Here is a 72089-nt window from a genome sequence, read left to right on the forward strand (position 1 = left end):
GATTCTCTGAAAGAAAAGCATGGTATCTGAGGAGGCTACCAGTCATCTAAAGTTGATTTCTAAGAGTGGCTTTATTTGGTGAGAGTTGATTAATATGATTAAGGCCCTTTCCAAACTTAAGTTAAAGGCCTCCTCTGCTAGCAAAGTTGTGGCAGCTACCTCTTCGACTCAGTCATCTTGTTGCTACTGGTTCTAACTTTTTTCTCAAGTAACCCACTGGTCACTTGTCTGTGCCTAGTGGTTACTGTACTTCTTAAATATATACATTTTAATAAACTTTATGAGTTTGGTTATTGTGTGGATATGGTCAATGGTGCTCAATCCTTTGCGGAACCCGGCTTGCTCGCATGGTTGTCCTTCATCTAGTGTTCTGCCAATCCTATTTAGGATGACTCGAGTGAACAACTTGTAGATGACAGACAATAGGCAGATAGGGCGATAGTTGCCAATGTCATGGATGTCTCCCTTCTTGAACAGTAGTATGGTCCTGCTGGTTTTCCACTGGGACGGAACCTTGCATTCAGACAGGTAGCGAGTGAACAGCCGAGCCAGTGTATTGATGAGTACTGATGGCAGGTTTTTCAGGTGTTCAGGTCTGACCTTGTCTGGGCCGGGTGCTGTTTGTTTCTTTGCCGACGAAATGGCATGTCGGATTTCGGAAGGGAGAACATTGGGAACGACATATCCATCCTGTGGAATTTGGTATGTCGGCAAGTGGACATGGCTATCGAAGAGATTTGAGTAGAAGTCATGGATAATCTTCTCCATTGCCGTTCTGGAGGATGTGATGGATCCATCAGGACATCGGAGGGCAGTCATCTTGGTCTTGTAGTTGGCGAAGGACAGGCGGGCGTAACGAATACTTTTCCCAGCTTCTGTCACATTTACCAGTACTTCCGCTCTTCTCTCTTTGAGGTCTTCCTTGATCGCATCTCTGCACTGCTTTGTGAGCTTGGACGTTAGCTTGCGGTTGCCTGAGGCATGCGCCAAACCACGCTGGCAAATTAGCTCAAGAGTTTTCGAAGACAGGCGTTTTTTTGTGGCTATCTCTCTCTTGGCGTTCCTCGCACATTCATGGAGGTGCTGAACCAGTCGATCGTATTCCTCGTCAATGTTGTCAACAATGGCATCTTCCCATGTTGCCGCAATAGTGCCAAAGAGTTCCCAGTTGGTAGTCGTTCTGGGAGTTCTCTTTTTGAACTTTGCAGCCCTTTCTCCCCGCTCTGTGAAGTAGAATTTTGCACGAAGGAGACGGTGGTCCGATCCCGTTAGAAATTTTGGGACAACAGCGACATCGGTCAGGCAAAACCGTCGATTGAATATGATGTGGTCTATTTCGTTGTGGAATCGTCCACCGGGAGACTCCCATGTCCAACGTTTAGATTCTGCCTTCTGGAACTGTGAGTTACCATGGATGGTCTTGGTCGACATGATGAACTCAGACAGTCTCTTACCCTGTTCGTTCCATTCTAGGCCATGGGTCCCGATGTGAAGTTCTTCAGCTGATCTTCTCGGTCCTATCTTGGCATTAAAATCACCCACAATGATCTTGTAGAAGGTGTGGTCTTCTTTATAGAACTTCTCTAGCTCCATGTAGAACTTCTCGATTTCTCTTTCATCATAATGAGATGTTGGTGCGTAGACAACAAAGATAGAAACTGCAGGCAGTGAGCCACATATATTCAAATGTAATCGTCCGATTCAGGTTGTTAGGCATTCGAATGAATCAATGCTCTTGGCCAAGTTTGTGTTGACAAGGACACCGATGCCTCCGATACCTCTTTTATCGCATGTTCCAAGGAACAATTCTTCTCCAGTGTCAAAAACGGCATGGTGAGATTCGTGCCTTCTTGTCTCGGTCAGACCAATGATGTCGTACTTGATCATTCGCGCTTGTACCATCAGGTCCTCGATGGATGCATCTGATGCTAGCGTACGTGCATTGAAAGTACAGATGATCATTTTTGTCTTCCTTTTTTGTGGCAGCCTAGGTCGGCCTTGAGATTTTGTCGGCCTCTCCTTTCTCCTCCTTCTCAGTGCTGCCATGTCGGTGAAGCCTTCAGGGTCAGGTGAATGAGACCAGTTGTAGTTACTGGTTTTGGCATATCAAATACACAACGGATAGCTTGCCAGGCTCTTCCGTGCGGGCGGAATACTCTCGGTAGCTTGCCAGTCTTTCCGAGAGGGATAGAGGCTTTTGGGGCGACCTCTAATCACCCTTGTAGGTGTTACCATATTTGAACCCTATCAAATATGGTACGACAATTCCGGAAGATGGAATTCTTATGATGTGCTTCTTCCGGAAGTCTTATGATGTGCGCGTGGGTCTGGAAAACATCCTGGAGTGTGGAGGCGGCTGGGTAGTGGAGGTAGTGTCAATCAAGATGAGTTCAAGATGCCGCTCTGTTTAACGTTCATTGATTTAAAGAAGGCCTTTGATTCTGTTGAGACGGAAGCGGTCATTGAAGCCCTAGCCAATCAGGGCATTCAAGCCCAATACATCGAGATCCTCCATGAGCTGTATTGTGGATTCACTACCAGGATCTCACCATTCTACAAAGAAGTGATCGTTGATGTCAAGAGAGGGGTGCGGCAGGGTGATACCATTTCACCAAAACTCTTCAGTGCCACCCTCGAGAACATCATGCGATGACTGGAATGGGAAGGAATGGGAGTGAAGATAGATGGTCGGCAATTACACCACCTCTGCTTTGCTGATGACATTGTTTTAATAACACCAAACATCAGCCAAGCGGCACAAATGCTGGCCGACTTTGACCGTGAGTGTGGAAAGGTAGGACTACAGCTGAATCTTACGAAGACAATGTTTATGAGAAACAGCCTCATTCCTGATGCCCCATTCGCTCTCAATGGAACGACCATCTCTGAATGCAACAGCTATGTGTACCTAGGTCGAGAAGTCAACATGACAAATGACCTGGCACCTGAGCTGCGCAGGAGGAAGAGGGCGGCTTGGAACGCCTTCAAGAACGTCGAAGAAATAGCTAAGAGGACGAAGAACCTCCGGCTCCGGGCACATCTCTTTGATTCCACTGTTCTTCCTGAATTAACATATGCCTCAGAGACCTGGGCCCTACGCAAACAGGATTAGAATGCTATTCAGGTCTCCCAAAGAAGAATAGAAAGAGCTATGCTTGGAATATCACATTTCACTCAAATGAGAGAAAGAATCCGGAGTTCCGACATCCGTCGACGATCAAGAATCAGGGACGCTGTCTCATTTGCCAAGGTGTCAAAAATCAGATGGGCTGGTCACGTAATGAGATTTAAAGACGACCACTGGACTAGAGCTGTTACTGACTGGATTCCATGGGATGTCAAAAGACCGCATGGCCACCCACCTACCAGATGGTCAGACTTCTTCGTGAAGATCATGAACGATCGGTTTGAGGCTCTTCATGTTCCCAAAGCGAACAGATGCCATTGGGCTACACTAGCACACGACAGGGACAAATGGAGACGTTACTGGCACCCGCTCGAGCAAATCGACGACTATCGGGAAGTTAAGTGATTAAGTGATTAATAAACTTTATATTTAAAGATATATTAAATTCATAGAACAGTTAAGCAGAAAGCAGAGTTCCCCTATATTCCCTGGCCTCAAACATCATAGATTTCCTGGTCATAAACATCGTACATCAATTTTGTACAATGAATGTTAATATTTTTTAGTTCTAAAACTTACATTGAACTCTTTTTTGGACTTCTATTTTGTTGTTGAGATAACTTTCAACTTCTTGAGTGAACAATTTTATAAGAGCTACAGCACAGCGGAGGGCGTTTGCCTTGCACGCAGCCAACATGGCCGACCCAGGGTCGATTCCTCCGCCCCTCTCAGAGAGCCCGGCAAGCTCCCGAGAGTATCTCGCCCACACGGCAGAGCCTGGCAAGCTCCCCGTGACGTATTCGATATGCCAAACACAGTAACAACAAAGTCTCCAATGGAGACGTTACTGGGCCTGCTCGAGCAAATCGACGAACAACGGGAGGGCCTTTAGGTTCCTATTGGATAATTACAACTCCTGAATCATCTTGTTGATTATTTTTCCCCATGAAAATGGAAACCTTCATGGGGGGATGAGAGGGTAGGAGATTCTTCATATACCCAGTACGTTTGAACAGTATCTTGACCATTCTGAATATTTTAAGAGTCTGTGTCTTTTCAAATTTTTGGGGGGAATATGCTTGATATTTCAAAACAGGCAATCTAATGTATGTACAAGTTCATAATGGTTTTCCATAGTTTGCATTTTCAAAGCCTTTGTAGTGTTATTTGAATTAAACTACATTGTAACCACCTATGGGATATTCTGGTCCCTTGAGTGGTAGTCTGTTTTAGTTGATGGAGCGATAGCACAGCAGGTAGGGCATTTGCCTTACAAGCGGCCAACATGGCCGACCCGAGTTCGATTCCTCCGCCCCTCTCGGAGAGCCCGGCAAGCTACCGAGAGTATTCGATATGCCAGACACAGTAACAACAAAGTCTCCAATGGAGACGTTACTGGGCCCGCTCGAGCAAATCGACGATCAACGGGAGGGCCTTTACCTTTACCTTAATGATACTATAACAAGTGCCATAGACTGAGTGACTTGAACAATAGGTATTGATTTCTTACTCTTTTGGAGAGGGCTGGAGCGATAGCACAGCGGGTAGGGCGTTCGCCTTACAAGCGGCCAACATGGCCGACCCGAGTTCGATTCCTCCGCCCCTCTCGGAGAGCCCGGCAAGCTACCGAGAGTATTCGATATGCCAGACACAGTAACAACAAAGTCTCCAATGGAGACGTTACTGGGCCCGCTCGAGCAAATCGACGATCAACGGGAGGGCCTTTACCTTTACCTTACTCTTTTGGAGGACAAGAATTTAAAGATCAATGTGACAGAAGATTCAGTATCTGGTTTTGGTCATTTTGTAGTTTTCAGATGGTCACTTTCTTGCACTATGCTTTCATCAGAGTCATGTATCTTTTTATAAAGCACCAGATCAGTCCATGAGGAAACTATCCTCAGGACCTAATTATCTCCCAGAGGTCCACCTCCAAATAGTATCACAATTAGGATAAGAGCGACAATGTATGAACAGGGGTGGTGGGGAGACAGAAACATTAGTCTATAGCATGCTTCATCCTCAGTTTAGTTCTCCAAGTCTGACATGTCACTTAGGGTCAGATCCTTGCAGCAGTAAGTCCAGAAATTCATTAACAATTTTACAGAGTCATTTTCATGCATCTTTTGTCATCTAGCCAATAACTTATGGTTTCCTGGAGCTCCCATTTTACATGTCTTTGGCTAAAGCATGAAGCCTTATATATCCAGCTTTGTAGCAAACTTCCTGTGACTGCACCTTCCATGTGATAGGAAGACAAAAATAGAGAAAAGTAACAGTGTTTATCCCATACTCTTGGGACCAACAGACTTTCAGTCTCCTGTGGTCCCTTGTAGACTACATTGCTGCTGTCATAGCTACAGGACTTGGAAAGTTGGAATGAGGAGCTGAAACTGAGATTACAAAGAAAAGGAAAGCAAAGTAGAGTACTTTTCTCTGTTTCTGTCCCTGTCTCTCTCTTGCTCTCGAAGTTGGGAGAACTGTTCCTTGCTGTTCAAATCAAAAACAAGAGGGTTTCTCAGTGGTATCCTCTTTGAAAGCATCTTTTTTTCATGATCATCTCCTGTGTTTTGTGAGTCCAGGCCAGAGGACAAAAGAGGAAAAAGCACAAGATGAAATTTATGACCCATCTGATGGCACCTTAAATTCTCATACTTTTTCCCAGTCTCTCTATTACTATTTACTTTTAAAAGTGCTTGCATCCTAACTTTAGAGGTTACATTCTATACCAAATGCCTGGTGAAAGATGTTTACTCCAATTTATTTTGAACTGAACTCTTGAGTTTTCAAATTTTTATTTATGTATAAAGCAAAAGAAACAGCAAAAGACTTTGAGAAATACATGTGTTGTTTCCATAGATACTCTTTTTTTTTTTTTTGGTGGAAGAAACGAGTTAGACTTTTTGAGCCACAGTTATGGCCAGAGCTACCACCAGCTCAGGGTTATTCCCAGTAATGCTCAAGAGAAAACATAATTCCAGGAATTGAACCAGGACACCCTACATACATAGCTCAATCCTTTGAGATATCCATCTGACCCTCCATAAGCATTCTTGATATTTTCTTTTTTCTTCCTTGGGACCAGTGGAACCAGTGTTGGCCATATCTAAGACAAGTGCCCTACCTGCAGTACTCTCTTTGGCCCCACGCATTAACTTAACAGGGTCAGAGCGATACTACAGTGGGCAAGATGCTTGCCTTGTTTGTAGACTGGTAGAGCCAGGAGTAAGTCATTGGGCCTGGCTCCAAAACAAAAACAACGAGAGAACAACACTCAAATATTGATTATTTGAGTGATCTCTGAGGTGTTGGGTCTCCCTTAGAGTACTCCTAAGTTTTGCACAGAAAGTTAAGTATTAAACTTGTGGCACCATTTTCTGACCTATACTGAACAAATAGCATGAACCCAGTACTCCTTCAACTCCAATTTCTTTTTTTTCTTTTTTATTATTTTATATTTTTAAATTATTTTTTTATCATTTTTTTAAATTAGTGAAACACCATGAGGTACAGTTATAGACTTCTAAATTTTTGTGCTTGGGTTTCAGTTATACAATGATCAAGTACCCATCCCTCCACCAGTGCCCATGCTCCCCCACCACGGGTCCCAGCATCCCTCCCACCCCCCATCCCCCCGTCCCACCCTGCCTCTGTGGCAGGGCATTCCCCCTTGTTCTCTCTCTCTTCTTCCAATTTCTTAAATAAAAAGATTCAAGAGTTTGAGTGAGCCCAATCAATCAGGTAATAATTCCACAGTAATGCACTACAGTTTCCAGGCAGCACATGCGAGAGATAACTTGTTGCTTAAACTAATGAGATTTAGCTTAATAACTCTGAAATAATACATTTAATATGAATTAGGAAAAAAATTGAAAATAAAGAAAAGTGATAAACTACCTCAGCAATACTACAGTGAAAGAAAATAAAAAGTGTGGTACTCACACATAATTAGAGTTAGAATAGAAATTATCACTATCACTATCACTATCATCCTGTTGTTCTTTGATTTGCTCGAGCAGGCACCAGTAACTTCTCCATTCATCCCTGTCATGTGCTAGTGTAGCCCAAAGGCATACTGGGGTTTTTTTCAGGGTCGGGAAATGAGGACCATCATTGTTACTGTTTTTGGCATATTGAATACGCCATGGGTAGCTTGCCAGGCTCTGCCGTGCAGGCGGGATACTCTCAGTAGCTTGCCAAGCTCTCTGAGAGAGATGGAGGCTTTTGGGGGCAGCCTCTAATCGCCTTTACAGGTGTTCCCAGTCAGGCATATATATGCGGGCAGGATACTCTCAGTAGCCTGCTGGGTTCTCTGAGAGTGAGAACTAGAGAGTAAGAGGTCCCATGGTTGACAATGCGGCTGCGTGCTTCCGGGAGCTTGGTTTTATAGTCTCTGGATCCTGGCTGTTGATGGGGTTACACAGCAGTTGGTGGGTATAACTGTCTAGCTAGTGGAAGATGGAGGATCCAGGTGGAGGAGGCCCCGTCCTGAACCAAGCAGGCATGGAGATTTCAGTCCCGGGTCCCGCACACCTGGGTTCCTCTGCCGGTTTCTTCATGTGTGAAGCTCATCCAAGTCTGTGGAGAGTGGTCTCAGCATGGCTGTGGCTGGGTCCCGGAGGTCTTCAGCTGTCAGGGCTCTGCTCGGGGCAGAGAACGAAACTCAGCCCTCCCTCTTCCAAGGGGCCCAGTGAGGACAGCCAGGCGCGGGGGCAGGAGACTCTGTGTTGTTCTTTTCTGGGAGCTTGGTTTTATAGTCTCTGGATCCTGAATAGAAACTGTAGTCCAAAAATAAATCCAAATATATACAAGAATTTTGTATATTATATAATGATTACTTTAGGACAGTGAGGGAAATGATGGATTGATTACTCTTTAAATCTGTTAGGACAAGTGTCCATCTAGAAAATAATGAAACCTCCATCAAAGTTCTTACATTATACAAAATCCTGACAAATATGGAAATTAAAACACCCATGAAAATTCAAGAAAATATATGAGACGTGAAGAAAAATCACAGAGAAGTGAAGAATTTTTTAAAAGCATGGTGGAAGGGTCAAATATGGTAAAAGACTGACAAAATAAATATCAGAATGTATGGCAATAATTTATTAAAGTTAGAAAAGGCAACAGAAAAACTGCATTTATATGCACACGTCAAAAATGGTTAATTTTTAATATACAATTACATAGTACATTCTTATGTACTATGTACATAACAAATAGTACATTTCTTATGTACTATTTTTAAATATAAATGGCTAAAAAGAAAAAATGGGAAAAAGTTATAAAAATCAGCTTTCTATAAGAGTAATTTAAATGTTCCCACACAAATGAGAAAAAGCAACTACAACCATGTAACCTTATTTAAAATCAGAAAACTTCTAATCAAAATTCAGTGTAGTGAATTTTGTTCTTAGCTTACATTATTTATGTTTTGTCTAATAATTCAAATAGGAACTACCTGGTATGGATTATATATAATGAATCTCTAGGCAGCATTTAATTCATACTATTTTATGTGTTTTATATTAGTTTTCCCATGCATAATATGACCAGTTTAGATGCAGAGTAATTTTATGTATTTATTTATTTATTTATTGCTTTTTGGTTCACACCTGGCGATGCACAAGGGTTACTCCTGGCTTTGCACTCAGGAATTATTCCTGGTGGTGCTCAGGGGACCACATGGGATGCAGGTTGGCAGCATGCAAGGCAAACGCCCTACCTGCTGTGCTATTGTTCCAGCCCCAGCAGGCTAACTTTTTGACACCATTTTTAAGAAGAAAATGGAATCTCATATGGTTACTAAATTCAAGATGTCATGTGTGTATATGAGAGGCGAGAGGGAGGAAAGTTTTTCTCAAAATCATTTTCTATTGATAGTGACACTCAGACCTTGCATTATAAATTCTTTGAGCTCAAATGGAATAATTTATTCTACGGAGTTTGTCTTTGGGAGATAAGAAGCAAGGAGGTACATGTCAGGCAATAGATGATGGAAGAGCAGAAGAAAGATGGTTTGAATATCCTGGTATAGGGAGAAGACAGTAATGTGGAAAATGGAGCTAGAGCCTTTGATGTTTATTATTCTGTCCTACTTTATCCAGTATCAGGACATGGGTGGGGTCAGTAATGAGCACCTCCCCTCCCCATCTGTGTAGGGGTCCTGGGATTTCTTAGCAGCTCAGGTAGCATGGCGCCCAAGTTGTGTCATATCTTATTGAAGAGACAAATTGGATTACAAAAGTGTAAAGGTTTATGTGGTTTATGGGTATGTTACAGCACCACACCCATCACCAAAGTGCCAGTGTCTCTTTCAGGGAAATTCTGGAATTCCCCAGGCAGACAAGATTGAATAATTCTACTTTTGATAAGCAGAGTAAATATGTTTAGAATGTGAATATTCAATGTAATTTTTGCAACATCATTTCATAGCTTTTGGAGAAGTAAAACATTATTTACCTTGCTCATCTGGCTTACTGTAATGGAAATGTCTTCACTCTAATAGGTATTCTTAGAAACATTTGAACATAAACACTTCAGTATAATACCTATTTTAGAATAATATGCACAACTCTTTATTCCTCGTTCCTGTCATTTTTCCCAACTGAATTTTCTTCTCTCTCTCTCTCTCCCCCTCCCCCCTTCCCCGGGAGTCACATCCAACAGTCCTCAGGGCTTATTCCTGGCTCTACTCTCAGGAATAACTTCTGGTGGGGGGGGGCCTCTGGGGATCACATGGGGTGTCAGGGATTGAATCTGGGTCAACTGTGAGTAAGGCAGATGCCCTACAGGCTGTAATATCTCTCTGGCCCCTGAATTTTATTTTCTTTAAAAGAAAAACCAAAACGACAAAATATCTCATTTGTCCCTCATGTCTCCCTTTCTTCACATAAACAAGATTTGGTCAGAAGCATAATTTGCATATATGAAATTTGAAAAACAAATTGTGAATGTTGTGAAGCTACTGAGAGGATTCTGCCTGGCAAGTTCCCGTTGGCATATTCGATATGCTAAGAACAGTAACAACAAGTCTCACAATGGAGACATTACTGGTGTCCACTCGAGAAAATTGATGAACAATGGGAGGACAGTGCTATACAGTGCTATACAGTGCCATATAGTGCTATTTCTGAGAACTAAATGAGCTAAAATACAATACTTGGCACGAAACCTAGTATGGGATCTGCTCTGAAACAGGATCCACCTTGTCTTTTGCCTCTGCCTGCCATGCTGGGGCTTCAGTATGAACTGATGAGGCAGTCTGACTTAGCAATAGGCAACTATAAAATTCGCTGACTGACAGAACCAGCCCATACACTACCTCTGTATGAAGACTCTTATCAATTGATGCAAAATTTTCCAAATAAATGACCATAGCTCAGATTAGTATCCTTCCTGATCCTTTAAAAGTACTTTATGCCTGTGGTGGAATACACATTGGGACTACCCCTTGGTTTTAGACCTAGACCCTGATACTATTCTCCGATTAACACATACTTCCCTATCAAATTATAGCCTACTGGTTTCTCTGTCAACACTAGCATAAGGGAGGTGCTCTGTGTCGATTATTATTATTATTTACAGGACACCAAAAAGTGGAACAGAAAGATGCTATTATTACTCTGACTTTATTACTCTGATTTTAAAGATGCTGAGTATTAGTATGAAAACTATATTTTCCATCAAACAAACAAACAAACAAAAACCCCACCAGGGTTTAGAACTGCTGAAACAAGATAAGTAGACAGTATGAACAATAGAATTCAGCGATGTAGGATGCTACAAGCAAGAAAGGAAGATAAGTGTGGGTAAATGTTCTTGATATCAAATACTTTTCTTAAAAGGACAATATAATCTTTTTTTTCCCTTTTTGGGTTACACCTGGCAATGCACAGTTGTTACTCCTGGCTCTGCACTCAGGAATTACTCCTGGCGGTCCTCAGGGGACCATATGGGATGCTGGGAATCAAATCTGGGTTGGTTGCATGCAAGGCAAACACCTAACTGCTGTGCTATCACTCCAGGCCCCAGGACAATATAATCTTATATCTTAATAAGATTAAGATTATGCATGCAGCCAACATGGCCGACCCGAGTTCGATTCCTCCACCCCTCTCGGAGAGCCCGGCAAGCTACCGAGAGCATCTCGCCCGCACGGCAGAGCCTGGCAAGCTCCCCGTGACGTACTCGATATGCCAAACACAGTAACAACAAAGTCTCCAATGGAGACGTTACTGGGCTCGCTCGAGTAAATCGATGATCAACGGGAGGGCCTTTACTTTACTTTTATCTTAATACATACTCTCTTTGCAATTAATAAGATGTCTAAGCCTTAAGGGTGTTTCTCACTTGTATGTGAGAAATAAAACAGATTCTGTTTGTGAATGACTGTTTACTTAATACTCAAGAACTCCTGGTTGAAAGAGAGCTCTAGAAGTTAATTCAGGCATTCCCCAATTTATAGTGGAAATGTTAAACCAATTCTTTATTGTTGTATTGACAAAATATCAAAATCTGCTGGAAAGAAATTACTCAAATTCCATTTACATTAACTCAGTTTTGGGTTTTCTAATTCTGATACTGGGAAATTAGTGGAAGGTTTATCAAGGCAAAAACAAATGCAGTAACTTAGGACATTACAGACACAAAATACCAAATAAACGCTTTTTAATAAAATGGAGATGTCAGGGGGAAAGCTGTTGGGTTTTAAAAGCATGTTATCAACTTCACTATGTCATGCTTTCTCATTTCCTGAAACGAACAGTGGGATTAGGTTTAACATCATTTATGTGAAATAAGAAAAATGGCGAATTCTCTATGACATTTATTCAACTATTCATTCAACAATTATTAATTGGGCACCACGTGCTGTGTATTGATCCAGGTTTTGAATATTTTAAATGTATGCTGCTAAGTTTAAATAATAGTAAGCAGTAAGAATGCGACATGCTTATAAAAATGACAAAATTTCTAATGTGAAGGTTTAATAAACTGTAGTTGAGCTTGCTGTGCACCTGCACATTCTTTAATCCATATAATGATAAATCTCTTAAAGCGAACATTAGGTAATTCCTTCTAGGATCTAAAATTTGAGTAAATAGAGTATGGCTGTGGTTTGCTCTCTAGCCCATGTTATTCCTTAAATACTTAGCTTTCTTTATCTTCTTCTTTTTTCACTCCAGAGAAGTCTCTTAAACATGCATTTCTCTTTCCTCACATATAAGTAAATTTTGTGCAATAAAAACACTCTTGCTATACTAAAAAAAAAAGTGGTTGCTAAAAAGAATAAACAAATTAATTAAAAAATTGGGTTCTGAGTGGTCTCAACTCTGTTATGTCACTTAATTTTGCAGAATCAGTTTTCTTATTTGTAAAATAAATTAGAAAAATAAAACCCCCTTTAAATCCAGCATCTTAAATTGGAAGTTCTAATCAATTTAAATTGTACAATTAAACTGGACTTAAATCAATTTAAATTCCCTTTCCTGTATTGTGACATCAAATAGACAATACCACACATACAAGTAATTTTTAAAATAGTTACCAAAATATTATCTTACAGTGCAGCACCTTGCCACATATACTAGTTTTAGCTAGAGAGTGAACTTTTGTTGTTGTTGTTGTGGTGGGGCCACCCGGGAATGCTCAGGGGCTACTCCTGGCTCTGCACTCAGGGATCATTCCTGGGGTGCTTGGGGACCAAATGGGATGTCGAGGATGGAATCCAAGTCAGCCGCACTGAACCCAAGTCAGCTGCGTGTAGGGCAAGAGCCCAACCCGATATGCTATCTCTCCAGCCCACCTCCCCCCTTTTTGTTTTTTGTTTTGGGGGCCACACTGGATGGTGCTAAGGACTTACTCTTGGCCCCAAGCTCAGGGATCACGCCTCATGGCAATTGGGATCAAACTCCATCACGTGAAGGCCAGTACCCTACCCACTGTACATCTCATCCTGAGTGCGAACTTTGTAAAGTTTTGTTTCACTTGGCAGAGCAGTGGAGAAGGATGGACTTGTGCTTGTGTTTGTGGAGAAGGGGGTCCAGGGGCATTGCCAGTGCATCTGTTATCAACAGAACTTCATTTTTATTTTTCACATCAAAAGGTGTCAAAATCAAGAAGCTTAACTTTGTTGTACTGAGATTTCGGATAATTACAGCGGCAAACTAATGCAGAGAAGTGGACGTGCACAGAAGTGGCAACCATGAGAAGTGTCCCCATCTGGTTTATCTTAAGGGAAATAACGCTAGATAAAAAAGAACACTGCAGCAAAGGTGGGCCTGAGAGATAGTACTGGGGTGCAAGTCCTTGCTTTGCATGAGACACCAACTCTGCTAGGAATCGTGACACCAGCTGGCCAGGAGTGATCTGTGAGCACAGAGCCAGGGGTAGCTCCTAAGCATCGCTCCCCAACCCTCCGCCTCACCCCCAGAAAATATTGCAATGAAGGAAAAAAAAAAAAGAGAGCCAGCGCGGGGCGGATGGGGGCCATTCTGGACTGGGACACCTGCCAAACCCTATGCCAATGCGACATGCTTATAAAATTGATTTAGGATGCTGCGTGCGCTCACGGGAGGCCCACGTTCTTGCTGCAAAAAGGACCGACGTGAAAGAAAGAAAAAAAAAAAACTAAAACGGCGAGAAATTTACGCCGACGAAGGCAAACGCCTCGTCAAAAGTTTTTCACTCGATGCCACATGCCCGAGGCTGTCCGAGAAACGCAGCTCGCGGCCTCTCGCAAGCCCCTCGCACAGCCCCGAAGTTGCGTCAAGCCCCACCGTGGGGCTCGGGACCTCTGCGCTCCCACCGGCGCGCGCGCCCGTCGCCCGGGGGCGGGGAAGGCGCGGAGGTGGTTCCCCGGGAGCAGCCAATCAGCAGCGGGGCCCGGTGGTGGCGCTAGTGACGTAGCGCCGCGTGCCCCCGCCCCTCTGCGGGTCGGGCTGGGCGCCGCGAGCCCAAACGAGCCGGCGCGCCGCGGGGAGCGGCGGGGGGGAGGGCGGCGCGCCGCGGGGAGGGGCGGAGCGCGCAGGCGCAGCGGCTCGGGCCGGGCGGGGAGGGGTGGTGGGGTGGTGGGAGGCGGCCCGCGTGCGCGCGCGCAGCAGCGGCCCGCCGGCGGCCGCGGGCGGAGGGGGCGGTTCCGCGAGTGTCGGCGGGGCCTGAGGGTGGGCGGCAGGTGCCGCCGGCGCAGCCTCCGCCGGACTCTGGGTGGCCTCGTCCCGCTGCGGTGATGAGCCGGACTCCGCCGGGGGCTGCACCTGCCGGCTGCCCATCACCCGGGGCTCCCCGGCGTGACCTCGGCCTTCTCGGGTGCCCGGGCCCGGCGGCGCCGCGCGGCCCCTGAGCGGCGAGCCGGAGCGGCCTCCTCGGTTCCCGAGTCCTCGCTCGCTCGGGGGGCCGCGCGGGGAGAGCGCTCGGGCCCCCTCCCCTCCCCTCCGCCGTCCGCTGTCCTCAATGTCTCCCCGGCGGGGAGGGGGCTGCCTGGGAGACTCGCTGAGCAGCCCCCCGCCGAGGCCCGGCGCCCCGCGAACTCGGCCGGCGGCGGCGGCGGCCTGGAGGAGCCGCGCACCCGCCGCCGCCCCCGGAGCCGCACAGCCGCCGCCGCCGCCGCCGCCGCCGGACGCCCGAGGAGAGGGCGGCGGGCGCCCCCCGGGGAAGATGAAGGCGGAGGGGGGCGACCACTCCATGATCAACCTGTCGGTGCAGCAGGTTCTGAGCCTCTGGGCCCACGGGACGGTGCTGAAGAACCTGACGGGTAAATAAACTGACGGCTGGGCCCGGGGCCGGGCCGGGGTCGGGGCCGGGGATGGGGATGGGGATGGGGATGCGGTGCCGCCCCTCGCCCTCTGCCGCCCTCCACCCCCCTCCCTCCCTCCCTCCCTCCCGGGGATGCGCTCGGAGCGCGCCGGGGCCTTGGCCGCGCCACCGGGGAGGGAGGCGGGTGCGCCCGCGCCCAGCTCGGCAGCCCCTCGGCGACAGCTCCAGCTTCCCCCACTTCTGGGGGGAGGCTCCGACCCCCGCATCCTCCCCCTGGCGCTGTAGTACGCGCGGAAGAGCGTCCCTGCTGACACGGGAGCACCCCCTTTTCCTTTGCACCCCACCCCCACCGCGCACACGCACACGCACACGCGGCTGGCTGTTGAGATCTTGGATTCTGCTGTCGCTTGCTTTGCTTTTCTTTCTTTTTCTTTTTTTCTTTTCTCTTCTTTCTTTTTTTCTTTTCTTTTCTCTTTTCTTTTCTTTTCTTTTCTTTTCTTTTCTTTTTCTTTCCTTTTCTGGCACACCTCTCGCCAAATGCAGGGTTTAAATCTCCCTTTCCCAGTTTACCCATTTGCTTCAACACTTCGTTTTTCGGGGGTGCGGGCTGGCGGTGCAGTGTGCGTACTATTTCAGTTAGCGGGTGCTAGCGGGCTTAGGCAGGGCCACGGGCTAGAACCGCTATGTCTCCGCCCTCTCCGACTTCCTGGTGTCCCGTCCCTGGCCGCTTCTGGGACGTTTGATAAATGTTTTTTTTTGGGGGGGGTGGGGTGGGCGTGGGGGGGCATTTCTCTTCGTCCGCCAAGACTATCAGGAAGGAACTCCACTTAACTAGGGTAGCATAATTAGCAGCAGTGTCTGGATGTCCAGAGTGGACCGTAGGCTCATGTTTTTATCGAGTCTTGCAGATTGGCTTTGTGAAGAAACTTTTTGGGTCTGATGAAGGCGGAAATGTTTATAGCCTTGGAGTTCTGCCTTTTAGAAATGCCTTCTGCAAGCCAGTGTGGACAGGCGAAATTTATTCGTCATTTGCCTACTTCTAAGAGAGGAAAAAGAAGACTCTCGGGATTTGATTATTGAAAATGCATAAGGCAGCTGATTTTGATAGCCCTTTATTCCTAATGCATCTTGGTCGAACGAGTAAAGGCCATAAGGAGTCTTTAAGGACCTCTTTTGGCAGAATACATCCACATACGAGTGTAGGTAGGTAATTTGTATGTAGGTATAGACATAATCTGGCAGGATGTGTGGAATTTTGATAGTCATAGATAAAAATTTTATGGAGTAGTTGTGTACCACACAGATGACTTAAAAAAAAAAGAAAAGAAAAAAAACCCGCAGGTTTTCTTGACTATGGAAACTAGAATCTACATAGATTGATTCGTGGTATCCTCACTTTTAATCTGTGGTTATTTACCTTGGAACATATTGACTATATGATAGTTGCAGATCAGGAACAAATGCAGTGACTTAAAGACCATTTCATGATTCAGTGAAAGTTAGAGGCTGACTAGCTTCCAGTGGCTTTGCTTGTATTTACTTAATGTTCATTTATGATCAACTAGTTGTGTTTATTCCAGGTGAAATGAAAAGGGAGGACTTTATATATAGGAGTATATGTATGTTTTTGTATAGGGTAGTAACTGACTTTGCTTATTGTGATAGAGACAATTAGCGTAGGGAGCCATCGATTTCATGTAATTTACCCCTTGTCCAGATTTAACAATAGTTTTAAATATTTAGTTTCAAACTCTAGTTATTACAGAGGCTTTTAATTCCAGAAGTCAGCTATTAAGTTGATAATTGTGATTTCAACCCAAATTACCTCTAATTATCTCTTGTAATCTTAACTGTCAGTTGCTTATCAGACTTTGCTGTTTCATAAATGATGTGCGGAACATCTAAAACCAAGACTAAAGAACTTGGGAAACTTTTCTAGGAAATGAGTTTTCTAGGAGTCTAAGCATACAAAATTATGTTGGTCAGGATAAAAATAGAGAAAAAATTAGCAGTGCTTTGCTAGGTTAAGCAATTTTATGGCATAAAAAAGTGGACTAAATAGTAATATTCTGATGTAGTTTGTTGTGCCCGACTTCAAGCTGTTGATTTTAGTAATCTGACGCAAGAGATGCAACCCACAGTACTGTTTAGAACTTGATCTCTTAAAAACAAACAGGTGAAACTCCAAAAACAAGACACTATTGAGTGCCCTCTGTAGCCGGCACATTACTTTCGTTATTTCTCACCTTTAGAATGGCTCTTAAACATAGATTTGCAGTGATGCTCAGACAGGCAATTAAGTTACCCTAAATCTTCTAAATTAGTGTTTGCCAAAGTGGGTCCCTCCTGCTTAGGCACTGAAAACTATCCAAGAGCCATAGTAACCTCACAGGTGGCGAGTGGGGCACACCTTGTTTGCTTTTAAAGAAGGTAGATATGGGTGAGGGTACTTTTTCTTTTTTTCTGAAAAGTGGGAGGTAAGCCAAACAAGTGTGGGAATCTCCGATGGTAAATAACTGATCGAGTCCTTAAACCCAAGTGTTCGCCTGCAGAACTCTTCTTTTCCTTTTACTATGCACTTTTAGCTACTTCTGCTTTATTCCCTTCAGATACAATCAGTTGCTTTAGGTTCTATCTTTTATACTTGCTTTTATTAATATATTTAAAAGTTATACTATATTTTTTGTCTCTTCTAGACTGAGATATTTGAATTTCTGAAAAATTTATTTTCCAAATTACTGAATTCCAGAATCACTAAGTTCTGAAACTCCTGCCTTATAGTACCTGTCATGTAACAGTTGAATTTTTAAAAAAGTAGTAATGTAGCATATTTTAATTAAGTTATATGTTAGCTACATGTGTTGGAGTGAATGTGTTAGCTAGGGAATTTGGTGCTAAATATCTTTTATAGGTAATTGCTATATCTTTATTTTATTTTTGATGGGGGCCACACCCAACAGTACTCAGGGTAACATATGTTGGGGATTGAATCCAGGTCAGAGAATGCAAGCCAAGGGTTTTACCTGCTGTGCTATCTCTCCAGCTCACTTGTTAGATCTTTAAAACATTTGTATGAACTTTTTGGTGCTACTTAGTCCCACAGTGCTTTTGTGTCTCTTAATCTTTTCAGTAATCTTGAGAGGTATTGTTCGTCTTAATTTGGCACATTCAGACAGTTAAACATAAAGAGTGACTTAAATCTGATAGCTAGTAGGTGAAAAACGATTTTTTAAAAGTTATCTTTACACACTGAGTCAGAAGATATTTTTTGACGAGGAAATGGGCAATAGAAAAGAGCCTACAAGGGGACTGGCTCAAATGATAGAGCAATGTGTAAGACCCTGAGTCTTTTCCAAATATTACCCCTGCTCTCTATGGCTGGAGATTGCCCCTCTATATTAAAAAGAACAGCATACTATAGAACTAGATTGCCTGGGATTTAAGAAATTTAGTAAGTTTTCAGAAATAGTCTCAGTAGAAATTCTTCTTTTTTTGGGGGGGGGGTCACACCCGGCAATGCACAGGGGTTACTCCTGGCTCTGCGCTCAGGAACTACCCCTAGCGGTGCTCAGGGGACCATATGGGATGCTGGGAATCGAACCCGGGTTGGCCGCGTGCAAGGCAAACGCCCTACCTGCTGTGCTATTGCTCCAGCCCCAGTAGAAATTCTGATGAACATGTCTTGTCATACTTTTTTGCTTCATACAAAGTAGGAGTATGATTCTGGCTCTTTGGTTGGGAGCAAACCTGGCAGTCTAACTGGGATCTCTCATATAAAAAGCATGTGGTCCAGCTCTTGAAGCCTTCTACCGAGCTCCAAACTTTGTTTTATACCTTACTCCATGGGTGAAGCACGACAAATTTTATATAAACTATCAAAAGTTCCAGTGACTTTAGCCAAATAGATTAAATCTTGAATGAAAAATATTTTCATCACAAAATATCTTCATATAAATAGGGTGAAACAAACATTTACCTTGGTCTAGTTGCTTGTGCTCTTGTGAATCTTGGAAAATTAGGAGCATACATGTACTTTATTGTAATAGTATTTTAAAAAATTTTACTGGGGAGAGGGCATGTTCCCAAGGAATGCTCAGGAGGCCCAGAGGACTACCCCTCTCCTCAACCAGGAGTCTCACCCAGGCCAGTGGGGCAGTGCTAGAGCCTCAGGATGCAAGGCTGGTTACAGAGATTACCGGGGCAACACCTGGAGTGCTTGAGAAGCCTGTGATGCTGCATAGGTCAGGCACATACCTTGCATAGGCCCTAACTGCTAGTCATCTTCCAGCACCTCCTTTTTCGAATTTTTTTTTTAAGTGAGGGGTTTCCCTCAATGGTCTTCTGGGTATTTGGGGCTATTCCCAGTGATGCTAGCCCAGTTCAATACTTGGCTCTAAGATTCTATGCTGCTTGGGCTCAGGTGTATTCTTGGTCCGTCAGGGTTCCCCCAGAAGTTCTCTGGGTTGGGGGGTGAGGGTTTGGATTTAAGACCTTGTGATCTGTTACTTGAACTATTTCCAGAGTCCTGAAAATCATTTTGAGGAATTTAGGTTGCTAGCGATAGCACAGCGGGTAGGGCGTTCGCCTTACAAGTGGCCAACATGGCCGACCCGATTCCTCCGCCCCTCTCGGAGAGCCCGGCAAGCTACCGAGAGTATTCGATATGCCAGACACAGTAACAACAAAGTCTCCAATGGAGACGTTACTGGGCCCGCTCGAGCAAATCGACGATCAACGGGAGGGCCTTTACCTTTACCTTTTAGGTTGCTAGATCAATGAACATTAGCTTATAAATAAGCAGTTTTTCACCTTTCATTTGATGAACTGTCTCAACTATTGAATGTAAATCAGTTTTTCACTTTTTCCCCCCATAATTATGAAATGACTTGTAAATAATTCTTACATTAAGACATCGTATGATTTCACTCATTTGTGGTATATAGAGAAACATGAGGGAATAGACAGTATTGAATGATGATAAACCCTTGGACTTCAACTATCAAGTTAAAATGTCAGGCGGCATGGAGAGGTGGATTGTGGGGGAGAAAGAGGCCAACTGGAAGTGATAGGACAGTAGTGGAGGGTCTTTGACACTTTGACAGTGATGGTGAAGGTGCAGTAACTGTGCATATCAAAACCGTATACATTAACAGTGTTACCTAAACTGCAATTTTAAAAAATAAAAGAAGGGCCAGAGTGATAGTACAGCGGGTAGGGCGTTTGCCTTGGTTCAATCCCCAGCATCCCATATGGTTCCCCACGCACCGCCAGGAGTAATTCCTGAGTGCAGAGCCAGGAGTTGCCCCTGATTATTGCCGGGTGTGACACAAAAAGCAAAAATAAAAAGAAATCATATCCAGGGTTTTTGTATTTCAGGACGAACGATAATTTATCACGAGTGATAATTTACCAACATTTGACACTTTTTACTGTGCTAGGCTTTATTCTAAGAATATTTGTGTATATTACTTTATTTGATCCTCACAATCATCTCATGAAAGTAGGGTTTCTTATTAAACAGCTTTTAAAAGCAGAGACGCAGGTATGTTTTGAGAACTTGAAAAAAATGTCCATCAGTTCAGTTCAGCAAACATTTGAGTAACTACAATGGTACTGTTAGAAATAAATATTTTAATAGCAACTATTTTCAAGAGGCTTACCTACGCCCTAGTGAAACTTGACACATTTTTGTATTAATTAATTGATAAAATTTTTGTGTTGCAATGCAAGAAATTACTCCAAAATTTAGCCACATTTTGACATTTATTTTCTTCATGTTTTAAGTCAGGAATGTGGGAATGATATTAATATTACGAGTAATCTATTCCTAGCATGGGGTTTACGGTGAAGCTATTAGCTAAAAGTGTAGTTCTTAGAAGATTGGTGCTGGTGGTCTGCTGCTACCTCGAGGTACCAGTCCCCTCCCTGTGGACCGTCCATGGGACTTCTCATGACATGGCTTTCCCCAGTCAGTGAGGTAAGGGAAAGAGCAGAGAACGAAATGGAAGGAGAAGCCACATGGACTTTTCTAGTTTACTCTTGGGGTCTTGGAAGAGATAGACTGCCCCATTGGTTGCACTCTTGCTGGTCACACAGGCCAGCTCTGGTATGTCGTTGTGAGGTTAGGAATGCACAAAGGTGTGAGTGCTAGGTTTGCATCATTGGGGATCTCTCTGTAGGCCAGCCCCCACAGTTGTATGGGGATAAGGGATAGGCCACCAGAAGAGAACTTTAGAGGCAACATAGTGAGGGGGTATAGTATTTGCAAGATGAAAAAGGACAAGAGAATAGTAAAAGCCTTTGCAATATGTAGAATCAGAGCTATATTGCCATGCCTAGCACTTTCCTTTGATAAAATACCTGATAGAGATAAAAATGCCTATCATTGTCCCTGGGGCACTTCTCAAGGTCTAGAGATTCTAACTATCCTTTAGGTTCAGTACTTCTGTGACTTGGGTCCAGGATAAAAGCAGGTAAATTAGGATTTTGTAGACGAAAGAAGAGATGCGCTACTTCTAGAATGGTTTAGAAATACTACTAGGATTTATACTTCATCTAATTTTAAAAGTATTCCTTTTCAATACCTCTCTCTTGCTAAGGTGATTTTTCAATAATCTGAAACTGGATTTTTATTGTAAAATTCTCTTCTCTTTCATCCCTGCCACAAATTGATTTGTCATGGTTTTAAAACCTTGCTACAGAGCGGAATCACCTGGGTCCTGTTAGGGCACAGGTTCAGAGCCTCATTGTGTATTTAAGAAGTAAGATCTTTCCTAACAGCATATGAAGTAACATTTTAAACCAGCTTTTTGGGCTATTTTATAATTCAGAGCCCAAGGATTGGGAACACTTAATTAAAAGTTAAATATTTTTTTGTGATGAAGTTATAGCCATGTTGCTGTATTTAATATAGGCTTTTATGGGCCAGCGTAATAGTACAGTGGGTAGGATGCTTACCTTGCATGCAGCTGACTCTGATTTGATCCCTGGCATCCTATATGGCAACCCAAGCCCTGCTCCCCCCCCACCCCCCAAGCAGTGACCTCTGAGAACATAGCCAGAATTAAGTCCTGAGTACTGTTGGGTATGACCCCCAAACCAGTATATATCTATGTAGATCTATATCTATCTGTATATCTATATATCTGTCTCTCTCTCTCTATAGGTCATTATGAGTTAGTATAGCTAAATTTGTTAAAATTTCAGTAAAAGAATTTTTTTCCAGTAGCATTCTATAATTTAGTTTCAAGATGACTCTTTAATATTAGAATTTAGAATATTCTAATAATATTATTTATTAGATATAAGGCTAATATTAGAATTTATCTTTTTTTATGTAGGAGTACTGCTGTTTATTCAGCCACTGATTAGCTGATTGAATTGGGCATGAACTCCACCTTATTTTTTTTTTTCAATTTTTGTAATTTTATTTATTGAATCACCATGAGAGCAGTTACAAAGCCTTTGGGTTTAAGTCTCAATCATACAATGAAACACCCGTACCTTCACCAGTGCCCATTCTCCACGCCCCAAAACCCCAGTATACCCCCATCCCACACCCTCCCGCTACTTGTGGGGCAGATGATTTCCACATTACTCTCTCTCTACTTTGATTACTACATTCAATATTTTGACACCAGACCCACCATTATTATTTGGGATTTTACCCCAACACTCAGATCTGCCGAAAAGGCAACAGTAGACAATTTGTTTTCTGTTGCTGGTTATGAATAACATATGATGTCGTGTGGCTGCAGTAGTGGCCACGCGATTTTGGAATTCCAAATTTTTGACACTTAAATCTGGAGGGATTTCTGCTCAAACCAGCTGGGTTCCGAAATTTGTTCCTGAGTCTCTGGGATCATGGCCATTAAGCAGCTTGATCAGGAGCCAGAAAGGCCGTTCATGGGCGGCGACTTGGGGTCTCTTTAGGACAGGGAGGAAAGGACTGGCTCCACCCCCGTTCTGTGCAGCCCTTTGTTTCTCGTCACTGAGGGCCCAAGCCTGACTATCCAGTGGCCTCTGGAGGATGGCGGCCACCAAGCCACCTAGGGGTAGCAGGCAGAGAGACTACACCCTTTCCCCCCTGGGGTGGCCCAGCGACAGTAACCTACTGGCGGGGTCTGGATGCATTTCTGCCAAAAGCCACTGGGTTCCAAGATTTTGTTTCTGAGTCCCTTGGATCATGGTTGTTAAGCAGCTTGGTCAGTAGCCAGAGAGGCCGTTCATGGGCGGCGACTAGGAGTATTGTGGGGGTGGGGAGGAAAGGGCTGGCTCCACCCCCATCCCTTGAGGCCCCATGTATATTGCCACTGTGGGCCAAAACCTGATTGTCCAGTGGCCTCTGGAGGATGGCTGCCACCGGGCTGCCGGGGGGAACAGGCCAAGGCAGGAATCCTATTCCCACCTAGGGTGGCCCAGCGCCAGTAACCTACTGCAGGGAGTGGACACGTTTCTGCCAAAAGCTGCTGGTTTTTGAGATTTGTTTCTGAGTCTCTGGGATCATAGCCATTAAACAGCTTGATCAGAAGCCAGAGAGACCATTCATGGGCGGCAACTTGGGGTCTAGTTGGGGTGGGGAGGAAAGGGCTATCTCCACCCTCATCCTGTGAGGTCCCGCGTGTCTCGTCACTGCGGGCCCAAACCTGACTGTCCAGTGGCCTCTGGTGGATGGCGGCCACTGAGCCACCAAAGGGGAGCAGGCAGAGGGACAACACCCTTTCCCCCCGGGGTGGCCCGGTGCCAGTTACCTACTGCAGGGTCCGGACACATTTCTGCCAAAAACTGCTGGTTTTCGAGATTTGTTTCTGAGTCTCTGGGATCATGGCCTTTAAGCAGCTTGATCATTAGCCATAGAGGCTGTTTGTGGGTGGTGACTTGAGGTCTTGTTGGGGTGGGAAGGAAAGGGCTAGCTCCACCCCATCCTGTGAGGCCCCGCGTGTCTCGTCACTGTGGGCCCAAACCTGACTGTCCAGTGGCCTCTGGAGAATGGCGGCCACTGGGTCGCCAGGTTGAACAGGCCAAGGCATGAAACCTATTCCTACCTGGGTTGGCCCAGTACTGGTAACCTACTGCAGGGACCAGACGCATTTCTGCCAAAAGCAGTTGAGCTTCGAGATTGTTTCTGAGTCTCTGGGATCATGGCCGTTAAGCAGTTCGATCAGGAACCAGAGAGGCCATGCCTCCAGTTATATAGCTGAGCCTGAGGAGGTTTGTGGGTGCGTCTCCCACATACCTAACTTTTGGCCATTTACTTTCTTGGTAAACTTTGCCCCAAGTTTTTGGGGTCTGGCCAAAGGTACAGCAGCAATTTTGGGGTGTCTGGAAGTCTGAAGACGCCATCAGGCTGCTGATGCACTTGCCTCACAGGTACAGATTGACCTGTTGGTGGCACCATACCCCCGAGAATTTGTCTTTTACAGGTATCTTTAAAAGTGAGTTTATCGTGGTGGAGAGATGGCAGGTGAAGTGGGGAGCTGATAGTGGAGGGAAGTGGAACTGGTGGGAATTGTGTTGGAGGAACATTGTGCACCTGAAACCCTATCATTAACCATATTGTAAACCACAGTGCCGAGAATCGAGTTTAAAAAATAAGATCAGTTATTAACTTTGGAGAATATTTCTTATTAATAATATTAGAAAGTATAGCGAGATAGTATAGCAGGGATTAGGGCACTTGCCTTGCATACAGCTGACCCCAGTTCAGTTCTCTACACTATCCATGTTCCCATCACCACCAGGAGTGATACCTGAGCCCCACTGGATGCTGCCCCCAAACAAAACAAAACAAAAATTTAGTTCGGAACAGTTTAGTTTTATTACATTTATTAAATACATGGTAAGAGTTGTTTGAATTTTCTTTCCAGTATTTTGTGAGTCCTGATAGATTTCTATACGCAGTCTTAAAGAAGCATTAGGATCTTTGAACATATGTGTCAAGAGACTGAGTTTAGTCTTTTAATGCTACTAGGTAGCTTTTGTACTTATTTCTGTCACATATTTCTCATCCACAGTAGAATCTCATACCAACAGTTTTCATAATGATGCTAAGGAAATGCCTATCTAGATATTTTAATGACTTAATAAAAATGTTTTAGGGACCGACGTGATAGTACAGCAGGTTTGATTTTCAGCCTCCCATATTTTCACTCCCAAGCTTCTCCTGGAGTGATTCTCTTAGTGCAGAGCTAGGAAAAAGTAAGCCCAAAGCCCAGATGGGTGTGGCCCAGAAACCACTTGATCACTTGACATCCCTTTACTCATCCGTTTACTTGAGCGGGCACCAGTAACGTCTCCATTTGTCCCTGTCACGTGCTAGTGTAGCCAAATGGCGTCTGCTCATTCTAGTTTTCCTTTGCCCAGAAACCAAAAAAGAAAAGCTAGTTTATAGATCTTACTGTAGTTGTAGTTATTTATCTAGGTTCAAATAGAGTTTCTTTCAGGCCGGAGTGATAGTGCAGCAGGTAGGTCTCAAAAACCAAAAAAGAAGAAAGAAGATGGTAGCGTGTTTAGAAAGATGAAAATCATGGTTTGCTGCAACATGGATGAAACTGGAGGTATCCTGAGTGAAAGGGAGAAGGACAGATACCAGACAGTGTTACTTACCTGTAGGAATATAAGTTTGAGAATAGACAGTGCCGTTTAGTGAACGAGTTACCAAACAGTGGAGGGAGGAGGGAAAGGATGAAGAAGACCAGACTAGAAGAGACATAATGGTGGAGGGTTGTGGGCACTTTGGTGGTGGTGGAGGGGTGAGGGTGAGGGTGTATTAATTATATCGATAACCATAAGCTTTAACACTAACTTCCTAAACCACAATAAAAACTTTTTTAAAATTGAAAAACATTTACTGATTCCCTAAGATTGTTATTTTTTTATTAAGATTTTTTTTTATACCAAAAAAAGAAAAAAAGAAAGCTCCTAGAACCATGCCACCAGACTCTGGACTCTGTGCCAGGGTGTGGGGCAGGTGAGAGCTCTCCCCACCCCAAAGGACCCAGACCCCACAGCTGATCTTCACTTCCCAACCACCGCCACGCTCCAGGCCACTTTCCGGACACATTATAGGACACTTCCTACCCGTTTATGCCCTCTCAGAGAGCCCAGCAAGCTACTGAGAGTGGGAGTATCCCGCCCACACGGGCAGAGCCTGGCAAGCTACCCATGGCGTACTCGATATGCCAAATACAGTAACGACAATAGCTCTCATTCCCCTGACCCTGAAAGAGCCTCCAGTTGTTGGGAAAAGACGAGTAAGAAGAGGCAGCTAAAATCTCAGGGCTGCAAGGAATAGAGATGTTACTGGTGCCCGCGCGCGTGATTCGAACAGTTCCACGAAGATCAACAGGATGACAGTGATACAGTGATAATTAAGGTTACAATCTGATTGAAACAATCATGTTCCTTTTTGTTGCTTGATGTCTTTTCATTTAGGATGCCTGAAACCATGCAAATAATTTTTGAAACTGTTGATAATTACTTTTTTACAAGTTCACAATAGATTCAGATTTTGACATTTCACCCTTATACTTTATAACTATAAGCAATTAGAACTATGAGGGAAGACAATTACATAACGTCCTTTAGAAAGTTACTACTTGGTTTAAGTGGAGAGCAGTTTTTGAGCCATTTAAATAGCCTTAAAGAATTAAAGCAAAATATATTGTGATTGTCTTAAAAACCTTTTTCTAATAATTTTTTCTATTCAATAACTACTACAATTAGTAGTTTGGAATTTTATGATTATTTGATGCAAGGGTAAATTAAGTGCATAATAATAATATTGCCATAAGCTTTAGAGAGAGGCAACCTGTAAAGCTAATTTTGAAGGTGTCACAATTTTTTGGTTTTATTTTGGGGCCTTATCCAGTGGTGCTCAGAAATTACTCTTGACTCCGTGCCCAGGAATCACCATTTATGCCCAGAGGACTATATTGTGCCAGAGATTGAACTGGGGTGCAAGGCAAGTACTGTACCTACTGTACTATCTCTCTGCCCCTGAAGAAGGTGTTGTGGTTAAAAACGCTTAATTTTTTTTTTTTTTGGGTCACACCCGGCGATGCTCAGGGGTTACTCCTGGCTCATGCACTCAGGAATTACTCCTGGCGGTGCTCAGGGGACCATATGGGATGCTGGGAATCGAACCTGGGTCGGCCATGTTGGCTGCGTGTAAGGCAAACGCCCTACCCGCTGTGCTATCGCTCCAGCCCCAAACACTTAAAATTTTTTAAGTGTTCTTTGCCTTTTTTTTTAAAGCAGCAGCAGACAGCTATTAAGTATCTGTGATATTGTTAGCTTTATCATTGAAGTGTACAAGTGTACAAATACAGAATTAAAAATAAAGGATATCTTATATTTGATTTAATTTCATTTTTTTAATTTATTTTAGTATATCCTCCTTAGCATTGAAAAAGAGCCCTTCTTACTTACAATTAGTAGTTTGGAATTTTATGATTATGATTCCCAGCATCCCATATGGTCCCCTGAGCACCGCCAGGAGTAATTCCTGAGTGCATGAGCCAGGAGTAACCCCTGAGCATTGCCGGGTGTGACCCAAAAAGCAAGGTCCTCTGGCAGTTAATTTTCTTGGTTTTTTTCTTTCCAAGAATAGTCTTTATTCATCTCTACTTTTGAAAATATTTCACCTGGACATGGATTTCTAATTCAATAGGTTTTCCCCCTATTTTCTATAAAATTTATTATGATTGTATTGAGATTAGTTTCTGATGAAAAGCTTATAGTACTTTTTATTCTTTATGATACATGCTTTTACTTTCTTATTACTGTAAATATTATCTCCCTGGTATTCCCTCATTTCATTATGAATTATCTAGATATACATATGAGAGTTGCTTATATTGTTTTACAGCATTTTTTTTTTCTTTTGGAAGGTCTTTATTTTGCTTAATGTTTTCTGATAGGGCTGGAGCGATAGCCCAGCAGGTAGGGCTTTTGCCTTGCACACAGTCAACCCGGCTTGGATTGCTCCACCCTTCTCGGAGAGCTGGGCAAGTTACCGAGAGTATCTCACCCAGCCTGGCAAGCTACCCATGATGTATTCAATATATCAAAGACAGTAACAAGAAGTCTCACAATGGAGACATTACTGGGCCTGCTTGAGCAAATTGATGAACATGGGACGACAGTGACAGTGAAAGTGTTTTCTGATAGCTTTGTGGTTTGATATTTTTTATCTCCTATCACTTGATCACTTGATATCCCATTACTCATCAATTTGCTCGAATGGGCTCCACTAACGTCTCCATTCATCCCTGTTGTATGCTAGTGTAGCCCAGTGCCATCTGTTCATTCTAGGAACATGCAGAGCCTCAAACCTATCATTCAGGGTCTTGACGAAGAAGTCTGACCATCTCCTAGGTGGGCAGCCACGCAATCTTTTGACGTCCCATGGAATCTGGTTGGTAATGGCTCTAGTCCAGTGGTCATCTCCAAATCTCGTTATGCGTTCAGCCCATCTGATTTTCGACGCCTTGGTAAACGAGACAGCATCCCTGATTCTTGATCATTGACAGAGGTCGGAACTCTGGATTCTTTCTCTTATTTGAGTGAAGCATGATACTCCAAGCATAGTTGTTTCGGTTCCTCTTTGAGAGACCCGAATAGTGTTCTCATCCTGTTTTCATAGGGCCCAGGCCTATGAGGAGTATGTTAATGCAGGAAGAACAGTGGAATCAAAGAGATGTGCCTGGAGCTGGAGGTTCTTTGTCCTCTTAGCTATTTCTTTGACGCTCTTGAAGGTGTTTCAAACCGCTCTCTTCCTCCTGTGCAACTCAGGTTCCAGGTCATTTGTCATGTTGACTTCTCGACCTAGGTGCACATAACTGTTGCATTCGGAGATGGTCATTCCATTGAGAGTGAATGGAGCATCAGGAATGAGATTGTTTCTCATAAACATTGACTTGTGCTGGAGTCCGACCTTTCCACACTCACGGTCGAAGTCAGCCAGCATTGGTGCCACTTGGCTAATGTTTGGTGTTAGAACGATGTCATCAGCAAAGCAGAGGTGGTGTAGTTGCTGACCATCTATCTTCACTCCCATTCCTTCCCATTCCAGTTGTTGCATGATGTTCTCGAGGGGGGTGGCACTGAAGAGTTTTGGTGAAATGGTATCACCCCACCAAACCCCCCTCTTGATATGGATGATCATTTCCTTGTAGAATGGTGAGATCCTGGTAGTGAATCCATAATACAGCTCACGGAGGATCCTGATGTATTGAGTTTGAAGCCCTGATTGGCTCGGGCTTCGATGACTGCTACCATCTCAACAGAATCAAAGGCCTTCTTTAAATCCATGAATGTTAGATAGAGCGGCGTCTTGAATTCCCGAGAAACCTCAATGAGCTTGGTTATCGTGTGGATATGGTCGATTGTGCTGAATCCTTTGTGGAACCCGGCTTGCTTGCATGGTTGTCCTTCATCTAGTGTTCTGCCAATCCTATTCAGGATGACTCGAGTGAACAGCTTGTAGATGACAGACAATAGGCAGATCAGGCGATAGTTGCCAGTGTCTTGGATGTCTCCCTTCTTGTACACTAGAACGGTCCTGCTGGTTTTCCATTGGGACGAAACCTTGCATTCAGACAGGTAGCGTGTGAAGAGCTGAGCCAGTGTATTGATGAGTACCAACGGCAGATTCTTCAGGTATCCTGCCCGTACGGCAGCGCCTGGCAAGCTATCTGTGGTGTAATCGATATGCCAAAACCAGTAAATTATCTATTTTTTTAAGAAATTTTCTTTTACATTATCTTTCTTTTCCTTCCAGTATTCCAATAAGCATTCAATTTCAGTTGTTTCATAGTTCTTAGGTGTTTTCTCATTTTGATCTCTCTTTTCTTTTTTCACTTTTATATTTTAGCTTGAATTGTTTCAGTGGTCTATCTTTAGGTTCATTCTTCCTTTGAGTCTAGTCTAGCTGTGTGCTCATTAAAAGAACTCTTCATCTCTGATAACATGTTTATTTTTCTGTCACTTTTAAAAATTTCTAGAATGTTATTTGTTTTTTTGTGGAGTTTCTATCTCTACTAAAATCCCCTGTTTGTGTGTGTTGTTCACCTTTTTGACTGGAACTTTTAACCTGTTAAAATTTTAAAGCCTTGTCTGGTTATTTTAAAACCTGGGTCATCTCTAAATCTGGTTTTATTAATCATTTTATTTCTTGACACTGAATTGGGGTTTTTTTTGTTTGTTTATTTTTTTTATTTTTGTTTTGTCTTATGTATGTTTTTGTAATTTTCTTGAATAGTGTGCTTTGAGTATTTTTAACAGTAGGACCTATACTAGAGAGTATTTATGCCTGGTTATTACCTCCTTCTGTTAGACCAATTGTGTGAAGACTTGATTTAATTTACTCAGGACTAAGCAGACTGAGTTTTGTTAGCATTGTGATCACCTTCCACGTAAAACAGGTTCCAAATTCTTTACAAGTTACTGTTGTTGCTTTGTACTCAAGGGCAGGGGTTGGGTGCTTCTTGTCCACTTTTAGCCATTTTTGTGTGACTGACACAGAAGAGGTTGCCTTTCCCACAACATGTTATGTACCCAGTATGTTGCTTATTACTTGTTTGAGGGCTCAGGATGGGGGCACGGAGATTTATCAACCTGATCCAGTTTCAGTCATCGATCAGCTTTGTGTATTAGTGTGTCATGGTGTGGGACTCAGCTCTTTCTGAGCCCTGGTGGCTATAATCTCTTGTTTGTTTGATTTGCTTTGGCAAGATTTTCCTATCTTTCCTGACCAGATTCTGATTGGAGAATAGGTTCCTTATGTGGTTTTCTGCTCTTCTCCCATGTTTTTTTTTTTTTTAAATTTAAATTATCCTACATCTGAAGCTGAGGATTTCGTGAACAAGACAAGGTTATTTTTTGTTAGGTCTATTACCCACTGATCACTTGCTATTTCCTCTAAATCTACGTACATCATCAGTGATGTCACTCCAGTCTCCTTTCTAGTACCAAGTCAATCTGTCAATCTAGAGAGCATGGAGTGAGTTTACTTTCCTTGTGTCACTTCAGACCCACATTTGGCTTTCAGTCGTTTGCTAAAATTTTAGCTGATTTCTTCTTCTCTATTTGTGTGGTGCCCAGGTTTTGCATCTTGTGTTTTACCCCAGATGACCCAATTTATGTATCTTTTCTTCTTGGAAGGGCTTGCCCCCTCCTTAAAATTGAGGTTTGAGTTATTACTTGCAACCTCACCTCACTTTTGAGCTTTATAGAAGTTAAAATTGGTATTTTATCATTTTCTTATTAGAATACCTATCACAAGTGCCTGGAAGAGATTGTGGTTTCTGTGACTCAGAAAGGTCCTTATAACCACACTAAGTGACATTCTTTGTAGTTTTCTCATATCCTAAAATATGAGTATAAAATTTAAAATGACAGAAGTATTTTAGTAATCATAGATTTTAATTTGACTATTCCTAAATATTTTTCAAATTCTTTTCAGTCTTAAAATCCAAGCCTAAGTCCAGGTATATACTTTCTTTTTGATTGACTCTTGAATTACCTAGTATCTCATTTTCTAATCACAAATTCCTATATCTGATACAGTAAGCTTCAAAAAGTTACTTTCATTGAATCACTTTTGACTCTTCACCCCAAGAGCTATTTAGATTTCAACAGACCTTGGTAATCTATAACCTCATCTCTGTATTTCTTGAGTTCTTAAAATTTTGTTGTGTATAATTCTGTGATTTGATCTTTTATATTTAAGAACAGTTGTTTTTAATTCTTGGGTTTGCATGAGAATCACCTAGGAAAATACATAATTCTGATATTCGATTAAATCAGAATTTCAAGCTGTTATATATTTTTTAGGCTCTTCCAAGTGATTTCTTTATACAATGGTTGAGAATAATTAGTTTTAGACTAGTATTTCCAAAGTGGGCAAAACTTCCTCCCAGTGATGCTAGAATGATCGGGGGGAGGGGGGCGCTGGGGGTGGGTCTCAGGTGTGAGTGGGGGGTGCTTTTTGCTTGTTCTCAAGGTAGATTTCCAGGGAATCTCTGAGTAGTTATTTTTTGAAAGACAGGATTAGGCCAAACACATTTGGGAATATCTGGTTTAGAGTAACCATTTCTCACATTTTTATTATGTTTATCATTTTGATTAAATCCTGTTCATTTTAGATGTCATTTATGACATCTTATTGTCTTATTTCTACTTTGGACAAACTTGCAGGCTATCGAATGTAGCCTGCCCACAGGGCAGAGTCTGGCAAACTCCCCGTGGCATACCAAATATGCCAAATACCAGTAACAATGATGGGTCTCACTCTCTCCTGTTCATTTTAAAAACTTAAAAATTAAATTCTGTTTATTTAAACTTTTAAATTAAAATTAAATCCTGTTCATTAAACTTAAAATTAAATCCTGTTCATTTTTAAAACTTAAGCTATAGTACTTCCTTCTCTTGAGATTGCTCTTGATAGTCCTCCACATTTTTTTAGGATTCTGTACCCCATAGCACCACCTCTATATTGTACTCTGAGATCCTGAGGTATTAAAATATTTGTCAACGTGTTAACATGTTAACTCTTGATAATGTAAAAGTACCATGACTATCATTTTCTGTGGGGTAATGCTGCCTTCTCCCCTCCTGATGAAAAAAATGTAAAAAATTAGTGCAAACCAGGAGTCAGCTGGCATTTTCTGAAAGAATCAGTGTACAACATATTCATCATGTAGATAGTAAATATTTTTAGCTCTGCAGCCCTGTGGTTTCTATTATAACTATGAGAAAATAGCCATGACAAATGAAAATGGCATTTCTAATAAAACTTTATGGATGCTGAAATAGAATTTCTATGTGATTTTTATGTGTCCTGTCATTTCTTTAGATTTTTTTCATCCTTTCCAAAATATTAAAATCATTTTCCCTCATAAACATTCGGAAACAGGTGGTATGCCATAATGGCACGTGTGCCCATGCATTTTATACTTCTTAGATTTGTTGTAATGAAACAACAGTATTTAAGTGTATCATTTGGGTTACTTCTGTAAAGGAAATAAAATTATGAACATCCCCCAAATAGTCTTAATTGCACCACATTTTTAACTTCAAGAGTAGAATATGTTAATTATTATGTTTTCAATTTGTGTTTGCTAATGATTCTACTAGTATGGTTAGATATAATGCTGTAGTACTTAAAATACATTTATTGTCTAATGAAATAGGTTTTATCTGTATGATTTTGGTATCTTAAAATAAGTACTTCTGTAATTTTATCTTAGTGTTTTCCATCTATTGTATGTCATGATTATTTGATTATTTGGTTGTGTGTGTGTGTGTGTGTGTGTGTGTGTGTGTGTACACGGTACCTTAGCTCCTACGGTCAGATTTTTTTTTTTCAGTTTCTTTATGGGTGATTCTTGATGAGACCCATTGGCTCAGCAGAGCAATTTCTCCTTATATAAATTCTAGAATGAAAACTGTTTAAAATACAGTTTATTTGCAGTTGCTAAGAATAAAAAGTAAAGAATGTGTCAAAAGTAAATTTACCCATCTTTTATCTTTTAGTTTTACTCATCTTCTATTTTATCTTCTATTTTAAAAGATATTCTCTGTGGACTAGGAGAGAGCCCAAGTGGTAGAGCACATGCCTAACATCTGTGAGACTCTCAGTTTGATCCTTAGTACCCCAGCGGGGTGCAGATCTAGTGTGCCCAAGCACTGGTTAGGTAGGTTGCCTCCAAGCACCGACAGCCCTGGGTGGCCGCTTCACAGTAGTGGGCCCAGCACTGCATCCCCACTTCACTCACAGCATTGCTGGTTGTGACTCCTACTCAAAAAAATTATTTTGAAGTCGTAGTCCTATATTTTTAAAAAATGTAGGATCATACAATACTTGTTTTCACTCAGCTAATATCTTCTAGACAGTTGAAGGAATTGCTTCTCATAAATAAATTTGTCTAAGAATTAAAGGCAAAAGCACAGAATTTAATTTTTGAGTGACTTGGCAACCTGGACTGATGAGATGCAGATTGGGAACAGTGCTATTTTTAGTATTGTTTGGATACTGGAACATTTCATAGCGCTCTTCTCTCTTATCTGACTGAAAAAAACAAACACATTGCAATCCAAGCCGAAACTAGTTTAAAATGAAGATTATGGACTACCTTGGAAAGGGAAAAATAATGACGAAGCTTTATGAGATGTCCCCGGAAGAAGGGATATCTCTGCAGTGAATCAAAGATGACTATATAGATGGTATATTTCTAGTGTCTATTGTACATGGTACTTGGGCTGGGGAGTTAGCCCTGTGATACTTGGCCACCCTGACCAGCCCTTCAGTGCTAAGAGCCCAGGGGTCTGGTGTTGCTCAGGCCTTGTGGTGCTGAGGACTATCAGGGTCACCTCTGTGGTGATCTTGGGCTTGCAGAATCACGAGCAGGGATGCTTTAGGACCCTGAGTGCTATTCCACCCAACCATTTGGTGCCAGGGATCAAGCCCTGGTTGGGTGCGTGTCCTGATTCTTGTACTGTCTCCCCAGCCCTGGATATGTATTTTTAAAGATCTTGTTTTGTGTTTTGTTTAGCACAAGCAAAAATCTCTCTCTGACTCCTCTTTCGTTGTAGCTTAACTGTTAGAATCTTGAATTAGTGGGGTGGAGATTTGAAAGAGAAAACTGTGACTCAGCTGTGTGTCCCAGAGATTTAGAAAAGGTGGTACTGTTCTTCTGTCCTTTGCACATCCTCTTCATCCCCTAAGGTTCTTGGACATCTGTTCTTGCTCTATTCTTAGGCCCCTGTACTTCTCTTCACTCCAGCTAACCTGGTAGCTTTCCTATTTGGCCAGTAGAAGTGGAAATTTGCACAGACCTATTATCCATGTAATTTGGAATCTTTAAAAATTTTTGCACTGACAGAGCTTTATTGATCTATCAGATAGTTAAGAATAATTGTAATAACATGGAGCCTAAATTGTAGAATTCTCAGCAGAGTTCAGTTTATTCCATGATAAATAATATTTTTCATTTTTATTTATTGGAGTGGCGTGTGTTTGGGCCACACCTGAGTGTGCTTAGGGATTAGGGGTGGTGTTTGGGGACTCCTCTGCAGCGTTCACGACTTATTCCAGGGTCAGCAGTGTGCATGGCAACTCTCTTTTATTATTAATTTCTGATGTTCACTTTTGGAAAATTGTATCTTTCAAAATATAAGTGCCTTATGAGCAAGTTATTCCTTTTTGTCTTTAGTGTATTCATTCTTTTAATTTGTTGGTGGTAGCATAAAAGTACTATTTTTCTGAAAACCTGAAGAGAAAAACCTTTGAGCCACAAGTCTTGCATATTATTATTTTTTCTAATTGCCAACATTTATCTCTTAGGCCATTGAGAAGCAAGTCACCATAATACACACTGGCAACTATACCATCAAGAATTTCTTGAAATGATTTCAGTTATCTGGGTGCATTCTAAGTGTCATTTCTTAAGAATTTGGCAGTATGAACATATTTTAAAAATAGAAACTTAATAAAATTAAACTTTTATTTTCAGATAACTGTAGATTCACATGCAGTTGTAAGAACTTTGAAAAAGTCATGTACCCTTTATTTAGTAGGAATGTTTTGGAGAATAACAAGATAAAACTAAAATCAGGATTGTCATTGATAGAAACCACTAAACTTATTCTGATTTCACCAGTATTTCTCATACTCATTTTGCTTTTATTTTAAACAATTTTATCACTTGTATTTTCCAGTCAAAGTACAGAAAAGTCACATTGTCACAAATTGATCCCTATTGTTATCCTTTTATAGCTATACCCTGCATCTTGGGAAAAGTTTTGTTTTTATGGGGTTTTTTGTTGTTTTACTATGGTTTAGGTAAGATGGTTTAAAAGAGTGTTTAAGTTTATAGTACTATTAAGTCACTGCACATTACCACCACCAAAGTGTCCTTGATCCTCCACCACTGTTCTAATGTTACCTCATCATGTTTTTTTTAATGCCTGGTCATTTATGGTCTTGACTTAATTATTTTTGGAATTTATACCATATATTAAAAAATTTATTTAGCATTTAAAGTGACTATTAGAATGCTATAAAATTTACTATTGTAATTTGCAAGTGAAATTTTCATTTAGTATTGACTATATTCTCATAATTGTGTGATAGATAGCCATGTCTCTTTCTGGAAAACTCTGGGTACTTTATATAAGTGGAATAATTCAGTATTTTATTGTGGGAGACTAGTTTTAGTATATCTTCAAAGTTTATCCTTGTAGTATATGACAGTATTTTAAAAACTGAATAATATTCTACTGTTTGTGTATATGCCATATTTTGTTTATTCTTTTACCTTTCGGTGGACACTTTTCCCTTTTTGCTATTATGAATAATGCTGATAGTAAATAATGATGTGTAAATAGCTCTTCCTCATCCTGCTATTCATTGTTTTGTATATATACCCAGAAGTAAAAATGTTGGCTTATATGGTAATTTCATTTTTATTTATTTTTGCTTTTTGGGTCGCACCTGGCAATGCACAGTCACACCTGACCCTGCACGCAGAAATTACTCCTGGCGGTGCTCAGGGGACCATATGGGATGCTGGGAATTGAACCCGGGTCAGCTGTGTGCAAGGCAAACGCCCTATTAGCTGTGCTATCGCTCCAGCCCCTCATTTTTAATTTTTTTAAGGAACTGACTCATTGTTTGCATAGCAGCATTATAATTTTGCATTTCTACCAACATTTGTAATGTTTGGATAAATAAGTTATAATTTATCCATTTTTGCTCTAATTCATGGTTATTGATTTCTGCATTTAAGAATGAATACCATCACATAATAGCATATATTTTTAAGCTATTTGCATACCAAGGATGTTCTTACAGTTACTTTTAAACGCTTTACTTTTCCTTTAGGCTTTTCTTTCATTTTTTAGGGAGGGCATACTCGGCAGTGCTTAGGATTTACTCCTGGCTCTGCACTCATGGATCATTCCTGGCAGACTCTGGGGGTCTATATGTGGTCCATATAGTATGTTGCCAGGGATTGAGTTCTGGTTGGCCCCATGCAAGGCAAGCTCCTTACCCCCTAAACAAGTTAAAGTCAGCAGCTCTTTTAACTATCACAGTCACCTTAAAATGAGGAATTTTACTGCAAGGAATTAGGAGGCTACCATTGAATCAACAGGTATTTATATGGCAGGACTGAAAGTCACTGGAATAAAGAACTTGGTTGTCTCTTATCTTTGATGAATCTAGTTTTCTTTTGTTCAAAATAGGTTTCCTTGTTGATGAAATGACTGTGTTGGGTACTTGGTCCCAATGCAGAATTCCCAAGGAAATAATTCCTAACTATTGGCCAAGGTTGGATCATTCTCTCACCACAAGTATTATCAGGGAGATAGAGTCCATGCAAGGACTTAGCAGTATCTATGGGAGCTTTGTGGGTTAACTAGGAATCAGTTTGCCAGAAAGAAAGGAATTAACTGCAATAGAGACTAAAATAATAGAGTGAATGGTATGCTCATCAACTCTCTCTAAATCATATTTCAGTGAACAATAAGGACAAAGGAAGAAAGTATAATTATTCAGATATGATGATCTCATTCATTTGTGGTATACAGAGAAAGAAAACAAAGGAATAGATTATCAAATGAGGACAAATTCTTGATCTTTGATTTTTAAACTGAAATTACCCAGCAACTGGGGAAGGAAGGGAAGGAATAGGTGGCCTGTAAGTGACCTAAGGACAGTAGTGAGGGTCTTGAGCACTTTGGTGATGGTGAAGGTCACGTAGCTTCATATATCAAATACTTGAAAATTAGCACTATGGTAGCTTTGTTATAGAAACTACAATTGGAAAGTTTGAGGGGACTGGAGAGATAGAACAGCATTTATGGTGCTTGCTTCACATGTAGCCTATTCTGGTTCAGTTCCTAGCAAAACATGGTCCTCAAACACCACCAGGATTGATCCTTGACCATCACCTGGTGTGGCTGCAACCTGCTGCCTCCCCCATCAAAATTTAGGTGTGATGGAGGGAATGGTCTTAGGCACTTTGGTAGTGGTGAGATTCAGTAACTGTGTACATTAAAACCACAAACATTAACACTACTGTAAACATGTTACCTTCAGCGGGCCCAGTAACTTCTCCATTGTGACAACTGTTACTGTGTTTGGCATATCTAATACATCATGGGTAGCTTGCCAGGCTTTGCTGTGCTGGCAAGATACTCTCGGTAGCTTGCTGGGCTCTCTGAGAGGGATGGAGGAATCGAACTCGGGTCAGCCATATTGGCTGCGTGCAAGGCAAACGCCCTACCCGCTATGCTATCGCTCCAGCCCAAACATGTTACCTAACTATAACAAAAAATTTAATAGTAAAGGAGCATTTCTTTCTTCATAAAATAGAAAAGAATAGAAAATTTTCAGATAAGGACTATAGACCAGAGGCAGAAATTTTTTAGAATCTGATTCTTAGATAAAATTTGTGAGTCTAACAAGTTACTCTTTCAAAGTTATTTTAGGTTGATACATCAACAAAACAAGTTTAGAATAAGTACAATGAAAGTAGAAAGAATTATCAAAAAATGTTTTTATATCTGATTCCTCCAAACACTTTGGTTTTTATAATTTGAGTTTTACATTGTTTAAGATGAGAGAACATTGATATATCCTATAACTATGAGCTGAGTGATAACGCAGCAGGTAGGGTGTTTGCCTTGCATGCGGCTGACCTGTCCAACCCAGGTTCAATTCCTCCACCCCTCTTGGAGAGCCTGGCAAGCTACCGAGAGTATCTCACCTGCACGGCAATCCCTGTGACGTATTCGATATGCCAAACACGTAACAAGTGTCGCAATGGAGATGTTACTGGGCCTGCTTGAGCAAATCGATGAACAATGGGAGGACAGTGACAGTGATGCTACAAGTATAAAAATTTTCCCGAGCCATAGTACAGCAGGTAGGGTGTTTGCCTTGCACACGGCCGACCCGGGTTGGATCCCCAGCATCCCATATGGTCCCCTGAGTACCGCCAGAAGTAATTCCGAGTGCAGGGTCAGAAATAACCCCTGAGCATCGCTGGGTGTGACCCAGAAAGCAAAAAAAAAAAAAATGTTGTAACTCCTCCCCCCCAAAATCTGAATCTTAGTGTAGAAAACTACAGAAAACAGCAGTATGTCAGCTAATAATTTGTTTTCAGAAATTTTACTAATATTAAGGATTTATTAGTAAAATTGATAGATTATAGCGGTATGATGAAGGAAAATTTGAGTATAGCTTTAACCTTTGGAAGTTATGCACAAAATTACTATCAAGCATTATTGATGGTATTCATTGCGAAATTAATTTAGCACTACCATGTGTTAAATGCTATACTAAACAATTTAATATTATCTCACATTTACCTAGACAGTGGTGCTCACAATTTGTTAAATGAAATTTAATGAAATATGTTTTGGCAAAATTAACACTTTGCATTTCTTTTCAGAGATGTGGTACTGGATCTTTCTCTGGGCTCTCTTCTCCTCTTTGTTTGTCCATGGTGCTGCTGGAGTGTTGATGTTCGTGATGCTACAAAGGCATAGGCAGGGAAGAGTAATCTCTGTCATTGCCATCAGCATCGGATTTCTGGCTTCTGTAACTGGAGCAATGATAACTAGTAAGTTGCTTTTGTTTTGTTTAAGGACATTATTTTATATGCATTTGTGGTTTTGGTAATTTTGTTCTTATTATAAATGTAGCTATATTATCTTTCATGTAAGTTTTTTTTTTAGCACTGGAAGCTAGAGATCATTTTATTAAACAGGTAGCTTTGTATTTTTGCTTTGTGAAGTTTTGATGGAAAATATAAAAACTCATAAAATAGGCAAAAGCAAAGCAATTCATGGGGAAATTTGTAGAGTATATAGTTTCTGTTTTAAATATGTTATCTGCCTAGTTAGGGAAATGGTAGGAATAAAAATATGATCGTGTAAAGTGAAAGTACAGGCTTTAGTCTTTATCATTTGACTAGGACTACAAAAGAACATATAAAGCACAGCATAGAATTATAAAAGTAAAAGCTGAACTGTATTAATATAAAGCTATAAATATAAATGTCCTTGTTAAACACAAAGTATTATGACAAAGATCTCCCCTGGCCATTAGAGTCTCTTCTGGCTGTTTACAAGTTTGCTAGTAAGTACTTATGATAAAAGTACTCTCATGTACTTTTCCTGCAGAACTTTTGGTTCCTTCTCAACATTGTGTTTAGTCCCCAGATTCAACTTAAGGTTCGAAGATTTAGTTATGGTTTCTACTGTGCTTGATAACCCAGAATGTAAACGCATCCTGTTGAGACTGTAGGGAGCCACAGCTGCTTTCTTAAATTGAATTCTCCCAGAAACTGGCTGTTTTGTTATCTGTTGATATTTGTCACTGCGAGAGAATAATAGAGGCTTATATTTCCATTCACTTCTGGTCTGTTTCCATATTCAAGGCCTCTCTATTTCCACTTGTTACTGTTTTTGGCATATCGAATATGCCACGGGGAGCTTGCCAGGCTCTGCCGTGCGGGCGGGATACTCTCAGTAGCTTGCCAGGCGCTCTGACAATGGAGACATTACTGGTGCCTGCTCGAGCAAATCAATGAACAACAGGAGGACAGTGCTACAGTGCTATTTCCACTGAATCTGTTTCAAGACTCTTCAAGAAGGAAAGGACTTTCCCCTTCTAATTCTATATCTAGACCTAGAGATAAGAAAAAGACCCTTTTCCTCTGGTTCATAAGACTCCTTCCTATTTTTCCCATAATCACCTTTTCCCAGAGTGACTGATCTTGAGAGAAAAGCCCTATTCCATTTAACTATGTCCAGTCTCACAAAAATGTTGTGGGAAATAGTAAGTGATCTTATTTTCTCATTCTTTCTTCACCTACTACTTGGTTTTACTCTTACGATCTTGTGTTAAGCTCTTTGATTGCTTCTGTTACTGCATCCAGCCTCTAACTTTACTGAATGGTCCTTTTTCCCTTTTGCTGTAAATACAGTAGAATTGAAGCCTATAGACCATGGAAAACAAGTATTTTTCAAGAGTTTTGACAATGACAAAACAGTTTTTAAAGAAAGTTCATTACATAACTGGATGTAGAATATAGCTTACATATAAAATACATCTTACACAGCAAGTGAAAATTCCAAAATAGCAGGAACCTTGTCTGTTTTCATCATTGCTACGTACTGAGAGCATGATAGATACTAAAAAAATACTGGGTGGATGGATTATGAGAGTAAAGAATGAAAGGAAGGAAGAAGGGAAGGCATTTGCCTTGCACGAGGCCAACCCGGGTTCAGTTCCCAGCATCCCATATGGTCCCTCGAGCACCGCCAGGAGTAATTTCTGAGTGCATGAGCCAGGAGTATCCCCTGTGCATTGTTGGGTGTGACCCAAAAAAGAAAAAAAATGGTGACAGAGGAGGAATTAAGGCATTAAGTGTAACATGAACTTGAAACTGAGATATGATCTAGAGTAACAGCAGGTGGGGAGAGGAGTTGGTAAGAACTGTATGTGGCATAAGGAAAAAATTAGTTACTATTTACTGTGTTGGCATACAAAGAGAGTGAAAGGGACTGCAAATGTTTTTGATGTGGGCCACACTTGTATCTGTGTGTAGAACAGTGAACAGAGGAGAAGAAACAGTTTACTGAGAAGTTATAAGTAGGTATTTATATACATATATATTTATAAATTCTGGGAAAACTTTAAAGAGACCATGAGAGGGATAGTACAGCAAGTATTTTTTAGGGTGCTAGCCTCGCATGTGGCTGACCCAGGTTCAATCTCTGGTACTACATACAGTTCCCTGAGTACTGCCAGGAGTGATCCCTGAGCACAGAGCCAGGTGTAAGCCCTGAGCACTGCCAGGAGTGGCCCAAGTGCCAAAATAAAGCAAGCATGAAAAATATTATTTTACATCCATTTATTTCTAACAGTGTGTATATATTATTTTCAATTCAGTCATACTATATTTTGCTTCTATTTAGATTTATTTCCAGAGTAACTTTCAATTTTAGTTGCACTGAGGTCTAGATATTTCGATATATTTTCTTTTGTTAGTTTTACAGTCTTTTACATTAAGATCTAATTTAGTACAGGAAATATTTTCTTAAAGGTCAGAAAATGTTTTCTTAAAAGGCTATCTAGTATTGGCGGGGGTGGGGGTGGGGTGGGAGGGGTGCCCCCAAGCAGAGCTCAAAGGGCCCAGGACCTATGCCAAGTTAACCTGGCCATTGGTTTAGTGTGAAAACTGGAGGATGTGGTGCTGCTCAATCTCTGTGCTGCTGGAGATTGTTGTCTGGGCTACTCTGGCCCTGCCCAGTGCTTCCAGGGCTATACCCAGTCATGCCTGGGGGCCATGTCATGCTGGGAATTACACTGTGTAGCTTCATGCAAGCCCCAGACCTTAACCCTTATAGTAGCTCTCTGACCCTAGAAATTATTCGTTTATTTGTTTATTTTATTGAATCACCAAGAGCTACGGTAACAAAACTTTCATGCATCCCTCCACCAGTGTACATTTTCCACCACTAGTGTCCCCAGTATCCATCCCCCCATCCCACTCTCTCCCTGCCTCTACGGTAGACAGTTTCCCTCATATTCTCTCTCTCTCTCTCTCTCTCTCTCTCTCTCTCTCTCTCTTTCTCTTTCTCTTTCTCTCTCTCTCCCTCCCCTTTTGGGCATTGTGGTTTACAGTAAAGATAATGAGAGGTCATCACTGATCCTTTATCTACTTTCAGCAGACATCTCCCATCCCGAGCAATCCCTTTGGCCATCATTGACTTAATGTTCCCTTCCCTATCCCAGCTGCCTTCTCCCCCATCTCATAAGGCAGGATTCCAACCATGGAGCAATCTTCCTGACTCTTGGCTCCACTGTCCTTGGGTGTTAGTCTCATACTATGTTTTTTATATTCTACAAGTGAGTGCAGTCTTTCTATATCTGTCCCTCTCCTTCTGAGTCATTTCACTTAGCATGATACTCTCTGTGACCATCCACTTATAAGTAAATTTCATGACTTCATCTTTCCTAACAGATGAATAGTATTCCATTGTGTAGATGGAATACTAAAGTTTCTTTAACCAGTCATCTGTTCTTGGGTTCTCAGATTGTTTCTAGAATCTGGGTATTGTTAACAGTTGCTACAATGAACTTGGGCTGGAGTGATAGCACAGCGGTAGGGCGTTTGCCTTGCACGCAGCCAACATGGCCGACCCGAGTTCGATTCCTCCGCCCTTCTCAGAGAGCCAGGCAATCTACTGAGAGTATCTCGCCCGCACGGCAGAGCCTGGCAAGCTACCCGTGATGTTTTCGATATGCTAAACACAGTAACAACAAAGTCTCCAATGGATACGTTCCTGGGCCTGCTCGAGCAAATCGATGAACAACGGAAGGACAGTGACAGTGACAATGAACATACAGGTGGATCTCCATACATCTGTCATTTCTACTGTGCTTTTTTTTGCACCCTTGGGATATATTCCCAGAAGTGTTATTGCTGCGTAATATGGAAGCTCAATTTCTAGTTGTTTTTTTTTTTTTAAGGAATGCCCATATTGTTTTCCAAAAAGGCTGGACTGCTGGCATTCCCACCAACCTAAATTAAAGAGAGTCCCTTTCTCCCCACATCCACACCAGCACTAGTTGTTCTTGTTCTTTTTGATGTGTGCCAGTCTCTGTGGTGTGAGATGGTATCTCATTGTTGTTTTGATTTACATCTCCCTGATGATTAGTAAGGTAGAACATTTTTTCACATGCTTTTTGACCATTTGTATTTCTTTTTTTTTTTTCTTTTTAGGTCACACCCTGCAATGCACAGGGTTTACTCCTGGTTCATGCCCTCAGGAATTACTCCTGGCCATGCTTGGGGGATCATATGGGATGCTGGGAATCGAACCCAGGTCGGGCCGCATGCAAGGCAAACACCCTACTCGCTGTGCTATCACTCCAGCCCCTCCCTGTATTTCATTTTTGAGGAAGCTTCTGTTCATTTCTTCTCCCCACTTTTTGATGGGGTTGAAGGTTTTTTCTTGTACAATTCTACTAATGTCTTGTATATCCTGGGTATTCACCCCTTATCTGATGGATATTGGGTATATATTTTTCCATACCGTGGGTTCTGTCTGTGTTTTGGTCACTGTTTCTTTTGAGGTGCAGAAGCTTCTCAGTTTAATGTAGTCCCATTTGTTTGTTTGTTTCTGCTCACTTGGTCAGTGGTGTTTCATCCTTAAAGATGGCATTAGTTTCAGTGTCATGGAGGGTTGTGCCTACATTTTCCTCCATGTACTTTATGGATTCAGGTCTGATATTGAGGTCTTTGGAGCTGGAGCGATAGCACAGCGGTAGGGTGTTTGCCTTGCACACAGCCAACATGGCCGACCTGAGTTCGATTCCTCCGCCCCTCTCGGAGAGCCCGGCAAGCTACCGAGAGTATCTCGCCCGCACGGCAGAGCCTGGCAAGCTCCCCGTGACGTATTCGATATGCCAAACACAGTAACAACAAAGTCTCCAATGGCGACATTACTGGGCCCGCTCGAGGCCTTACTATTGAGGTCTTTAATCCACTTTGATCTGACTTTTGTGCCTGGTGTTAGACAGAGGTCAGTGTTCAATTTTTTGCAGGTAGCTGTCCAGTTTTCCCAGTACCATTTGTTAAAGAGACTTTCCTTGTTCCACTTCACAATTCTTGCTCCTTTATCAAAGATTAAAAGTCAGTGACAGAATATTCAACTCCATTCCATTGGTCTGCACATCTGTTTCCTAGTAATTATTTTAAACTTTGGAGACTAGATCATCTTGTCAGAACTATTTAATTCTGTCATTGTGACATAATACCAACTGAATATCTCTGTACATACTCTTTTTTTAATATCAGTAGTCTACGAGATTATCTCAAAAAGTAAAATTTATTTGGGTGCTGGATAGATAATATAGAAGGTAGGGCACTTGCCTTGATTTGTCTAACCTGGATTGAATCCTCCATACCCATATGTTCCTCCCTGGAGCACTCCTACAAGAAATCCTGAGTGCAGAGCCAAGAGTAATCCCTGAGCACCAGAGAGTCTGGCCCCAAACCCCCTTTTTAAAAAAATTAGTTTAAAATAGTGTTTCAGAATCATTTAAAAACTGTACAAAATAGTTTTCTTTGGAAGTCTTTTCTGACTATTTCTTCTAGATTGTGAAATGATATAAAGTAATAGGAACTTTTATAAATCTGATTTGGAGGGAAGTTTGATTCCTAACTGATGACTGCATATTCTTCCTTATGTAACTAATGTAACTTCTGAGGGAGAAAAATGATAATTGGTGTTCTTTTCTGGATAACATGTATTAAATGTTAGTAAAGTAAAGTAAAGGCCCTCCCGTTGATCGTCGATTTGCTCGAGCGGGCCCAGTAACGTCTCCATTGGAGACTTTGTTGTTACTGTGTCTGGCATATCGAATACTCTCGGTAGCTTGCCGGGCTCTCCGAGAGGGGCGGAGGAATCGAACTCGGGTCGGCCATGTTGGCCGCTTGTAAGGCGAACGCCCTACCCGCTGTGCTATCGCTCCAGCCCATTAAATGTTATGGGCTGGATTAAATGTTAACTTGTGGAAAATTCTGGAGTTTCATGGGGTTTTTTTGTTTTTTGTTTTAGCTTTTAATCTCATCGTTATAGGCTACTTAAAGATTTTTTTAAAGATTCTAAGAAAAACAAAGTCATTTAGCAGTTTCATTTTTCCTTAGAACATGGGGTCTTCCAAAATTAAACCCATTTTATTCATCCATTTTATCTCTTATTCAGTAGTTAAATACTGAATAAAATTTAAATAAAATAATCTTATCAACTTATTTGGACGAGATTAAAGTTAAGTGGGGCTGGAGTGATAGCACAGCGGGTAGGGCGTTCGCCTTACAAGCGGCCAACATGGCCGACCCGAGTTCGATTCCTCCGCCCCTCTCGGAGAGCCTGGCAAGCTACCGAGAGTATCTCGCCCGCACGGCAGAGCCTGGCAAGCTCCCCGTGACGTATTCGATATGCCAGACACAGTAACAACAAAGTCTCCAATGGAGACGTTACTGGGCCCGCTCGAGCAAATCGACGATCAATGGGAGGGCCTTTACCTTTACACGATCAATGGGAGGGCCTTTACCTTTACCTTAAAGTAAAGTAGATATGTTTTTAGTACACACTCTTCTATTTCTTTACTTATTCCCTTTTGACTTTGTCTCAGGATGTTTTTCCATAGCTCTTGCCTCCAGTTAAATTCCTTATAGGAGATACCCCAAACACTAATTTTTCTCATGCTTTATGTTAAGCAAAAAAAATCTTTAAACCCCCAAATCTGAAAGCTGCTCTGTTAGAAAAGATGATGAAGTCATGAGATTCATATACAAGTGGTACTACATGGAAAGTATAGTGCTAAGCAAAATGAGTCAGAAAGAAAGGGACAGACATAGAAAGATTGTATTCATCTGGGAAACATAAAGTAACAAAATAAGAGACTAACACAAAAGAATAGCCGAGATAAGTACCAGGAGGATTACTCCATGGCTTTGAGGACAGCCGCACACGCTAGGGGAAAAGGCAGCTCAGATAGACAAGGGAGCACCAAATAAAGGGTGTTGGGAGGTTCCTCTCAGGATGGGAAATGTGTGATGAGGGTAGACTATAGACCAAACAAGATTGCCACTCAATTTCTGTGGTTTGCAAACCACAGCACTCAAAAGGAGAAAGATAACAAAAGGGAATGCCCTGCCACAGAGGTAGGGTGGGATGGGGGATGGGGGGAGGGAGGGATTGGGACTGGGACTGGTGGTGGTGGAGAATGGGCACTGGTGGAAGGATGGGTATTCGATCATTGTATAACTGAAACCCAAGCACAAAAATTTGTAAGTCTACAACTGTACCTCATGGTGTCTCACTAATAAAAATTTAAGAAAAAAAAAGAATGCTGCTAAATATATTATCTTAAGATATTACGTTCTTTCTGTGTGTATGTTCTTGTAGGACTATTTTTTTGGACATGTATCTTTTGAAATTATATGTAGTCCTGATTGATGAACTTTGAAGTGTATGGATTTTTTTATTAAAATATGCTATTTTGATTATTATATTTTGTTATACATGTTTATGCATGTTTTCTGTATAGACAGTAATCTTTAGTTTGCTGCATGTGAAAATTATTTTCTTTATCCTTTATATAAACAAGTCTTTGTGGATTTCTCTCTTTAAAGTTCTTGGACAGTCCTCTTTTCTTAAAATAATATATTTTGAAGTTTATTATTTTGTTCCTTAGTCTTTCTTTAGCCCATCCGATATTTACTTGTGAAGTAGAGACCTAGATTTCTTTCTTCTAAATGATTACCTGTTACTTCAACAACATGTATTGAATTTGAAATTATGAATTGGAAGTATCTTTACTACTGCGGCAACAACTAATCAAACTTAGAATAGTAACTGGTCCTTATAATATATTCCAAAGAATCTTTCAAATATTCATTTCCATTTCCATTCACTCTGGCCTCCAGTTATGTGAGGTAAGACACAGTTGTGTGAGGTAAGACACAGGTCTACCAATTTCTCATTCTCACACAACTATTAGGTAGTAGAGTTTGAAATTTAATCCCTGAGTGTAACTCCAAAACCCATGCACTTAATTTTGTATAAGCATGAGACATTTGAATCAACAGATTGCTTTCCATTTTCCTGATAGCCTAAGATTGTAATTGCTTTAACTTTATATTTCTTGCGTCCTTTTAAAAAGTTAATCCTGTGACAAAAAAAGAAGTCAGATTGTGGCTTTTAAAAATGAAGATAGTTGAGGACATGCACTGTAAATAAAAAATTTTCAGATTTATTTTACTATAATTTCTGATGATAATTATTTTCTGAATTCCTTGTTTTCATTTTGACTTCTTATAAATATGAAACAATAGCATGATACTGAGATTTATAGCCAGACAAACCTGGACTGAAATTCTAGCTTTTGCACTTCTTGTACTTCCTTGCCGTATCTCTGAAACTCCAATTTTTCATCTTGAAATTAGGTAATAATACTCAGAAACGGTATTGTGTTGGGAGTAGGAACCTTCTGTGCTCTGCTCAGAGTGCCAGGGACCCCCTACTGGCAATTCTCAGCCAAGTGGACCAGCAGTTCAGTGCTAAGGCCTGAGGATGCAGTGTTGCGCAGGCCCTGTGATGTCAGGAATTACCTGGACCACCCCAGCAGTGCCCAGGGGGAACTCAAAATCTGCACCTCCCAGATGCTCTGGGGACTTGTGGCGTCGGGGATTGAACCATTTCCAGGAAAGATGTAGTTTTAAAACAAAATAGTATTTGTAAAGTTCTAGGTTGGAGAGATAATACAGGGGTTAAATCCTTGTCACCACTTACTGTCCCCCACGTACTGCTAGGAGTGAAGCTACATAGTCTGTATTAAATAAACATTTAGATTTTCTTCTTACAACTATGCTTTTCCTATGTATATCTTAAAGAGGAATCATAATTTTCCCTGAGATTTTAAGTGAACTATTTAAAAAAGATGAATTCTGAGCTAGTTTTATGAATAGATTTATGTCTCAAAAAAACATCATTTTAAAAGTGTTTTTTCTTTAGCCACTGTGACTTAAATTACTATTGCTAATAAGAGTTTCAAAGAGAATCTTCCAGCTCCACGCCTTCCGCCAGTGTTGGTGCCCCTCCACTTGCACCTGGGCCGTGGGGTCCCCTCTCCCCTCTCCACTGCTCCCTTTCTTGAAACTCTTGGTTCTGTAATGCAGGACCAAGGAATCATCATCATTTGTTCCCTCCCATTCCCTTGTTTCATTTCTCTCTCTACTACATTGTTTGCCATTGTAGCATGTATGGACAGGCTCCGTCCTCCCCGCCCCCCACAAGTACCCATAGAAATTGTTTCAGGGGCTGGGAGATAGTACAGGAGTTAGAGCACATGCCTTGTAGGCACCAACCTGTAGCACCACCAGGTATAGCCCTGGAGAGACCCCGAGCTTTATGGGAAGTGCCGGTGCAAACCCTCCAGCACCAGGAGCAGTGGCCCAGGTTACCTTCATCACCTCAAGAACCAAGTGGCACTGCATCCTTGGTCTCTTAGATCAACTGAAAGGCCCGATTGGCTGAAAATAGCAGGTATGTGGCCTCTGGGCTCCCGAGCACAGCAGGGGGGCGCATCATACTCAGTTATACGACCTACTGATCTGTCACATGGCGTGCTATAATTTAAATATTCTCTTATTTGTGATTCCTGAATTTAATTTAAAGATCAGCCACTTAGATATTAAGTCATGCATATGTTTTATATGTTTGTATTCTTAATCAAATGAAGTATCAAATCATATGGGCTCTGCTATTCCGATTGCATAATCTAAATAATGTTTCCAAAAGCAGATGTCAGATTTCTCTTTCATTTAGGTATGTGAAGATATCAGTCTGTAAATAATTTTACTCTTGTAGCACTGTCCTCTTGTATATGTAATTTATAAACTATTTTATATAGTAGATTATGAGATAAGTTATTCTTTTAAAAGATTTTTCTGCTAATATCTGGTAGTCTTTTAATGTTGAAGTTTCATTTATCATTTTCAAATTATATTAAATTGTGTAGTTTTCTTGATATATATAATTATCAAGATGTTGTGCTTTTAAATGAAAATGCTAATATGGTCTGGCCAATTCAGTGTCCAAGTGAGAGATCACTAAATTGCTCATTATTGATGAACATGTGTTAGTTAAGCAGCTTGTGTTGAGTGTGTGTTTTGAAGTGAAATCGAAATGCTTAATTTTTTAATTAAGCATGGTTTTGAAATGTGCAACTTCCCTAATCACATGGAAACGCATAGAAATTTATAAAATGAATGACTTGCTCTGTGTTGATAAAAGGAGTTCTGAAATTACAGCCACTTCAGATCTTACGAAGTAATGGAACGTTTTATTTTGTTTCTCCCCCTCTTTCCGACCTAGGTGCAGCAGTCGCAGGCATTTACAGAGTAGCCGGGAAGAACATGGCCCCGTTAGAAGCTCTGGTGTGGGGAGTTGGACAGACTGTACTGACATTAATCATCTCCTTTTCAAGGATCCTTGCTACACTTTGAGGCTTCTGTGGAAATGGTTTACTTGCCACGAGGAAACCCGTACAGATTCTCCGAACAGCATTGCCAGCGAGCGAGAATGAGAGGGTGGGAGAATGTGGAAGCGGCCGGACCGTGGGCTCTGAGCTCTGTGGAAAGATCGCCCTCTGGTGTTCAAGTGATTGCACTACCGCACTGCACCTTACGTGCCTCCGTCCCAGACAAGGCGCATTACGTTCTGTGACGCGACAAGAAAAAGAGCACCTTGTTTAGCTGTCCATCAGACTCACTTTGGTGTTGAATGATCATTTTTAACAGTATTGTGTTCAAGTTAGAGGGACGTTTTGAGGAATCGATATATGTGCCAAACACTTGTTTTGTTTTGTTTTGTTTAAAAAAAAAAAACATTTATCATGTGACAATTTGCAAGTGTAGATGCTAGATGAGTGCTGTGAACATATTTGACACAAATTCAGGTAATGTAGTGAGCATTTTGTTTTGTAATGCTAAATTCCACATGAGTGCTGAATGCTGAATCATTTAATGTGAGATAAATTATTTGAGTTTATTGTGAGCATTTATGGGATTTAGGGCTTTAGGCGTTGTTTTAATTTATGCTGAAATAATACTTAATCAAAAACTAGCTGAACTCTTTTAAAGACTCAAAGTAGACCTATAGGGTGCATCCTTTTCACTCACTCAAATAACACTCTTTTGATAGCGTCCCTCTTACATATTTAATTGATAAGAATTAAAAAATTTTATGGGTCACACTCATTGTAGTTTGTGTGTCATAAAAATATAATTTGAAAATTTCTTATACATTTTGTAAGAAAAGAAGTCTGAAATGCATGTTGCATTCTTTGACCCTCCTAAAGAAGGTTTTTGCCGTGTGTCTCATGGAGAAAACATTTTTAAGTAGTATCTCAGTGGGACTATACTACTTGTTGCATATAGCTTGGTTTTTGACAAAATAGAAACATTCTTTCATTTCTGGAGTATTAACTATATTTCAGGAGTGGCCTAAATTAGGCTGTGAAAACAACAAGCCTCATTTGTATATAAGTAGCAAGTCATATAGCAATGTTATAAACCCTCTTACTTTGGACGTATGGTAATGTAATTTTGCTGAGTAAAAAATTGGGAGAAATTGTAAATTTTTTAATTTGGCAATCTGAGCATATCAATACAGTACTAAACATATTTGAATGAGTCATTTCAATTTGTTCAGCTCTCGATGCTATTTAATTTATTAGAATTTGTAATGACATTTCTTATAAATGAAAAAAGTTCTAAGTATAAGAGGTTTCGGCAATATGTAATTTTAAAAAGTATAGAAAGTGAAGGAAGCAGAACCTCGTTGAATTTGTCTCCTACTGAGATTTCTAAATATCTGATAGTTATATATGTGATAAATCAATAGAAGAGACACTGCAAAGAATATGAGTTAAGGACAATACAAAATATTGATCTGTGACTTGAGCTTGCTATTTTATAACTTCATTTTTGGTAAAAGCAGGTTTCTATTAGGTTCCATTCAGATTTAATATCATTGTTACCCTTGTCATTTTTTTTCTCCACCAAAAATCAGAATATGTTAACTACCTTAACAGTGAAGAGTGGGGAGGGTAAAGACAGTTTTTGGAGTTTACTAATCCTGTTGCTTGAAAATTTGTTCAGTAAGATAAGTAACTATTTCCTCTTTGAAATATTTAAAGTAAATTTGAAAATTATCCTTTTTATTATGCACAGGCCTGAGATTATTTTTATATCTTTGTTATATGCCTAATTTTTTCCCAAATTAAATTTAGGCATTAGTTTTCCAAGCTAATTTGATTTATCTTTCTCTTTTAGACTTGGGTTATATTCTTCCTTTATTTTGACTATTCTATCAGTAATTTTAAAGTGTTCGTATTCTTTGAAAGGAATTATCATTAGCATGTGAAAATTATTTGAGATTCACGAAATGAATGTTTATTTTAATATATGGTTATTTTATGATTTAAGAAACTGTTGTGTTAGGGTAATTGGAGTGTTTGGTTCAGAATATAGAATTAACTATAAAGTAATGTGTGAATGTATGGACCAAAGAGATTTATACTCTTGTTTTTACTCTAGAATGAAAGTATAATTGGATGATTAATAGTTTGTAGAGTGTCCATTATCGAATTGTTGTACATTGTGAAGAGAGAGAGAGAGAGTGTGTGTGTGTTTTTGTGTGTGTGGACATTTTTAGCATTTGGGGGAGTTCTTGATTGCGGGTTTTTTTTTCTGTTTGTAGTTATTTCCGTTGGTGTTTTATTTACTGTCAGTATTGATATCTTGAAATGCAGTTGAATAGTGAACTTATTAATTTGACATATAGCTGTTTTGATGCTATTTTTTTAAGTTAGTGATTTTCCTAAGAAATGTTTAACTATATATATATCATATACTTCCATATACGTGAAGAAATGTTTAATGATATGTACATATCATTATATACATCCATATGTATAAAGCTGCTATATAAATAGTATAATTGGAAAGCTATTGTTCAGTGAACACTTTAATGTTCTAGTGGGAAATTTGATAAATTTGTTCGATTTAATGTTTTTTTTAAATAGTCAAGAATATTTGAGATTTTTTTATTTGGGGAATTTTTTCTTGGTTTAATAGAGCTAGAAATCTATGATATGATAGAAGTTGTTATCGATATATTTGGGTCACACCTTCTTAAAATTTCTATGTGATTTTGCAGTGAAGTTTCTTTGTGATAAGTGCAAAAAGGGTGGTATCCTCTACAGTTAATACTCCTTTATTTAAAAATATTTGCTAAGGTACTGCTGATAATAAAATCAGTTCCCAAGGAATAAATTGCTATGCTCAAACTAATTGTTACTTAAGATACTAATTGGAAATTTTCTTAGGTCCTAGTTAGAGGACCTCATGTAAAAGCTATAAAAAGTGCTTAAAACATTTTAAATGTAGGAGGTATAAGTTGTCTTCCAAGTGGATGTGGATGATTTCATTGATTGCCTCGAATAAAGTCCTCTGAGGAAGTTATGTATCTTATTCAGTACTTGTAACTTATCATTCTTTTGTTAGGTCTTCCAAACAGTGTTATAGTTTGTTACCCAATGTACTTTCTAAGTATTTGCAGTATATATTTTTACAAACCGATGTGCAAGGGTTTTAAATACTTCAAGTGGAAAATAAAGAAACAAGTTGTTTTTTATATCATGTATTTGTGATATAAAGTTGGGCAGTTTCAAAGTAAAGAATGTTAAGGTGAGGAGACAACCTCTAAGATGAGTGAGTGGTTGGGGCCACTAAGTTAATATGCTCCAACTAATTTAGTTTTGCATCCAAAATATACAAATATTTTGGATGAATCTGCTATTATAAAGTGTTGTATCAAGTACTTTGTGTACTAAGTACAAAGGTGGCTAGGTTGAACTGTTTGTTGCTCACAAAGTCCCCAAGAGCTAGCAAAATGGTTTTAAATAAGAAGTTTGTAATAATATTTTGTTTCTAGTTGAAAGTTCAAGTCCTTTTCCTCTCCCAGATTCTTCTTTCTTCTTTCCAAATTTTACACCAAATGGTACTTCTATATTGCTCTGAAATACATATATCAGACCTTTTAACTTGTCCACATTTTTTTTTTCTTTTTGGGGCCACACCCGGCTATGCACAGGCATTACTCCTGGCTCATGCACTCAGGAATTACTCCTGGCAGTGCTCGGGGGACCATATGGGATGCTGGGAATCGAACCCAGGTTGGCCACGTGCAAGGTAAACGCCCTATCCACTGAGCTATTGCTCCAGCCCACCCACCCACCCCCCCTTTTTTTTTTTTTTTTTTAGGAATGGAAAAGGCAGTATAGGCAGTATATCTTGACAGTAAGTGATTAATGGGTAGGCATTCGGATTTTCTAAATTTTGCTTTTCTATATCAATACAGGCGTTAGAATTGAATACATGATTTTAAAAAATATATTTGCTTTTCATTTAATTTTCCAAATATTAAGAAGGAAACTAAAGAATTTGTATTGTAATTTAGTTTCCGTTATATTTTCCTTTATAATTTTCTCCACCTCTTTCTTTTTAAAACCAGCGTGTATTTGTCAAAGAGTGTTTGTGGGAGCTGGTGATGGTGGATAAGAGCAGGAAAAGCAGGACGGGATTGTGTTGACCACTGGTTAAAATAGAAAAATGGTAGGTGAAACTGTATTTGTTTCTTTACCCCTGTTTTGCTTTCTTTGGCCTCATTAAGCTGATGCCCATTAAATTTCTGCTATGTCACCTAATAAGGTTTTAGAGATGAAAACGCCATCTTCTCTGCATATTTACCTCTCTTTCTCCCCTTGGGTATTTTGGCTTTGAAGTATAATCCCAATTTGATAGGAGAAAAATATGAGGCCATAGTGTCTCCCAGTTCCTTGCTTCTGTGGATGGAAGGTGGTTAATTAGTAGTTGTTCAGTATTGTTTTTTGTTTTTAATTTAAAAAGAATTTTTAAATTTTTAAATTCGTATTTTAAATTCATACCGATTCTATAATTGCAGAAGTATAGATGTCAAAGGGTATTTTTGGAAATATTTTCAACTATTTTCCTCTTGGTACTGCACTCTTTTCCCTCAGAAAGTCTTCATCAGAATCTCTGCAGAACCATTATTTGTTTTTAAGATATGAGAAATGTGGGAAATAATTAAGAAATTTTAGTAAAATTAACTTGCAGAAAAAGACTGGCAGCACTTGATAGATAGCTGGGAAACTGCTATTTTAATAATCAGAGATGAGAATCTCAGTGCTTAGAACTGATGATATCAAATTGTCTCAAGTTATTTTAACTTCAGTTTCAATAAAAGTTTTCACTTTTTGTTTTGTTTTGTTTGGGACCACACCTGGTGGTGTTTAGGGGCTACTCCTAGGATTATACCCAGGTTTCTTGCATGTAAAGCATGTGCTTCAGCCTGTTGAGCTATCCTCTGATCCCTAAATAAGAAAAAATAAATGGCTGTATTTTGTAGCAGAAGGAAGTTTAAAAACAGGAAGAAAAGTTGGAGGGGTAACACACAAAAGTAAAAAACAAAAGTTTTTGTGGAGATTGCTGAATTAACTAAAAATGTAACTGAAATTGGAAAATAATGCATTTTATATAAAGTATTTTCAGTAAATGTGGAGATGTATCGATATTTTATTAAATTTGGGGAAATCAAATTTCTGACTATGAACTTTGTTGGTCATCTTTGTTGAACTAACATTTCATCCCATTCTTGATTTTAAGAACTAATTCAGTTTCTTAAAAGTCTCCAACTGCCTTCCATATAAATGTCATGTTGTTATGGTTTAAACATGTACAGATTGTTGATAGAATTAGAAATGTTGGTTTAGAAGAGATGTTCTTAACACCTAGTGGTTATGCAGCTGTAATGTTATTAAAAATAAATGCTATAGGTAAATCAAGAAAGCATGAATCTCACATAATTTTTAGATTAGATATAACACATATATCTCCCCTTGATGGGTAATAACCTGATTATACATTTTTTGGGGAAATGTATTTAGTTATGTGTCTGAAACTGGAAAGTAGTGTATCATAAATATATATGGAGAGGAACTACAGTGCATAATAAACACAGCTATACCTTTTTCCTCTTTTAAATTCTATATATTGGTAATTTTTTAAAAAATCACTTTTTTTCAGAGCCCTGTATAAATGATAATTGTTGAAAGTGCTACTAATAACAAAATGTTTGCTTTAAATTAAAATATGTGACATCACTAAATGTCTTTAGGAAGTAACATTTTAGTTTTCTTCAAAGGAAGCACTTGTTTGAATAATTTTTTAAAAACTTGCTTTCAATACTGGATGAATGAATTGATATTGTAAATGTTGACATTTGTGATATCAGAAGAATTCACAATGGAAGAATTTCCTAAAATTTTGGCCCTCTTCCCAACACACACGCACGCACGCACGCACGCACGCACACAGCAGAGGTGAGTTTAATACATTTGAATGAATAATATGAAATTCCCCAGTATTGTTTTCCTCATATAACTTGGGTAAAATTCATAAGATTCTACCATAAAGTATTAACTCCTCATTCAAGAATGAGGGAAATGAACTTATCTTAAATTTACTAAAATGCCTTTACTTAAATACCAAAATAGAGTTTACCTGATTGGTATAAAAAGGACTAACTTTCAAATTGTATTAACCCTTAGACCACTGACGAATCATTTAGTAAACCACAGTACAGTTTTTAAAAGCTAAATGATGCCTTAGTGCCTTGGAAGTTTTAAGATACTTTTGCAAAGTGAATTTAGCAAGATTCATGATTGGAAAATTAGAGTTTAGGAATGGTGCAAAGGAATTAATGGTCTAATAAAAAAATCTATAATTTCACCTGACTATGACAGATAACAACTTTCAATATATTTTCATGATTTCTTGTGTATTTTTTTCCTTTTCCAAACAGGTATAAAATGTGACATATTTTAGTCAAGACAATTACATGTGGGATTTTCAAGTTTAGTTTTTTGTAATCTATAAATTCTAGTGTGAGCAGCATAAGTTTTATATTGTAGTACAAGGCAGACACTTTATTTAACATTTAGGACTATGTTTACCATCAGGGATTATTTTTACTTTAGGAATAATGTACTGTGAAGCTTAAAGACAGGAAGAATAAATGTTGAAGGAATAACGCACAAAAACAAAGGCATAAATGATGAAGTACCCTGCATTATGTGAACAGTTTTCCCCCCTTTGTTAAGACTGTAAACTACACTGTATGAGTATGTGTACTGCATGTTTACATAATACAGTTTAATTTTGAAGGATTATTTATGTTTATGTATAATACCTAACAATATGTAAATATTGTATACTATTGATTTTTAATTTTATATAAGCAATTTTTTATTTCCTAACTCATGTACAAATATTATTGTGTATATAGCATAATTTCCCGGAGAACACAAATTTTGCAGTGAATTTTAATTTAATGTGATTAGCATCGGGTTACTCTTAGAAATGTTGCTCTTTATTTTAAATTATCTTCACTCCTTTTAGTCAAAGGGCAGCAATAAATAGTGCAAGTTATTTTTGATTATAGAAACTTGTTCTACCAAAACAGGATCTGGTTTCACATCGTTGCTTTAAGGAAAAGATGCACAATTAATACCATCTACTGTCTAGTCACAGGACCATTTCTGAGGTCCATGTGTGTCTCTCCTCTTTGTAATATACAGGGTGAACTCTTTACTGATACACAAACACAATTGTTAAAAAAGAACCCAGCACTTAAATCTCATTACACAGAATTTATTAGATTAAAATTTGTAATATACGATATTTTAATAAAGTTTCTGTATTTAATTTCATGCACTTATATATAAATAAACCTGTCTTTAAAAGCTTTGTGGGGGTTTTGTTTCTTGATGGCATCTTTTCAACTCATATATTGTCGGTGGACACAAATGTTTTCTTTTACTCTTTTTGTCACTTTTTTTGAGCCAGTTTTTCTTATGTATTTTGGAGGTATGAGGTGTGCAAAAGACAGAGTTGCCTTGAGTTTTTATTTTTTCCTAAGACCAATGCTGTTCCACATAAGTATCTGCTACTAAGAGTTCTTAAAACGCTTGCTCTCACAGCAATAAATGACTACCCTAAAAAGTACTATAACTTTTAAAAAATAGTGTAATGATAAAGGAAGTAAACTTTTACTTCATGCCATGATTTGTTTTCTGGGTAACTTTTTTTTTAACATAACAGGAATTATGAGATGCATTTCCTGCATGATACCAAGCCCTGAAAGTTCTTGAGATTAAAAATATTTTGGCTTTTGGCATAGCTTGTCTTTGCAATGTGTAAGCTCTCCTTGAGTATTTTATCTTAATGGGACACAAGACTGAAGGACAAGATGTTCTACAACAAAGATGCTCAGTTCTTAGACTGAGTTTTATGAGTCCTGGTCAGACTTGTCAGATACATCAGACTTACACCTTGCCTCATGTATGTTTTGAACTTGAAACCCTTGTCAATTGATAAAATAGTACCTGAAGTTTTGGAGCACAGAGAGAAGAATAAGTAGAACTTGATACATCTTTAGGGAGTAGAATCTGAATTCTAATTCTAATGGAATCTTTAAGAATACTGTATCCTATCATAGTATACCTGTTTTTCTTCTTCTGATTTCCACTCTTAATAATCATATTTTTCTTGAGTTTTACAAATATTCAGGCTCAAGAATTTTGCAAAATGAAATTGTTATTGTAAAGCAAGTGTTTCATCACTAGGTGGTGCACTGGTCCAGTTTTATATTTTTTTTCTTCCTTTGCCCACATCTGTTAACCCTCATTAAGTCTGCCTGTATTTCTGGACTTTTTCCATGAGCTATATATGATGTTAATTTTCTCTGATTAAAAATCCATGTGACAAATATGAGAAAACTCAAGTTTTCACATATCATAGCAAATTTAACTTTACAAAGAATGTTAAGATACAGTGTTTACAAGTTGGTTGCTAGTCAGAAAATCATAATTTTGCAGTGTCTGGACCTTGATTTGTGTATTTTTCATACCAACTCAACTCAGCAGTTTTCCTTAAAAAAAATCTGTATTTTAATTACATCTTAAAACAGTTCAAATTGTTGCACTGAATATACAATATAATTGTTCACCTTGTGGGATGTAGTTTTAAATTCTTGCTTCTCCATTCAGTATTTAAATTTCATCACATTATTCTACTCTGACATCTTCAGTTCTCTTGTCAATAACTGGAGGTGGAATCTCATGTTGTTTGCAGCATATGCTCAGAAAATATTCTGTCCCGTTAAGCAACTTTCTCTTTGTATTTTATATGCACATAAAAGAATGCAGGACGTTTCTGTAAGTCTTTTTCAATAAGTTCATACACTTTTATTTCAAGAAAACAATCAGATTCTGTGTATGTACAGTACATAGTATATTCTTAAATAGCTCATTTTATAGTTTAACTCATCAAATCTTGTTCATCTTTGGCAATGATGTTGCCTGAGGGAATTTTTTAGGTACATGCCTCAGTAGAAAAGACCCTGGTTAGAAAACAGAATGGGTAAATTTGCTCAAGGAGCAAATTTCTTTCATCCTCTAAACAAAATATGTGGGGCTGGAGCGATAGCACAGTGGATAGGGCGTTTGCCTTGCACGCGGCCAACCCGGGTTCGATCCCCGGCATCCCATATGGTCCCCCAAGCACTGCCAGGAGTAACCCCTGAGCATCGCTGGGTGTGACCCAAAAAAGAAAATAAAATAAATTGGCTTCTTTAAAAAAATAAATATGTACCAGACAAAAAATTAATTCCTCTGAAACATGAAGGGATTTGAATATCAGGTGTGCATATTATCAACAGCCACCTCAGATTTTGTTGCAAGTGAGCTTCTCTGCTTTGTTTGTAGTTCTGCAAAGGAAAGCTTGTGGCTCAAACCCAAAGGTTGGTAGTTTCTGCTTCAGTGTGACCCTAAAGCTTTGTTACACAGTGTGTTCTGTGGCAGCTCAAATGTGTGTGTGTGTGTGTGTGTTTGAATGTTAACAAAATCAGGATTGAATTTGATAAGAGGACTAAAAAGATTTTCATAAAATACCACCTGTTGCTTTTACTTTATCCAAGACGTAGAAACTGGCGTTGAAAACAAGAGGAGATACAGGAATGAGTGGGAGATAGGCCTGAGAGAGTAACTGTGAGAGCCTTAGGACTTTTGGCCGCACCATTGCTTATCCACAGGATGAGGAAAGTGCCAGACCTGGATCTTCTCCCTGATTCATACCCCTATCCACATAAGGCATATGAGACTTAAGCACTTGATATAAATTTCTTCTGTGAAAATTGGGGAAACAGTTCCTTTTGTCTTCCCTTAAATGTAGGTTGATTCTTTAAGTGGAACAATATCACTTTAGGTCAGTGGGGATTCACTTTCTAGCCGAGAACCGGTATAGTTATCAGGAATTTGATACTGGTTCAGTTCATTGTAGTTCTAAGCTTTAGGAGACATTTTCCAAGGCGAATGAGAAGGGATACAATGTAAATTATAACTTCTGTGATTTTCTTTTACAGATTATGTAAGAAATATCTAAAGCTTATTGATAGGGTAATTCTTGTAACTGTGGCTATTCAGCTTTCATGTCCAAAGCCATTACTTTATCTATAATCTCATTTTACCCTCACTTTTATTTTGGAGACAGTTTTTATTTGGAGAAAGATAAAGTTCTTTTTTAAATCAAAGTCATTTTAAACACAACTGTTTTTATGACATTTGAGTAGGTCTTTGAGAAAATGCCATTAATTTGGCCACAGCCTGGTCTGGACGCAGGTAATACTTAGAAAACTGAGGAAATCTCCTTGGAAGTTGATCACTTGCTGGGTAACCCATACCTAATGCTGCCACAATTTTTTGTATTAAGACTTTTAAAGGACACAGAAAGATCCAAATAAATACACAACAAGACTTTTTTGTGGGTGTTAACTATTCTCTCAGGAGTGTCTTATGGTAGATATCTTTAATTCTCAGAATTATGTGCCTTAAAATGAAAAATGTATATATAAAATGTTCAGATCAATAGAAGTGCCACTATATTTAATTGGGGGGTTAGCAGACAATTTTTAAAATCAAGCACGATTTCAGAGACTCTTACATTAACATGCACACTCCCAGTCATCAGAACAGAAAGGTTGCTCTATCAAAGCAAAACCTTTAAGTTTTCCTGTGCATTCTGAGTCCCAAATCAATGAATAAAAACGAAAGTGTGATTTTGGTATCATTGAAAATGGGAAGCAATGCTTTGGACATCTGAAGGTTAGGGCCTGTAGTATGTCAGCAGCAGGTTTGTTGGTTATCATGGAAAAAATGAACAGCATGCTGCTTAACCTCATTCAGGATCAAGTGAAAACATCCACCCATGACCTCAGGAATTTGTTAGTGGTGTCTGAGAGGGCAACAGAGAAACTATTAAAAGCATAGACCAAATTTAGATTACAGTCGTGTCCATAAAAGAAGATCAGCTCTATATTGTGTCTGACCCTCCACAATGGAAGAGGGAAGAGGCAGAGGAATTAACAAATAACTCAAAGGAGTATTTGACACTGAAATTTGTAGACTTTACAAATACCACTTTATATTTTAAAAAATATTTCAATGTCAAGTCTGTATAAATGTCTTCACTCACCATCTCTGGAGGAATGCGGAGGTGGTGTGTGTCAAAGGTTTTCTTTACATACAAAAGGAATAGACAAGATGGATCAAGTGAATTGTTTTTCCAATGGAGCATTTCCAAGAATTAATAAAATGAGGAACCTAAAAGTAGGCTTTGTCACTAAAATAGTTCTTTTTCTTTTCAAAAACAAAAATGTGAAGCTAAAAACATTTTTCTTAAGTATCCAGTCAGGGTTTTTAATATTAGAAAATACCAGATGTCAGCTTGAGAAATATATCAAATCATTTGCTAGGATGTGGCTTTATAATTTTCACCTCAAAGAATATTATTATAATGACTTCTACTAACTCTGTTTAGACTCATTCTTTTGCAAAACACAAAGTGACAGCAGAATAACCAGTGATGTTTGGTAAAAGCAGGTCCAATCTTTTCAGGATTTCCCAATCTGTCTGTCTGTCTGTCTGTCTGTCTGTCTATCTATCTATCTATCTATCTATCTATCTATCTATCTATCTATCTATGTGACAATGAAAAATCAGGTGTTCTCTGAAGATCAATAATTGGGAGGGGCTCTTAAAAAGAACCCCCTAAAAAGAATTTAATATTAAAATTTGGCTCCTATGAGGAAAACTCATTATTCACACAAAATTATACTTAAAGACTTAGAAGTTTATGTTTTAAACTATTTGATTCTACTAAATTGCCATGTACTGTCTAAACAATGTCTATGATGAGAAGTCTCTGTAGCTGATTTTGTGACACTCTGAGAAGCATTTCCAAGCATTATTTTGGATTTTTTTTTTATTTGCTTGTTTGTTTTTTGGCGAAGAGGCCATGCAGGCAGTGCTCAGGGGTTAATCCTGGCTTTGTGCTCAGGAATTACTCCTGGCAGGCTTGGGGGACTACGTGGGATGCTAGGTACTGAGCCTGGGCAGGCAATGTGCAAGGAAAGTGCTCTCCTGCTATCTCTCTGGCCCCATTTCTAAACATATTTTTTAAAAAAATATATCTCATCCCAAATATCTTATCCTAAAGCTACCTCATCCTGAAGATAATTATTTCAGAAACACTAAACCTAAAGCAGGGATTTTGCTTGTTTAAGCAGGTGTTGTTAATTAACCATTGGTTTCAAATACTATACAGTTTGGGTGCTGCAGCTTTACAACTCGGTATGTGTATGTCCCACTTAACCCACCATCAAGTTTTAGAATCACAGAGTCAGTAAATGTCAGTAAACATGAATGGGCTTGACCAATAAGAACAAGTAATTTCTTGGAATTAGATTAATTTACTCTATAAACCCTTTTGGGTTGGCAAATTCTCTTCCCAACTAAATTTTTTGTTTGTTTATTTGGGGACCACAACCCAGCAGTGCTCAGGGTTTACTCTAGGCTCTGTGCTTAGGGATCCTCTTGGCTGTGTTCCAGCAGTGCTCGGGGACCATCTGCAGTGCCCGGGATCAAAATTCCGTCAGTCATGGGCAAGGTAAGTGCTTTAACCTTTGTGCTATCTCTCCTGAATAAACTTTTATTTTCACAAACTCTATGTTGTTTCATTTTGCTTTGAGCCCCATCTGGCAGCGCTCAGGGCTTTCTCCTGACTTTGTGCTCAGAGGTCACTCCTGGGAGTGCTCAAGTCGTCATAGAATCAAGTCTTGCCAAGAATCAAACCAGGATCTGTCACTTGTAAAGCAAATGCCTAAACCGCTGCCATATTCTGCTGGCTAAACTTTTTATTTAGTCTATCCTAGGCTTTCTTAAAATTGGTCCCTGTCTTTATTGACCTACCAAATTCAGCCTTAGCAATGAATACAGCTAAATTGGCATGATATTGTGATTTAAAAAGAAATACCTATTTGATCATAGAACAAAAACACATATGTAATATACGTTTGGTTTTCATCCACAGGACTTCATAGTTGCAGCTTTCAAATACCTACTAATTATTGAGAGTTATAAGGTATCTTTTGTTATGTGATTTGGTGCCTTTTGGGAAACACCAAGAATGGTGACTTGCTTTCTGGAGAACTAACCAAGTGATTAGAGGGTTGGAATTTGCATTCCAATTCCTAAATTTCGAGATAAGAGGAAGGGTCTAAAGAGTAAGTTTAATCACCAATGACTAATGATGAGGTTAATCATACCTAAGTAATGAAAACTCCAGAAAAACACAAAATCAGATGCTTCAAAGAGCTTCTGGATATATGAACTTGTGGACATTTGGGGAGCGTGGCATACCTTGAAAGAGCATGAAAATGTCTATGTATTTTTCTTTATACTTGGTACTCTACATCTCTCTCAATGGCTGTTTCTGAGTAATATCCTTCTAGTGGGTAAACGGCTTTCTCAGTTCTGTGAGTTATACTAGTGAAAATTATCATGTATGTGGACGTCAATGGGCATCGCCAAGCTATAGCCAGTTTATTAGAAGCACAATGCCAGGCATCAGAGTAGAGGGCATTCTTGGGAGATAAGCCTTTATACTAAGCTTTTATATGAAATCCGATGCTCTCTCCCAGTACAGGGTCAGAATTGAGTTGAATTTCCAGATGTGCTGCTGATGTTTAAGAATAGCTTTTTGGTGTAGGGAAGCTTACATACCCTTACTCTGAAATTGACTATACAGTCAGTTCAATAGTGCTCCTAGAAGATCAGTAACCCACCCTACTCTAGATGTCTCCTCTCAGTAATATTCTATCCTTTACCCTCTTTCCTTCCCTATTCCTTGGTTGTACATTCCACCTGTCCTAACTATTTTCAGCACTGAGCCTAAGCTCTCTCCCTATTGCAGTATTGCTAAGTAAATTCTTTTTTACCATTAAAAAAAGTGTCAGGATTATTTTTTTACCTAAACAGTACTGTTTAGGTTCCAGATCTCATTGTTATCAAGATAATGACTGAAAGTGCTTAAGGGTCCATGAGGGAAAGTGAGTGCATACATTCAAAGTATGTACGCAAACTTTGAACTGTCTATTAAGAAAGAAGGTGGAAAAATAGAGGAAAGAGCAATTGAAGAAGAGAACTTTGAATCAATGATTCAGTGATCGAATGAACTGATTGATTCAATGATTGAATTGATTCAATGATTCAATCAATGATTCAAGTATCATTGAAGATACTCAAATGATCTTTCAAGTAGCATTCCAAATGAATGACTATGTTAGAATTCTAGGTACTGTTTTGCTTTGTGAGATGCATAGCTCTTGTACTCACAGTACCAAGAGAATCTACCCAAGAAAAACTAGTTTTCAGAAATTCATGTGCAACTGTACCCCACCTCTCATATTGTTATAGGGGTTTATTTAAAAGGAACTTTGGCTTTAAATGTCAAAATGATCTCTTTATTTAAAAATAAATCTTTTAGTTTGGAAAGTTGCTGATAAGAACAACAGGATTGAGGCAGAGAAGGAAGAGAAATCCTGGGACGGGTGCCTGGAAAATGACTTGTGTGGGTGGAAAATGTTTCAGTTGCTTCTTCTAGGCAAGACTTGAAGCAAAGAAATCATGCAGTCAAGTGCATGGAAAATCTGAGCACAATATTTTTAGCTATTGACCTTTTCAGTCAGGGTAGTATCTCCTTTAAAAGAAAAAAATTTATCAGAAGAATATATGTTGTTAATACTTGGAAAGGAGGTAGGATGGGGTATAAGTCAGATGTCAAAATAGGCAAACTTGTGAAAATGTTCTTTTGGGACCACCACCTAGTTTTTCTAAACTGGATGGTACTACCACTTTGCTCTTCAGTCTGGCATAACCATTTCCCTGGCCTGTTAAAATGTGTCTGCAAAACCATTCCTTAATTCTCAAAATGTTTCTAGAGAGCTCCTTCCCTCTTTCCCCTTCCTTCCATCCACTTTTCTTCTCCCTTCCTCCCTCTTTTCTATCTTCCAATTTTCTGTTCAGAAAGCAACTGAAGTGAGGTGTTGAAGAATATGAACTTTAGGTTCAGAACTATAGTACAGTGGGTAAGGCGCTTACAAGCAACCGGCCCACTTTGATGTTCGACACCCCATATGGTACCCCCACTCTACCAGGAATGATCCTTGAGTACTGTCTGTTACTGTCCTCCCGTTGTTCATCTATTTACTCGAGTGGGCCCAGTAACACCTCCATTTTTGAGACTTGTTGTTACAGTGTTTTGGCATATTGATAGCTTGCCAGGCTCTCCGAGAGGGGCGGAGGAATCGAACCTGGCTCTGCTATCACTCCAGCCCAGAGCTAGGAATAAATCCTGAGAACCACTAGGTGAGGGCCCCTATACCCCTCCCTAAGAAAATACATGCATTTTGTCAATGATGGGTAACATATATGTTGATGGTCCCAATCTATCTATCTATCTATCTATCTATCTATCTATCTATCTATCTATCTGATAGGTATACCATTTAGGCGCATATAATTATACTGAATGATATTCACCTAGGAAGAAAATGACCTAACTGTGTATTTTATGATGTTACTAAGAAACTTTTCTGTCAATGGACAGACCTTAGACAATTTACTTCATTTCTGTGGACCTCAGTTTCCTCATTTGTGAGATGGAAAGAGTAATAATACCTACCTTACAGAGTTGTTGATATAATAAAATGAGACAACACAGATAATTGTCTCAACAAGACAATTATGAGGAGAGATCAGTAAGCTCAGTAAGAGACCATCTTCTGTCTTCCCAAGGGGAGAGGTGTATAGGATAAACCAACATGCGAGGATACTCAATTCAGATCTATTTTGGTGTTCATACTTTCATTGTTTCCATTCTGGTAATCTATGACTTTATTCTGTCATGCTTGGGTAGTCATATTAATTTGCTAGAATAAATTCTTGAGTTTATCCATTCTGTGCACTGCAAAATTCTCTGATAATAGCAAAAAAAATCTACCACCTGCTAACCAATGAAGTCAAAGTAAAATTATGGAACATACAAGGGTTTCATATTATCACTGTTAAATTTTTATTTCTTTCTGCCCTCTTTCTGTAACATCTTATTTCTATTTCCTTTCCTTCCTACCCTAAAATCCTAAGTACTCAGGGATCTTCATGTCTAAAAGTCCTTCCTGCCTACTATGCCCAGTTCTACTATCTTCCCAGTTTTTCATCAAGGGTTTGTCCATTGACCTCCTTCCCACCCTACCGCCACCGTTCTGATTTCCTGTGATGTTGAGATTTACTAATTTTTAGAAATATGAATAAAGTTAATTATTTCCTTCTTTACTGTACCCTTTCCTTTAAAAATGTTTATTAATTGTTATTTAAAACACCATGATTTACAAAGTTGTTCATTATGCAGTTGTTTCAAGCATTTAGTGTACCAACACCACCAGTGTGACCTTCCCTCCACCAATATCCCCAGTTTCCCTCCCAATTCCAACCTATCCCCTTTGACACACACAAAAATTTACTTTATATTGCTTATTTCAACAAAACTTTAAGAGCTGGCAAATATAATGTTCAAAAAATAAATTAGTAGGGGTCCTTTATTGAATACTATATTATTTTTGACCTATGTAAATAAGAAAATTGATCACTTGATCACTTGACATCCTGTTACTCATCGATTTGCTCAAGCGAGCGCCAATAACATCTCCATTCTTCCCTGACATGTGCTAGTGTAGCCCAATGGCGTCTGCTCATTCTAGGAACACAAAGAGCCTCAAACTGATGTTTAGGGTCTTGATAAAGAAGTCTGACCATCTTCTAGGTGGGCAGCCATGCGATATTTTGACCCCCATGGAATCCAATTGGTAATAGCTCTAGTCCAGTGGTCTTCTCCAAATCTCATTATGTGTCCAGCCCATCTGATTTTTGATGCCTTGGCAAACGAGACAGCGTCCCTGATTCTTGATCGTTGATGGAGGTCGGAACTCCGGATTCTTTCTCTCATTTAAGTGAAGCATGATACTCCAAGCATAGCTCTTTCGATTCCTCTTTGGGAGACCCGAATAGTGTTCTCATACTATTTTCACAGGACCCAGGTCTCTGAGGCATATGTTAATGCAAGGAAGAACAATGGAATTGAAGAGATGTGCCCAGAGCCGGAGGTTTTTCGTCCTCTTAGCTATTTCTTTGATGCTCTTGAAGGCGTTCCAAACTGCTCTCTTCCTCCTGCATAACTCAGGTGCCAGGTCATTCGTCATGTTGACTTCTCAACCTAGGTACACATAACTGTTGCATTTGGAGATGTTCATCCTATTGAGAGTGAATGGAACGTCAGGAACGAGACCATTTCTCATAAACATTGTCTTCGTGAGATTCAGCTGTAGTCTGACCTTTCCACACTCACGGTTGAAGATGGCTAGCATTTGTGCTGCTTGGCTAATGTTTGGTGTTATTAGAACAATGTCATCAGTGAAGCAGAGGTGGTGTAGTTGCTGACCATCTATCTTCACTCCCATTCCTTCTCATTCCAGTTGTCGCATGACATTCTTGAGGGTGCCACTGAAGAGTTTTGGTGAAATGGTATTACCCTGCCAAACCCCTCCCTTGACATGGATAATCACTTCTTTGTAGAATGGTGAGATCCTGGTAGTGAATCCGTAATACAGCTCACGGAGGATCCTGATATATTGAGTTTGAACGCCCTGTTTGGCTAGGGTTTCGATGACCACTTCAGTCTCAACAGATTCAAAGACTTCTTTAAATCAATGATCATTAGACAGAGATGCGTCTTGAACTCCCGAGAAACCTCAATGAGCTTGTTTATCGTATGGATATGGTTGATTGTGCTGAATCCTTTTCCTTCACTACCTCCACTACCCAGCCACCGCCACGCTCTCTGAACGCTTGGACTGAGACTCACGCACAAGTGAAGCCCCACAGAACCAGGTAAGCAGAACTCAGTGACCCTGTACTCCAGGCTCAACAGGACCCGGGAACAGAGATCCTCTGCCTGATCCCACCAATCTCCGGAGACCAAGGAATTGAAACCATAAGCCCCACTCTACTCTGCCCTGTCTGCTTCCACCAACCTCTGGCGACCCAGGGATCACACACAAATAAGAAAATTAAAACCAATTAATATAATGTAAAAAAGTACTTATTTTCATTTACATATATTTTACTGTACATTTTTAAAAGGTAATGTCTACTAGTGAAATGAGCTCAAAACTAGTCCTGAATTTCTACGTCATCAGACCTCTCAGGTTGTGGCTTCCTTCTCTTCCTTTCAGACCATGATTCCTAAGTGATTGCAGCTGGGTTGGGAGGCAGGCTGCTAGAAAGGGCATACCATCCCTGTAGGCACGATTTTATTGTTCCAGATAGTCTACTAAGTTCACCACTTGGAGCGATTATTGGACTCGAGATAGCTTCTGACTTGAACACTGAATGCTTGAGGTTCAGTGTTAGAAAGGAAAATGCCTCTTAGAGCCTGCGTGCAGTTTTTTTTTTTAACCTTCAAGGTATCTGTGGGGTCCAAGTCTACAATGTATATTAAGGTTCTTTCAAATTTAACCAGAGAGGGATTTCCAAATCTTTTTCATTCCTACCAAGAAGAATCAGTTTCACCTTTAATGTCCGCTCCTTTAATATTCTTCCCTCTTGTCCTTTCTTTTGGAAAAAAATATTTATTATTTATTAAAGACTTATAAACTTTCATGATTATGGTTCAGTCATACAATGAGCACCCATCCCCCCACCAGTGCCCATTCTCCACCACCAATGTTCCCAGTATCTCTCCCACCATCCCCATCCCTTCCCATCTCCTGCCTCTGTGACAGGCACATTCTCTCTTACTCTCTCCTTCTGGGTGTTATGGTTTGCAATACAGGTACTAAGAGGCCATCAGGTTTGGTCCATAGTCTACTTTCAGCACACAACTCCCATCCCAAGAGGGCCCTCTAAACATGCTTTCTTTGGTGGTCCCTTCTCTTTCTGAGCTGCCTTTTCCCCCAGCATGTGAGGCTGGCTTTCAAGCTGTGGTGCAATCCTCCTGGCCCTTATCCCTACTGTCCTTAGGTGTTAGTGTCCGATTATGTTATTTTAAATTCCATAAATGAGTGCAGTCATTCTATGTCCCTTTCTTTCTAATTTCACTTAGCATGATACTCTCCATGTAAATATATGCACTTACATGTAAATTTCATTTTTTCTAATAACTGCATAGTATTCCATTGTGTATATGTACCAAAGTTTCTTTAACCATTCATCTGTTCTTGGGCACTTGGGTTTTTTCCAGATTCTGGGTATTGTAAACAGTGCTGCAATAAATATACAAATGCAGATGTCATTTCTACTGTACTTTTTGCATCTCTGGGATATATTCATAGAAGTGGTATTATATGGGAGCTCAATTTCTTGGCATTCCCACCAACAATGAATGAGAGTCCCTTTTTCCCCACATCCACACCAACACTGGTTGTTCTTGTTCTTTTTGATGTGTGCCAGTTTCTGTGGTGTAAGATGATATCTCATTGTTTTGATTTGTATCTCCCTGGCCCTTGCCCTTTCATTCATCAAATCCAAGGGGCCCTTCAACTTCTCCCACCATCTCAAACATCTTATGTCATCACCTGTGCTTTCTGCCTTCTTTATTCCAAGAAACTCCTTCCTCTCCTAGGATAATACACTTTCTTTGTGACCTCGACTTTGAGTCCTTCCAAAAAATAACCTTGTTCCATCTCTAGTGTCTACTCTGGTGTATTGTGACTCTCTTTCTATGGGTTATGAATAGCCTCGTATGTCCCTTAGTCTCCTTGAGTAGAAAAATCCAAGCTCTGTTCTTCCCTTGAGCTGCTTGCCGCTGCTGTATTACTCTTCCCTCAGAGCCATGCTTTTTAGAAGGGGAAAAGTAGCCTACTAGTTCTCATCCTCACTTTCCCACTTTTATTTCGATCACCACTGACTTCCAGGATAGCACTGTCTATAGCACTGACCTCCCGTTGTTCATCGATTTGCTCGAGTGGGCACCAGTAACATCTCCATTGTGAGACTTGCTGTTACTGTTTTTGGCATATTGAATATGCCATGGTAGCTTGCCAGGCTCTGCCATGTGGGCAGGATACTCTCTGCAGCTTGCCGGGCTCTCCATGAGGGATGGAGGACTCGAACCCAGGTTGGCTGGTGCAAAGCAAATGCCCTACCCGCTGTGTTATCGCTCCAGACTCCCAGGATATCAAATACAATTCTTCTCTAGGCGACTCTCCTCATCTTCCAGACTCCAGTTTGGAATTCCTTGCTTTCAACTTTCTTGTCTCCCACATGGTGACTCTTGAATTTCTCTCCTAGTCTCGAGATCATTCTTCTTTCTTTGTCGACGCTCTTGTTTGCTACTCCCTAACTTTTCCAAATTCCTTTCAAAAGGATAACTCCTTTCCCCTTTCCAAGTGTACTGGTCTTTACTTTGTTTATTCTTCATGTATGATTTTGTCCTTTTTTTCTTTCCCCAATCTTGTCACTTCTGTGAATGATGGCTATTAGTGATTTTATGCTTTTCTTTTCTGAATGACACATTCTCCCTTCCCATCACTCCCTTCTCTCCTTTTTTCCTCCTCTTCTTATCTATCCAGTGGTTATATATGTAACATAATCTGTGAGCAAGCTATTATACCATAAAATCAGAACAGCAATTACAACCAATTTTGGCACGTGTTATGATGTGGAGCATGTTAGATGCCATGAGAGCACTTAGTGGGGACACATATAAAAATGAGGTGGGGAACTAATGACATTTTTCTGATGTAGCCTGATGGGAATGTGCCCTGACCCCCTTTCACCACTTGGGAGTTCTCCCACCAATAAAAGAGAGCCAGGGAGAGGGTACAGGAGTTAGGGCACCTGCCTTGATATTTTTTTTTTTTGATGGGGGAGGGACACCTGGCAGTGCTCAGAGCTTACTCCTGGCTCTGCATTTGGGGATCACTTCTGGCAAGCTCAAAGGTCCAGATGTAGTACCGGGGATCAAAGTCAGGTCTGCTGCATGCAAGGCAAATGTCTTATCTCTCTGGTTCACAGAGTGTAAGCCTTGAATACTCCTGTTCCTGGTTTGATTCCAGATACCAGAAAGTATATCCTGGAGCACTGTGGTCCCCAAGCACTGCAGGGTGGCCTGGAGAATCTCTAGCACCACAGAATCTGTGGTCCCCAAGCACTGTATCCTCCTGTTCTCACAGCGAGTACATGGCCCAGTTTACCAATGACTGCAGGGAGTGATCCCTGGGACCCCTGAGCACAACTCAGAAACACCTTTTCTCAACCACCTTGATAACACTATATGTGGATCCATTAGATTCCACCCATATTACAGATAAAAATAAAACAGAATTCAACTTCCGAAGTGGAGGCAGTGGGTAAGTAAATGATCTGTAAGTATAGTAATTGAATACTCTGTGGCTGAGCAGGCACTTTATATGAACACGGGGAAGTTCTTTAACAGGAATGTTGATGACTCAGATTCAGGGAATCACCCGCATGGCTGAGATGGGCATTTTCCTATAAGGCAGTCACAAGAGACAAAGGTCTTTTTGCTAAGAGAAATGGAACACCTGAAACAGCTCTTGGCACCAAAGTGATAGGAGCTAGCTGGGGAAGTGAGAAACAGGGGATGTGGGAAGGAATAGCTAGCTCAGAGTCTGTGCCTTGGTGTTTCATGGGATTGTTGTCGTGCTCAGAGAATGATTCAAGGCAGGAAAAACTCTTTTCCCTATTAAACTGCCTAGACCTTGTCTCGTTTTGGAAATTTCCTCATGCATCTGTAAAAGGTACACGAAAGAAAAAAATTGTATATCTGTTCAGCTCCTGGAAGAGAACAGCGCAGAATCTCCTGTCCCCGCACCCTGGCCCCTTGGAGGGGGGTGGGTTGAGTTTCTCTCCCCATCTCGAGCAGAGCCCTGGAGCCGAAGACCTCCAGAACCAGCCAGAACCATGCTGAGACCACTCTCCACACGCATGAAGGTACCAGCAGAGGAACAAAGGCATATGGGTCCCGGGGCTGAGATCTCCAAGCCTGCTTGGATC

At 40.1% G+C, this 72089-nt stretch overlaps 1 protein-coding gene across 1 annotated transcript; it reads left to right on the forward strand.

The window, feature by feature from the left end:
* Positions 1 to 14273: 14273 nt before the first annotated feature.
* TMEM170B (transmembrane protein 170B) lies at positions 14274 to 57368 on the forward strand. Its single transcript, XM_056132289.1, has 3 exons — positions 14274 to 14882; positions 39346 to 39516; positions 49853 to 57368. Exons 1-3 carry the CDS (start codon positions 14582 to 14584, stop codon positions 49981 to 49983), a joined length of 603 nt encoding a protein of 200 aa, XP_055988264.1. The 5' UTR covers positions 14274 to 14581; the 3' UTR covers positions 49984 to 57368.
* Positions 57369 to 72089: the final 14721 nt, after the last annotated feature.

Source organism: Sorex fumeus, unplaced genomic scaffold (assembly GCF_029834395.1).
Source record: "Sorex fumeus unplaced genomic scaffold, SorFum_2.1 ptg000094l, whole genome shotgun sequence".
Classification (NCBI taxonomy): Eukaryota; Metazoa; Chordata; class Mammalia; order Eulipotyphla; family Soricidae; genus Sorex; species Sorex fumeus.

Coding starts and splice junctions, on each gene's coding strand:
- TMEM170B (XM_056132289.1), top strand. CDS start 14,582: ATGTCTCCCCGGCGGGGAGGGGGCTGCCTGGGAGACTCGCTGAGCAGC. Junction 14,883..39,345: donor GGTGCTGAAGAACCTGACGG/GTAAATAAACTG, acceptor ATTTCTTTTCAG/AGATGTGGTACTGGATCTTT. Junction 39,517..49,852: donor AACTGGAGCAATGATAACTA/GTAAGTTGCTTT, acceptor TTTCCGACCTAG/GTGCAGCAGTCGCAGGCATT.